This window comes from Alnus glutinosa, chromosome 2 (genome assembly GCF_958979055.1).
Source record: "Alnus glutinosa chromosome 2, dhAlnGlut1.1, whole genome shotgun sequence".
Classification (NCBI taxonomy): domain Eukaryota; kingdom Viridiplantae; phylum Streptophyta; class Magnoliopsida; order Fagales; family Betulaceae; genus Alnus; species Alnus glutinosa.
The window spans coordinates 25072640-25137098 of NC_084887.1; the positions used below are offsets into that span (position 1 = coordinate 25072640).

The following is a 64459-nucleotide window of genomic DNA, read 5'->3' on the forward strand; positions in this document are numbered from 1 at the left end:
TTCAAGAATGATGTGACTTTTAAAAGAATAATGATTCAATGCCACCTAAATATTTAACTTTTTACCACCTTACTTATGTGACAAGGTGGTCCCCTACAACTTTTTGAGTTTTTTTTTATTTTTTTAAAATAAATTAAAGTGGGGGACCACCTTGCCACATAGACAAGATGGTGAAAAGTTGTATATTTAGGTGGTAGTGAATCACTACTCCTTTTAAAATCATCATCTAATCAAAATTCAATAATACTAATCAATCACAAACTCGATGGTGATTTTAAAAGTTACATCATTTTTGTAGAGACATAAAAGTGATAAAATAATGACTTATAACATTACTCGTAATAAATATGTATGAGTGTGAAGAATAGTATTACTTTTGAAACTAGGTATCTGTCTCCCTCTAAGACCAAGGATTATAATGCTTAAGAACAACACCCGTCCGCGAAAGACGACAACGTTTCCCTATTTTTCATGGGTATGCATATTTGATCTTGTTGCTGCTTTTTAATAGAAGGCTAGTCGATTGTTTTAAAAGTCTAAAAGAGAATTTCAAATGAGATGAAAATCTAGGAAAGACAATATAATCAACCCTCAATTGTCTATGGTTGTCACTTTCAATGGAAAAAATTGCGTACTATGAAATCCGAAATAGATTGCATTAGGTAGTGGGTGGACCAGAATTGAGAATTCTGGAAGGAAGACAGGCTATTGAGCCTGCGATGTCTGTGTTCATCCGGGGCTCTACTGGAATGCCCTCTAATGGCATCAGACAAATATACATGGATAGGGAATTGGGCAGATTCAGCAACAATTGAGTAACAAATAAATCAAGTCCAAAGGTGACACCAAAGAGACGGAGAATTATAACTCTGAAATTCAAAACAAAGACCAGTTCTGATAAGTATAAAACAATGAATGATCATTATTGATTAACATCCGATAGATTTGGATTTCAAGATCCACGAGAAGTTTAGCATTCGCTAAATTGAACCATGCTCACTCTATCTGATGGATGCATTCTAGAATGCATCGATATCAAAATCAAAGGCAATATTACAACTGGGACTACAATGAAAAGAATGCAAGTGTTAGATTAGATCTGACCAGATATTCTAGGTCAAAATGGTGATGCCGAACAGGTCCACTGAAATAATCAGTTCCATTATAGATGAAAATAAGTACGGATCAAACAAAGAGCCAATTCAACCCGGTCAGTCATGTCTGAACCTATCCTTAACTTGCATTCTGACAGTAGTATTCTTTCAGAAATGAACCTTCAAGGTTGATCAGATGAGAAGTTGCCACCCTCGAGAATTTGCCAATCACCAAAGCTGGAGCCTGGACCTAATAAATGAATTTACAGCAATAAGAATTTAAACATGCTGGTTTACAGAACCCCTTTCATCTCCCCACTTCTGATTCAACAACTTCCTTCTGATTGCCGTTACTTACTGTGTTGCATTGCATTTCAAGTAACTTTTCTTGTTCCCCGTCAGTCTCTTGTGCATTTACTTCTTTTGCATCTTTAGGCTTTTTGCTTGTAGACTGCTGATACATAACCCCACCAAGCATACAAATCAAAAGCCCCGCTGTTCCCACAAATGTCGAATGCTTGTCCCAAATGACCAAATTAATCACAACCGTTAATAGCTTGTTCACTATACCAAGAACAGTAAACCCGGTTGCAGAAATTGCCCTCCGGCAAGAAAACCCGAAGAAAGAGATTGATAAACCAAACAAACATGATAACCCCACTGGCAAAACCACCTGGAAAGAGTACCAATCTGACTCATCCGTGATTTCATGCTTTATCTTCTTCAATTCGCCCATTATAAGCAGCTCCAAAGGAAACAGGAGGAGAGCCTCAAGATTGTTGTACAATACGAGACCCCATGTATTCAAACCGATGGTCATGACTACATGCTTTATGTAAACAAAATCTATGGACATACTTACCAGGTAAGCTAGGGCCCAGCTATAAGCCATGACTGTGAACTGGTAATCTGTTAGCACATAAAGCACGCTTCCTCCAAAGATAGTGACAAGTGAGATCCATGTTCTAATTGATGGCCATGGCTGGTGCAAGAAGAGGGTCTCTCCTATTGCAACAAATATGGGAACTGCTGAACGGAAGACAATGAATGTGTCAACATTGGCATGGAGAAGAAGCTCACTGTTGGTGAAAAGAGAGAGGTAGAATATAATTGCTGCAGGCAAGAAGCGCCACATGGTTAAAAGGTCAAGCCTGTCACGCTCAATGAAATTAAGCCATTCACAAATGAGGACCCCAGCTGCGCTTGTGAAGTACTGTAAAGCAGTTAATGCCCCGGGATAAGGAAATTTCATCACCGCCCATTTGTTGATGATGGAAAGCAAAGATGCAGATAGGCAGTAACCGGCAGCTATACCATAGACTGAGGCTTGCTGGAGTAGGCCACTGTACCAGTTTGTTTGGATTTCACCAGAGGGAGTACGAGCAACTGCACCTTTCTGGCCGGCACCAAATCTTGGATTCTCCACATCATTATTGTTATTAGACATCTGAAAGTGAATCACAAATTCTTGTTAGTCAACTTATAAGGGATAAAATTCTTATCATGGGTTCTAAAGGATGAATAGTTTACATCTCTACATCATTCAAAAACATTAGGCTCCATATGCAGAAGAACCCATATCAAAATTGAAAACATAAATGAGCCAACTTCTCTTCTTACGAGTAACAAATAGTACAGGCCATAAATTAATTAGGCAACAGAAAGATGGAATAGGTGCTCGACCAACCTCATTCTAATGAATTCAGATCTAAACCATATCATAACACCATTGACATTCAAATAAGTCTATTCAAAGGTGCCTACGAAATAGGAAACCACACCGCTTTTATTATATGTAGTCTGTATGTAGGAAGCAACAAAAAAAGGCAAATGCCATAGGAGTTTTAAGGTCTCATAAGAAGCTCAATTTGTTGATTACATAAATTCATATTGTGTTATGATGCAAAAAAAGTATAAAAAAGACATAAGCAGCTCAACAAAGAGTAATTCAAAGAGCCACCATTACACAAAAGAACTAAGGCAACAAAACTTTTTTTTTTTTTGACAGATCAAACCTACATCTGATCATCTAATAGAACCAACCAATAACGGAAGACAAAGCAGAATTGCTGACATAGTGTGAAACATCAATCCCCTAAGACCAACCTGAAATAATTGACTGACCTTTTTCATACATGACTATTACATGCTGGGCAAGACTCCAGCCTCACATGCAAAAGAACAACTGACGTGCTATAAGAAATACAGATTAAACTCTCTACCTTGAGGAACAACAGAACTGGACCATTACTTCCTAATAACTACTTTTGACTCACTAAATCATTCTCTTAAAGATAATTTGTTGATGTTAAACGCATCACATGTGCTTCCACTAACACAAATGATTGTTCTGCACTTACTAACCAGTTATAATGCATATGAACATAGTAAGGCATCGAGCAAACCATGAAATTAGGTCTCCTTTGGAGAATCATGGACTCATGGGCAAGGCAATTCCAGTGTGACCAAGTCCCTGTACGTCTATGAGCTCATATAGGTAACAATGAAAAAGTGCATAGTTGCTTGATTCATAAATCCATTATCAAATCTTATCCATAGACACGTTCCACACAAAGAGGCATCTCGAAAGAGAGAATAACAAGCATATAAGATCTTGAGTTATATATTGAATTTGAGGGTAGGGATCAGAATTCGGATTCAAGACTGAGACAAATGCAGCCTCCGTGTACCCCCAATCTTTATTCACGAAGTTTATGGGCTTGCTTAATTCGACCCAAGTAGGGCTCATACATGTGCAATTGAGAAGAAATTAGCGCAAAAATAAGACCAATTAAATATACTGAAATGTGAAAATAAAACAAAATACAAGATTCAAAGGAAACAAGCTACAACTACAACCAACTGTTGGGGCTTCCACCTAAAAGAATTCCATAGACATTCACCTCTGTTCGGTTGCAGAGAAACTGGCAGAAAGTGAAAGAAAATAAAAAAATAAAAATGTTAAGCAGCAATTTGATCACATTTTACTTTCATGGTTACCTGTGGGGCAGTGGCTAGAAATTTGTCTGAGATCTGCAGTCGGCTTGTTTGGCCGTCGATTCGCTCGATCTTACAGACTCCGTTAGCCTGATGATCATTGGTACGGAATTGAAGCCTAAACGGAGCACCGAAGTGGTGAGAAAGGGAATACGGTTTTTTTTTTTTTTTTTTTTTTTTTTTTTTTTTTTTTTTTTTTTTTTTAAAAAAAAAAACAAACTACACCCGGCTAGTCAAGGCTAGCTAGTAGCTGTTACAGTGCTGTATAAAAAATAAATAAATAAACAATTTGATTCTCTCTCTTTAAAAAAAAAAATTAGTGAATATTTTAAATGAATCAATAAAAATTGATAGCTAAAATGTTAATCCGAATGTAAATATTTACAAATTGAATAATAAAATTAAAGAAAAATGTATTCTTTTAACGAAATTTTATTTAAAAACTTGTTGAGTTGAATATAAGTATATGTATGAGCTGTGAGAGAAGGGGGAGGTAATCTACTCTTGCCGCTACTACTAAAACTCCATTCCTATCTCCACCCCTTGTCGGGCCATCCTTTACTAGGTGGACTTTCAATCCCACCAACCCCCCTATACAGAGATTGAGGGCATAGAGAAGGGTGGATATCCACCTCCTTTGATAGGGTTAAGGACGCAGGGAGGGGTGAGGTGGGTGGAGATTCATCCCCCACCAGAGCTACGACCCATATCCACCATTTTTTTTTTTCTATCTTGAATGTTTTGGATATAATGAATCTGTATACGCATGACACATTTTTTATTTGGGTCTATGTGAAAAATGGAACAATTAGGGATGTATTATTTATATACATATTGTACGCACATTCATATTAGATGAACCCGTGAATGTATTTGTCCCATATGTATGAGTCTCATAATTAATGTGAGTGTATGTACAATGTTTGTACACATAATGTGTGTATAAGTATCATTAGACGCCAACACTCAAATCTGTAATTTTAGAGCAATTTTCCTTTCCTTTATAATAAAAAAGAGTGCAAAAAAGTGTGAAATTATATTCGACCGGGTTGGTGGGCCTGGTTGGGTTGGTTTGTGTTACCAATTTACCAATAACTACGCTTAGCTTTGGGCTAACCCGAACCCGGACGATTGTGCAAAGAGAAATACAACTGTATAAACCACACCCCGCTACGTGGCATAGCGGTTAATGTTTGAAACGTTGCAACCGAACCCCTCCTTCAAAGTTTGGAACTGCCTTCCATTCTCTCTAACCAGTCACCAGGAAGGATATTTATAAGTAAAGCACACTCTGAAATCAAGTTCGTCATTCTTATTCAATGCTTGTTGGCAGAAAAATGGGTCCGACGATGCTCGCCGCCCGTTTCCAACATTCTCTCACTCCTAATGCGCTTCGGTCATATCTCGCGGAGTTTCTCTCCACATTCTTCTACGTGTTTGCGGTTGTGGGTTCTGCCATGTCATCGCGTGAGTCTTTAATATTATTCATAGCCTTAATTAATTGCTTTGCCATTTTTGTTGTATTAAGTGGTGGTTGGATTCTGTAATGTGCATGGTAGGGAAATTGATGCCTGATGTTGCGTCGGATGCATCCAGTTTGGTCGTGGTTGCCGTCACCAACGCCTTTGCATTGTCGTCGGCCGTGTATGTCGCAGCGAACATCTCAGGCGGGCATGTGAATCCGGCCGTCACATTTGGAATGGCGGTTGGAGGCCACATTAGTGTCCCAACCGCTTTGTTTTACTGGGTTTCTCAGATGCTGGCCTCTGTTATGGCTAGCCTTCTCTTGAAGATGACTGTTGTTGGACAGGTAAAACAAACCTTTACATCTCTAGTAATAATGGCCTTTTTTTTAAAAAAATAAATAAATAAAAAAAAATTTGTTTTGGTAGTACGTAGGAATGTTTTCATGTTCTTATATTAATATCTTTGACAACATCAAAAGCACCTTTAGATAATTTCACTTTTTGGCTTCCTTTTTATCTCATTTGCATGAAAAATATTAAACAATTTTTTACACGACCCTCGAATATAAAAAGGATTCAATATAAAATCAATGAGTTAGGGTTAATGAGTCTAACCTGTATAATTAAATGAGTCAATTAGTTAGGATTAACTTACGTACCCGTTTAATTGAATTGATCGGGTTAAGGTTTACTTATATAGTCTTATACTCGGTCTTAACACGACCCAAAAATTCGACACGTGAACACAAATGGTCACCCTTATGTATGTTTACGAAACTAGGAAATTTTAGATTGTGTATTGGATCAATTGAATAGAGTTGTTAATTGGCATAGAAATACTTATAAATCGTGAGGAGTTTTTTTCTAAAATAATATTATGAGTTCTGCAGCATGTTCCAACCTACAGTATTGCAGAGGAAATGACTGGGTTTGGAGCATCCCTGATGGAAGGTATCCTAACATTTGCTTTAGTCTACACTGTTTATGCTGCTGGGGACACCAGGCGTGGTACATTGGGAGCCATTGGACCCCTCGCAATTGGGTTCATAGCAGGAGCCAATGTCTTGGCAGCAGGACCCTTCTCCGGCGGATCAATGAATCCGGCGTGCGCCTTTGGATCGGCTGTCACCGCCGGCAGTTTCAAGAATCAGGCAGTTTACTGGATTGGACCCTTGGTTGGTGCTGCAGCTGCAGGCCTTGTCTATGACAATGTTGTGTTCCCTTCTCAAGCACCGGAGGGAGTTGGGGTGTAATTCTATGCTGCACATTTGCTTTTCTTTTGTTTCACCAGATTTGTATTTTATTAAGCTGTTTAACTGAATTCCTGAATGACTAATGATTATTTAGATGATCTTTGCATTTCACCTTTTTTTAAAAAAAATGATTATTTAGATGATATTAAGAGGCATATTAACAATAGAATGATAGTTTAAGAGGGTATATGTACTTTTTCCTTTAATTTTACCTGACATGTTACTTCTTCAACTTCTATCCAACTCTCTTCCAATCTTTTTTCAAATCAATATATATTTTTATAAATCTCCTAGAAATATATATTTTTTATGAATAGCCGACGTTCAAAAATTAATTTTTTCCCTCCATATTATTTCTTTATTTTTAGTAGTTTTGCCTCCTACGTACACTCAAATTTCTTGTTTACAGGAACTTACAAATTAGAAATATACATTGGACTTTTTAGAAATCGCGTAAAGTGTTGAGAAACATTCAACATAAATATATACCCCAATATATTTATGATATTTGTGCGATGTTAAGCTTGTCCCTTTTTTAAAAAATAATAATAATTAAAAAAAAAAAAATTCTCGTTTGCATTTTAGTGTCACTTTTGAATCTCTAGATGTCGTCACCTTGCCTAGCTTGTCTCAAAACTATGAAGGCAATGTTCATAAAATAAAGGGGTAATTTTTTATTTTTTATTTTTATTTTTTTTATTTTTTTTTCCATCAACTATCAGTCATTATCAATATGCCACCATAAACTGGCATCTTAATCAAAAGAGAGCATAGAACTACCATTTTCATACCGTTACTCCTATTTCGTTAGTCAAATTTGTGAAAAGACTTAAATATCTTAACTTAAAATCAAAATTTACATAAAATACCCTCAAAATTAAACAAAATTAAAAAGAGGAAAGAAGGGGGGTGGGTGGGGCCACCTTTGGGGGTGGCTCGTGGGCACCCTTTTTTTTTTTTTTTTTTCCTTTATATATATATATATATATATATATATATATATATATATATATATATTATGTTTAATATTTTTTTATTAAATTACTGTTTGAGGGCATTTCTGTCTTTAAAGAAAAATTAACGTCTAAAAATAGAATATTTCGTTCGATTTAACGAGATTCCTTAACGAAAGTATGGTAACAGTATGAAAATAGTAATTACATGCTCTCTTTTGGTCGAGGTGTCAGTTCGTGGTGGCATGTTAACAATGACCGGTAGTTAATGAGAGAAAAAAATAATTACCCCCAAAATAAATGTCTTATTGTCATACAACTTAATGATATGATAGTGAAAATTTGTCATTAGATCATCATTTATTAAAAAAAAGAAAATTGAAGTGCTCATTGTTACTGTCACGTTATCTCAATTGTATGATAGTTGTATAAAATTCTTCTAAATATTATTACTCCTTATTAATACATGAAAATAAAGAAATTCTCCTAGAACATGTTCTGCAATTATATATCACGTATGAGTTTCACAATTTTATTTTATTTTATTATTAATTATTTTTTTTCCTGAGATTATTGGGCTTAGGAATTTATTTCCTAAGATCATTCCCAATAGATTAGCTATTTGCTACTTTAGGCTAAAGTAGCTAAACAAAAGGTTAAAAAAACACTCCATTGGATTATGTAAACAAAAGCTATGATATATTTTGCTTAGTTAAGTGAATAGTGCAATGCTACATGTAGCGTTGCACTATTCACGGAACTAATTAAGCAAAATGAATCTCTTTTTCTCTCATACTCTTCTCCTTCTTCTTCTTTTCCTTTTCATTTCCCTATCGACGCCTCTACTTCTCCTGCTGCCCAACAAACTTCGAGCCTTTCTTTGTCTATGCGTGTGCCTCTGCCGTGCTGCTTTTGGCCTTGCTTCCACCCGTGGACCTATATCTGGGCAAGGTGGAGGATGGGTCACCGTTGGTGGGCGACTTGCTCAACGGCAAGGGCAGTGGCTCAAAAGAATGCACGCTGTGCATGGAGCCTCACGAGGGAGCGAGACCGACCCAAGCTCTTGTCCTGGTTGGCCAGCGACTCTGAACCCTCCATGTATTTGGATTTGAAGAGAGATCCATCTTTGGAAGCTTCCTCAAGAGCCTCCCTGAGCTTGTTCTCTTGCAATTTACGGAGATTCGATGAGCTTTTCTTGGTTTCAAGATCTGAATCAAACCCATCTTTTCTTTTGCTGTTGCTCTTCTTGTCCAAAATCAGAGCGGCGCACACACACACACACACACACACACACACACACTATAATACAATTAAAAGCAAGCAATTACTCAAACCCTCCACATCAAATGCTTTCTCTCTCATTTACTTTGATAATAGTAAATCCAATACATATCGGTATTGATAACCCCACTCTGCTCTCTCTTTCTCATCGCCTTTGGATTGAATGGGTAAAAATTGTTTGGGTATTTCTGTTGCTATGTAATCGGGTGGGAGTTGGCTGTTGTGTTCAGTCTTGAGTTTTGGTTAATTCTTGAGCAAATTTGCAGTTGATTTTGTGGATGGTTTGAGAAGCCTTGAGTTGTTTCTAATTTTGAGAGTCTCTTAATTTTTGTTTGTTGATGAAATTTTGGTAGATGATCGAATGGGTTTGCAGATCTTGGGTTGGATGGAGGATCTTGGGTTATCTTGTTTTTCTATAGTTTAGTTCTACAGAAGTGTTGTTTATATGAATCAGATGTGTATATTAACAACAGTCTAATTCATTGATATGGTACTTGTGGGTGTTTGGATTTAACACAAAAAAATGTTTGAAATAATGCCAGAAAGGAGTGTGGTTTCATGGAATGCCATAATTGATCCATGTGTTCGGTTAGGCGAGTTTGATACTGCATTGAAACTATTTGGTGAGATACTGAATGATGAGTGCCAAATATTGTATATTTGGACCCCTTAATTTGCATGAGCTAATCATTTAGTTTTGTTATTTTCTAATGTTTTTGGTTGGTTTTAGTGTTTTAATGATTTGCAGGACATTGAGAGAAAATGACAATTTTTCAAGTAAAAATGCTTAGAAGGCTGGAAAAATCGGACTCCAAGGGAGTATGCTTGAGCGCAGCCTTGTTGCGCTTGAGTGCACAACGCTTGTCGAGTACCCGAATGCGATCGAGCGAACGCTGCAGAATTGGCACACGCAGAGTCGTACTCAGAACGCCAATCAGAAGTTTTTTTCATGCCAAAAGCCCATCTTTCTCTGGTTTTTGCAGTAGGTCACGCAAAATTTGTGGGCTTGTTTGTTAAGATACATTACAGTACAGGGTAGTGCGTCCGGGTCCCAATGCAGAGCAAGCTTCAGTCTTTCAGTCCAACATTTACGGTACCACGTGATGCTCCTTCTTTTGAGATGTTCCTACAACGGTCAACGAAATTGAGTTCCAATTTTACCCCACATTTCAAATCCCTCCCCATCTTCTTCTTCTCTTATCGAGCTTTTTGCAAGTTTATTCTGAAAAGACAAGTCTCTTCAGCCCAACTGTTAGAAACTGATTCGCCCAAGGGGTATCTTAGGCAGGCATGCAATCTACTCCGTACCTGGTAGACGTGAAGAAGCTGTTGGAAGAATAGGGCAGACACGTTAATGCCCCAACGCCCAAGTGTGATTTCTATAAATTGCCTTACCCATTCAGAGAAGACATCAGACAAGAGGAAAGGGTGTTTGACCGGTATCAAACCACTGGGGGAGTCGGAGGAGGAGGCGGCGGGGTGCTCATGCCTCTTACAGGCCTGACTACTAGAGCAACGCCACATATACAAGTACTGTGATTTTTTTGAAGACATGAGTTTTTCGGTTGTTGTATACACTGGAAGTGGCATTTGTTTTTAGTTTTCCAGAACTGTTTCCTTTTCTTACTGGGTGTATTTTAATATAAAACACGCTAGTAGTATTTGTTTGTTTATGAGAAACCTTTGTTTCTGAATTATAGCTATTTGTGAATGCTAGTTGAAAAATGTAGAGAGGAACAAAAAGAGAGCAGTCCCTTTAGAATTCGCTATCTTCAATTTTTGGTTATGGTTAAATGTAAGTGGTGTTTCATTTTAGTGCTATGATACAAATTGTTACAGTTATAGTTTAGATAAATTGTTACAGTTTACAATTTAAAAGACTAAGTACTGACTAGCAGAAACTAAACTATGATTAATTGGTTTAGTGTTACTCCATCATTAAATAATTAGATTTGGTTAATTATAACTTAACATTTCTATTTTACGCCGTGGAGTTTAACTACAGCACATCACAACTCAGATTTTATATCATATAATTCAAGTAGAAACGACTTCGCAAAGGCTAAAATCAAGCCTTTCGTTCAAGATTTTCTTCATGGCACTGCACTGTCTTCTTTTTTTCATCTAAAAATTCTTCCATTCTGCTTTCCCCCAAGAGAGAATCTTTAACAGAAAAAATAGTGTATAACTTAAAAAAAAAAAAAAAAATGTCTACCAACCACCACTACTCCATATATCACACCCAACAGGAGCCACCTAGTCCCTTGATCTCAAGTCTTTTCCTTCTTTGTAGTTACGTGTAAGCCTGTATGAAAAGCCTTTTTGGCTATGTTGCTTTAGTTCTCTAAGCTCTTTTTGGAAATCCTACGTATACTTCAATTTCACCAAAAGATCATGTAAATGTCTATATAAATGTTGTACATCAACGACGGAGTGGCGGTTTCCCGGAGGAGATTTGTGAGAGAGAGCGATAGAGCAACGTGAAAATGATTGTGAGAGGCAGAGAGATTTTGAGAAGAGAACTGATCTAATAGTAGGGCTGAAGAGACTTGTGTTTTCAAAATAAACTTGCAAAAAGCTCGATAAGAGAAGAAGAAGATGTGGAAGGATTTGAAATGAGGGGCAAAATTGGAACTCAATTTCGTTGACCGTTGCAAGAACATCTCAAAAAAAGGAGCATCACGTGGTACCGTAAATGCTGGACTGAAAGGCTGAAGCTTGCTCTGCAGTGGGACCCGGACGCACTACCCTGTACTGTAATGTATCTTAACAAACAAGCCCTGTGTTCTTGCTTTTCTTTTGTAAGAGAGGAAACCCTAGAGAGGGGTAGATGTGCCATTTTACATGCACTCTAACCCTAATGTCCATCTATAAAGCCATAGCTATGCCTCCTTGTAGGAGCACGAATTAGGGCAGTAGCTAGGCCATTTTTCTCTCTTCTTGTAGCTTAGTTCAGTAGCTCTTTTCCTTTTGTAAGTTTTGTTTAATTTTATGTTAGTTCTTCAAGCTTTTATGGTGTTTTTAGTCATGGGAGACTAAAACCCTCAACTAAGGTTGATGATTAAACCTCACTATTGATAACACTCACACTTTTGTTATGCTATTTATGCATTCCACTATTTATTAATACATTATTCAAGTTACATTCATTTTTTTGCTTTATGCCTTGGGTTGAATGTGCATTTATTGAAGTAGTTGGACATTCAATGTATTTCAACCGATGGATACATCGATTTATCAGTTTGAAAGAGGACATCCATTGTGATTTGTTCATTGAATGGATAAAATAGATGATTTGATTGTAAATGGGTATTCTTTGTGATTTATCTTTGAGTTGGATTCATTAAATGCTTTTGACATATGTGGTTAAAGGAACTTGAATAATGAGCAAAGTTTAAATGTTCTTTGGGTGTTTAAATAGAAAACAAGAGTGTATGTTGTTGGATTTGGTTTGGTGGATTCTTAAGCCTTAGTTCTTGTTATCTTTTGTTCTTCATCATCTTTAATTTTAGTTTGTTATTTTGCATGTTTTTAACCCAAAATTTTGAAGTAAGTTAAAATGGAATTAGTTGAACTAGAAATTAATTTTTGACCATTTCCCTTTGGATTCAATTTCGCACTTACACACACTGTATTGCAAACGATTCGTGCGCTTGCGAGTACTTTAAAACTCACAATACTGAACATGTTTGAGCTTGATGGGTACACGATGCAGAGTGTTATTAGTGCTTGTGCTGGTCTAGGTTCTGTCTTTGGGGATGTGGGACTTCTCACGAATTTCTTGCTGGGGACACATCTCATCCTCAAACAAAAAAAATATATCAGGTTTTGGATATATTGCGTTAGGAAAATGATAGATTTACAAAACAACTTTTGAAAAATATGACTGTCTGAAAAATGGCCATTTGAGAAAAAATTACCGTTGAAAATTGTGCGTTAGAAAAATGACAGATTTAACAAAATGATTGTTAAAAAATATGATTGTTAGAAAAATGGTCGTTTGAGAAAAAATGACCGTTGAAAAATTTGCGTTAGAAAAATAATTGTTTTAACAAGACCGTTGTTAAATATGACTAAATATAACCGTTTGGAAAAAAAAAAAAAAAAAAGGATAGTAAAAAAAATATGATAATTAAAAAAGTAATAAAAAAGAATAAAGAAAGCATATCTAGATAATATATAATTAAGAATAGATAATCGGATGTATGATGCCTTTTAAAACCCATTAGCTAAACTATATAAAGTGGATTTTGGTTAGCAATTTTAGATTGAGATATACATAAGCCATTGAGAGTACTCTAAGGGCTTAAGCAATTAAAGAGCTTTAGACTCTTAAAATTTATTCCAAAAGGGTTAAGTGGAGTTAAAGGAACATTGAGTCTAAGGAATAAAACACAAGCCTATGCTTAAGAGTGTGTAGTAGTTCATCAAAAAAGAAAAAGAAAAAAGAGTGTGTAGTAGTTAGCTAGGGTTTAACCCTAACCCTAGGTGCGTAGGGAGATTTTTTCTCCCCATGGCCTTGTGATACAAGGCCAAGGGGAGAAAAACTCTCTCCTTGGCTGTGAACCTAGTAGGAAAGGACTAGGAGTCCTAGTTTTTCTATGACTCTAGTCTTAGTTCTACTACAACTCCAGTTTATCTCCTAAACTAATAATGATTTTAAATTCAAGTCTATAAATAGAGGACCATAGTAAAGCATAACTGATAAGCGTCGAATGTTGCACATTCAAGCTCCTTAACTTATATATGTTAATTCCTTAGTATTGTTATTTGTTTGATTTTGTGTTATTTTAATGTTTTCAGGTATTAAATAAAGATACAATTAATTCAATTGATTTTGTACTTAAAGCACACTTTGAGAAGATCTAGAAGATATTGATAAGCTTAACCAATCATAATAGAAGACTTATATGATGTGGTTAAGTTTAATCAAATCAAGTGAAGAATTAAATCGGAATTTCTCCACTAAGAGTCAAAATTAGATTTGGTTCAAATTTAGATTCTGCATATATCTCAGTGTTTTGATTATAACCTTCGGCTCAGATCTCTGATTGCAATAAAATTGGTGGCGTTAGAAAGATAATAAAAAATACAACAAATATGTCTGAAATAGCTTTTCCCTAATTCTGACGTTTACTATGCCAAAATTGTCCTGCAATAAAAGACCGCAATTCTTGATGAATTTGGAATCCTTTTCCTACTTAGATTGAAGTTTCAATCTCATACTTTGACAAGAAGACTCAAGAGACGATTTTTCTAGAATTCCAAGAGCTTCTAGGCCTCTTCTAGTCCCTATAAATAGACCCCTAAGCTTCAAAAGAATGTGTGCTTGTGCTTGTGCTTGTTCTTGAGCTTAGTATTAGACAAAATTCTTCTTGGAGGCTTGACAAGTTGAAAAGGAGAAGAACATGGCAGGAGGCCATCCCAGCACCACGATGAGCGGCTAAATTCTTACAAGGGTGTTGATGTAGCCCTTTCTAAGTAACAATGGTTTGATTGTATTTTAATTTGATATTTTCTATATGCATATAGTTGTATAACTGTGAGAATTGATCTTAATGTTTATATTCAATTAATCATTATGAATTTCTTATCTTGTCTTAGAAAGTCTTTTATATTGATTGAACTCAATCCTTCATATTTTATGTGATTATATGAATGATTGTTATACAATGGTTTTAATTGACATATGATCAAGAGGGTTAGATAGACCATGTCTAGGGAAGATGGATTGTACTACACCCCAGTTTAGTGTAATTTAGGTAAACAGTTCGTACCAACCGAAGATGGGTTATACTATTCCATTGTTTGTGTGTATCCTATTAAAGGCGTAGCTAATCCATGCCTAGGGAAGACGGGTCGTACCGTATCTTAGTGGTTAGGTGGACGGTCCGTGCCAACCGAAGATGGATTATACTTATTCTTTAGAGGTAATTTCTTGACTACTCGAGTGAGACGAGTCCTATATCATGTATAGTATGAATTTACCTTGTTAATTTATAATTGACCATTGCTATGCGGTGAGTGGGAAAATCAATCCCCTATTTTTTATCTCATCCCTACTCTATTTATATTTATGTCTTTTACTTTTATGCATATATATTTTTAGAAAACAAAAATCAAATATCGTTTTAATTAAGTTATATTTAATCTCGAAAAGCTTGGTAATAATACCTACGCAGTCCTTGAGGTTCGACACCCTCAATATAGCCATATCCTATAAGGATTCGTATTATTGTGAGTGATAATTTTATTATTGATATATTTTGGTAAACAAAAGATCACATCAATAACTTAACAATTCAATAATTCACAGATTGATAGAATTCATTGATTCATAAGTTGAAAAACTGCGAGACTTAAGTTTCATAAATATTTTTGTAAGAGGTACAAGAACATGCAAAGAGGATCGTGAGAAATATTCAAGTGAGAATATTTGGTTTCCAAAAGGTTATACTTCTACCTATTCTATTGATTTGAGAATTGTTTGTAAGTCTATACTCACGGTCATAATTAGTCATCAAAGAGAAGATTTGAATGTTTAATAAAAAACGTGTTCTTGATCATTCAACATACAAGAAAAATCTCAGCCAAAGTTAAATAGCCCTACATGCATAGAAGGGGCCGAATTCAATTGTAAGTACTCTGAACTTATGTATTTGTTTTATCTAGACTTGTTTATCTTGAAACAAAAAATTTCTTGGGATTGGTTTTCGCTGCACTTACTATGTATGTGCATGATCCCCAACAGTGACAATATCTTGGGCACCAATATTGTACTACGGGTCCCATAAGACAGTGCCAACCCGAGTGGAAAGTGATTAAGGGCAAAGTATACCATATGGAACTAAATTATGACATGTTTCTCTTAAGTATCATATATTATACATATATTGCATCTACTTTATTACTGTTTGTGATTTATAACATTTTTGAAAACCAATTGACTTCAATGAGTTCACTGCATAAATTACGTTAATTTATGTGTATTCTGATTTACTAAGTCGTAGACTTACACTTTTATCTTTTTCACTTATGAAGCATGTGTTGTTTTATAGTTGAGTCTTTTGAGGATGACGAAAATGGTGATGGAAGAGCCTTTTTCTCGATGGGTATGGAGAATTTGGCATGACTCATTTTTTAGGAGTTGGACCTCGGACTATCAGAGTTAATAATGAATGAGCATATACATGGCAGGAAAGTTGACCAATTCTTAGACTATTTGTATGGTGTTTATCTCATTTAGTGTGTTTGGACTAAAGCTTCTCAAGCTACCTATGAGCCTGTGGTGGAGGTTATCCAGGATTGTTATCTGACCTATGAGGGTCTTGACGAGCTTAACTTTTGGTTTAGTTGATTGTATTTTGATGTTGCGGTACCTTTAGCTTTGAGTTGTAATATTTCTCTTTGACTTGATGATCGATCTTAGATTGTAACAGTGGATGGATATCTATGTTATGTTTTGATGTTTTAGTTTAACTCTACTGATCATCTATTGCGGTTTTTAATTAGTGGCTATTTTGATTACTTTGCTTAAATGAAGTCTTCCATTGCATGAACTATCTCTTGAGGGAGGGAGTTTAATGTCCCTATGTGTGTACATTTTGTCCGGATGAGAATGGGATGACGCATCGTGCAATCAATTACCAGTTAATTTTCCCTGGGGGCATTACATTTACTACCTGAATCATCTCCTTTGTTGCTTTACACTTTAATATCTACAACCAAAAGTGAATGCTAAATTCCTTCAGTTCTCTTTATCTTCTGAGATTATTTATTCAATCAAATACATATAGTATTCACCTGACCGACCTTGAAGTTAAAATGTAGGTTTGGACCAAGTGGTTAGGCCCAAGCAATGAACCTTGATGGGTTGTGTGAACGAACAAGCTAGAAACTCAAGCAACCATAGGAGACACATTGTAAAAGATAACTACTACGCCCTTACGGTCCCATTATTCTCAAATAGGAATCAGGCAGTGCCTTGGCCTACCAGTGGGCACATAGCACTGTGTGAACTCTAATAATGGTCTCAACCCACCTATGAAAGGAATTTGGCGCCATTACTCTACTAATACCGTACCTCACCTGTGAGTGACATCTAGCAAATGATGTACCTTGCTAGAAGACACGAATTAGATGCCCGCATTAGAACAGTGCCATGCCATATTAGAGCACAACACTTGGCTAAGGCTGTAGAGGGGGAAAAAAAAAATCCACATATGAAAGGGAAAGCAACCATTCTAGGTACACATAGACCATATTCCATCATTCTCGCTAGCACCTCATTCTCCTATTTATCACTCCTTTAGAGAGAATCATTAAACCACTCGCCAACTTAAGCACTATTGAGGGAAAAGTTTTTACCCTTAGTATACGTGGCACAATCCTAGAGGCCAACTAAAACTAAATCAATATTTGAGGCTAAAGTCTCATTAAAAATGGTCTACAAAATCTCATTCAACAATCCTCATATTTTATTGGGCTCATAACCCACAAAGGGACGCGGGTCAAAGTCAGGATTTAACCCATGAGTCATGTTATCCACAAGAGCTTGTCAACGACCGCAAGAGGCCCAAACATTCTTCCTTCAAACATCATACAATAATGGGCTATCACTTATGATTGTGGTCAATTGAGAGAGAGAAAGATAGGAGAAATGAGAGAAAAAGGTATAAGGGAGAGAGGAGAGAGAAGGGATAGTGTTAGGTCTATAGGTGACCATATGTTGTGTTAGTATATTCAATAGACAAATTATCAGTTGATTAATCGAAGTACCAAATCTAAGTGAGTCATGTTGAACGAAGATTGAAGACATGTTACACAAATTCATGAAGATACTGTCATTATCACATGGCTGATCTCAATTATTTAGTAGCAACAAGTGATTTAGAAACCTAGATGAATGACCTTAAAAGGTTAATATGGACCACACTAGGATTGTTCATAATCATGGATTTAATTAGGTTTTGGATTAAAAAAGAGAGAAATTTTAGACAAGCTTAATGCCTCGGCTCAGAAGAAGTTAGATCAACCCATGGTTGAAATGTGGTTAGATGTGTTCGGATTATGACATAGATTGCTTCACTAGAAGCACGGTAAAAGTCGCAGTCAATCGATCTATCTTATGGGATAAAGTTTTGGGTCGACGGATCTATCTCTCAAGTCGAAGCACAATCGACCTATTTGTCAAATTTGTTTTGGCAGAATGCTTCGGTTGAAGTAGCGGTTGAAACGTTGATTGACCAATCAATAACATGGGTCAACGAATGTGGCAGTGATGAACATAATTTTTTAGGGTTTTTTCAAGAGTCTTTACATATAAACCTTTTTGTCAAGACATCATACATGTCTTCTGATCTAGAGAGATCACAAGATCGAGAGCTTTGAGAGAGAAAAGCAAAGGAGTATTCACGAGATCGAAGACAAGGGATCTCAATTTATGTGATGAAATCCTTAAGAATTTGAGAGAGAGAGAAAGAGAAAAAAAAAAAAAGGAGGAGGAAAGATTGTTTCTATAAAATTTGATCATCACGTATTTTGATTAGGTCTCCATATACATAGAACTCACACAAACCATTTAGTGATAAAAAAAAGAGCAGAGAACTCACACAAACCATTTGTGTGACTCGATCGGTGAACAAGGCCGGATGAATGGTACGTACTGGAAGAGTTTCACGAGAGTTCAATAAATCTTGCACTTGTTTTTCTATAGTAGTGATATCATTTCACTAAACTAGGTTTCAGGCTTTTTTTCCCAATGATTGGATTTCTTCATCAACAAAAAATCTAGGTGTTGATGTGTACGTGTGATGTTTATATTTTGTTATTCATATGTTGTCTATCTTGCTTATCAAGTTTTGATAATTGGTTAATGTTTAATTAATCTTGAGTGACTCCTACTTGATACACGTTATACATTTGGTAAATCATATTATCTAGGTCTAGTATTCGTAAATCATATTATATTACAGATAATCATGGGGGGAAATTGGAGTAGCCAGTCTAAGTGTGAAGAAAAAATTTTCTATTAGCAAATTGATGGAAATAGAGAAGGATACATGTTTTCAATTAAGAGGAGCCAATAGAAAAATCTAAAACCTAGATCTAAAACTAAAGTTTGACCAAAGCGTGAGGGTGTCAGATAGAATATCTCTTAAAATTATTTAAACAACTAAAACAAAGATATCTTTTTGGGGTCTCACTTCTATGTCTAAATTAGCTTATGAGATAAAAGTATGCTCAATGCATAAAATAATCAGAATGTCCTTTATACTTGGCGAGATATGGGCCTATTTATAGGCAAAAAAGTGAAGGCAAACCTAAATTAAGTTTACTAGTCCCACTTAAAAACTAAGAGTGTCTGCAGTTTGATTTAGAGTCCTTATTGGACCCATGCAGTTTGATTTGTAGTCTTTATTATACCCGGATTGAGACTACTACATTTGGAGTCCTTATTGGACCCGCGCAGTTTGATTTGGAGTCCTTATTGGACTCGAATTGATACTACTAATATTCTTCACTCTCCTCAAGAATACTACCAAAACTAAGACCCTTCCGGCGGTCTCACTTCAATGCCTAAATCAGCTTATGAGAGAAAAGTATGCTCAATGCATAAAATAAACAGTTTGTTCTTTATTCCTAGGATATGGACCTATTTATAAGTAAAGAGGTTGAGTCAAACCAGAATTAGGTTTACTAAATTATTAGTCCCACTTAAAAACTAAGAGTGCCTGCAGTTTGATTTGGTCTGAGAGTCCTATTTCCATTCAACTGGGAGTTTGATTGTTGACCAAATTTTTTATAGAGTCATTATTAGACCCGAATTGGGACTACTACCCAATTCAACTTGGAGTAGGATTATTCACAAGAGCCTTTATCATCTGAACTTTTGACTTAATAAATATTCTCCCTAATTCTTTTTGTCCCTTAATTCTTTTTTTTTTTTTTTTTGAACAAGTAGCATGTGCTACGATATATTACTGAAAAAGCCCGAAGGCTTACATATTGAGACAAGAGGTACAAGACCCTTGAACTCTAAGTCAGAAGGATCTGACTTAAAAAACAGCTGCCTATGCAGAACACAAATCTTACAAGAATAAACATTTGAGCCTCCCTTTATAATAACGCTCACTCTCAAAAATAAAAGGGGGCCGATCTAGCAACAAGCCAACAAATATTCCCATAAAAACAAGGGCACTACAACGGCATACTGTACCGGAGACACAAAGGGAATACGCACACAACAGACAGAAACACCCAATCCAAGTCAGAAGCAGAGAGGCAGAGGCAGTCCTCGTCAGACGACGGCGCGTGTGGGACACGCGCCACCACAGACAACCTCCAAACAGTAGATCGGTCGTCCTAAACCCCAGAAACCACCGTACATGGCCTGAAAATTGGAACGTGACCCACACGCGCGGCCCAGGGAGCAAAGCTCCCTGGCGCGTGAAAGCCACGCGCCATGCTCCGACGATCGGCACGACCACAGCTTCCGGCAGCTGGAGCGGAGAACGACGGACAATGCTGCTGGGCGGTGCGTGTCTGCCAGAAATTGACGAAGATGCGTAGATCTGGCTTCAAAAAATTAGAAAAAGTGAAGGTCCGGCCAGGGAACTACCGTCGATGACACAGCACAGAGCGGTCTCTCCCCCAATTGGTCGGCTTGAACTTGAATCTTCATGCCTGAATCAAAAGAAATAAACCAGAAGAAAAAAAACAAAGAAGCAACAACCACCATAGCCCAAACAAGACTAGGGGAAAACAGCCGCCAGCGGAACTACCGGGGGAACAAAACTCCACAACCCTAATGGCTGGGAGAAAACCTAACCTCCATTGGTACACACTATGGAGGAGCAAAAATCACTCCATAGACCGAGAAGGCTAAGAGAAAGCACTTACCAGGAGGAGGGAGGCGTGAAGCCACCCTCCCCCGGCGACAAACTCAAACGAACGGCTTTCTCTCTCACAGTGGAAAAAACGAGAGCTTCTCTCTCCTAGTAATTTTTAATTTGAGTTCGATCTCGTTCTCTGTCCCTTAATTCTTTTTGTCCCAAGAGTTACAAAAATACTTTGATTAGGTTTGTAAAGGCTGCTATATTTCTCCTTAACGGATTATCATTAACTAAGACTAGTGGATTAGCTAAAGAATCATTTAAAATTGATTATTTCTTATGTATATGAGATCAAACTATTTCCGCGATTCAGAATATATTTGAACAATCTACAACATCTGAAGATGTTTTGTTTTGTTTTTTGTTTTTTAAAAATTTTATAAAGGTAATGTTTGCTTGAAGTAAATGTCGTATTAACCTTGAAAAGTTTTGTACAACATGGAGTATTTTTTTTTAGTTTAGATTCGTTCATAGAATTAAATCATAAAAAGAAGTTGTGAAAACAAAAATTAATATTAGCATATTCAATTCTAGATACTTGAATTGTTTATATATTATGACATTATTCGTAACAATTATTTTTATAGAAAGAGGGTTTCGAAAACTTGAGTACAAAAATTTCTATAGTAATTTTTCATTTCAAAAAATAAGGTATTGTTTAGTTTGCGGAATAGACTACCGAAAATGAACAACTATTTTTTTATTTGGTTGTACATTATTTTTAGGAATAGTATAAGAATAACTATTCTCTTATGAATAAGAATATATATTCCTTAAAAAAAATTAGAGGAATAATTATTCATTTCCTATAGGTAATAAATAAATCGTTAGGTTTGCCCAAAAGCCCCGAGCCCTCTCGACACTCAACAAATGATATGGCAGATGAACATAAAGACCTATGACGTGCCTATATGGTATTATTTTTAAGTCTCCTATTTAATGTGCGTTTAGAATTATAATTTTGTAGACAAAAAATGCGATTTTAAACTAAATCCCAGAAAATGAATCGTTTGAGTATTTGAAAACTCAAAAAATCTGTTTTTTCAAATAGCAAGTAAAGAGATGCTTTTTAAAAACACATAATTTTAAAAACTAATTTGCGATTTTAAATGTTAAATTATTATTTTGTAAAACATTTAACTGCGTTTTTAAAAATTAATTTTTAAAATTACACACTTTAAAATCACTATTATTAAATTGTAATTTTTTAAAATCTTAAATTCAAGCATACTCTTGAATTAAAATAAAGTATTCATTTTTCATATGATATATTACCTGGAGCTTAACATTGATTATTTGTACTAATTTTGAACCGGAAAATCAATATACGAAAAGAGACAAGCATATTCCTTGATACCTTTTTTTTTTTTCAAGTAAGACATGGGCGGTTTTGTAAAGATTGTTGATATAAAGTTTTGTTTTTGAATAGTAGTAAAAAAATAATTGATGTAGTATAAAATAAAAATAATTTGTATGAAAAAATTAAAAAGTTTTATTTTTTAGTGATTTTTTTTTTTTAAAAAAAATTAAATAGTAATAAAAAATAATTAACGTGATTTAAAAGGTTCTGTGAGAAGTAAAAATAAGGGTTGTTTTACTTACATAAAAAAAATAAGGGTTGTTTTGCCAACGGTGCCGGATTTCCTTGGGTGTGAAGCAAATAATAGCGTGCCAACAAGGGAAACCGTGCCCAACAAGGAAAAGCAGACGAGCTTCCGAAACAATATAAATAGGGTTTCTCGGTCGAAGTACAGCCGTAAAAGCAGTCCTCGAAAGAAAACCTTTTGGAAGACTGTTGGTTTTCTCTTTCTAACCTTCCTCGTATCTCTCTCGCGTTTGTTTGGCGAGTCCGTGAGAGCGCAATGGAGAAGATCCTGGGAGTTAACGTTGTTGGGGAGGATAGCAGGCCAAAGACTAAGATTGTCTGCACGTTGGGACCGTCGTCTCGGTCGGTGGAGATGTTGGAGAGGCTTCTTAGGGCAGGGATGAACGTAGCTCGCTTCAACTTCTCTCATGGCACTCATGCTTACCACCAAGAGACCCTCAATAATCTCAGGACTGCCATGAACAACACCGGCATTCTCTGCGCCGTCATGTTGGATACTAAGGTATTATTTCGTCCTTCTTCTTAAGCGTTTGTCTTTTCGATCTTTTATCTTGTTGTGTTCAATTCTATTTTAATTTATTGGTACTTTTTTTCCCTTAAATCTTTATGGTTATTGCATGTTGTATATTATTTCTCCTTTAAATTTGATTCTAGGTTTGTTGGGGTTTTGATTCAATTATTTCCCTTTTGTTCGTAGATTGTGTGTATAAAGTAAGTTAGGTTTGGGTTGTTTTAATTGTTGGATTGTGATCATATTTGAATCTCAAAGTTAGAGATGAGAAAAACATGTTGAAATCAAATCAAGGTCCTAGATGCATGTGGTATGGGAGCAAGAAAGAGGTTTTGATTATTGTTGAATCAAAAACTAAGTTGTCAATCTCAAATGTGTTCATAAATCTTATATTTGTCTTTCTTTTCTGTTGCAAAAATCTCAGTTTTGCTTGGTCACAGAAACAAATTGCACAATTAAGGTGCAATGGATGACCTTTATATCATCCTTACCGTTTGATGTGTCAGTCTGAATGAACATGGACCTCTAATGTTAGATTAATTTACTAGCCTTTTAATAAAAGAAAAAACAAACTCTCAATGCAAGAGATGCTTTCTAAAGGAATGAGGATTAGAAGTTCTTGTATAATCTACAACTTTTATGTTCATGTGCTCCAAAGTGATGCTTAACTTTTTGTGGAATGAAGTTCTACGAATATGGACCTCTTAAGTTTATGCTTGAAAGATCCTCTACTTTGATGCTGACTTGTGGTCTCTGGTACTTTGCCTCCCTAAGATGCATCTAATTTCCATGGGAAGTAAAATAGAAGTGGTTTAAATTAAGACATGGCATGACTTGCTGGGGGATTTACTCCATAAATCTATGCGAATCCTGTACAGTAATGGAGTAGTTTTCGTGTTCAACATGTTATTGGTTTGGAAATTAAGTATTTGGTTCTTGTTCTTTTTTCAAATAAATTAAGCTTCAATTTAGCACGCTCCGGACAAGCGGAGGATATACTTGGCTCTTTATCTTTTTCATTATAGATTTCATCTGGAATGCAAATTGGTCACAAGTTATACATATTTGCCTGGCAATATTGTTTTCTTATATTTGAAATTTTTTTAGGGTCCAGAGATTCGAACTGGGTTTTTGAAGGAAGCAAAACCAATACAACTCCAACTGGGTCAAGTGATTAGCATCACCACTGACTATAGCATTCAAGGTGATGAAAATATGATAAGTATGAGCTATTCGAAGCTGGCTGAGGATTTGAAGCCACAAAGTGTTATTCTTTGTGCTGATGGGACTATTTCGCTTACTGTTCTGGATTGTGACAAGGAACGGGGTTTGGTCCGTTGCCGTTGTGAAAACTCTGCAGTTTTGGGTGAGAGAAAGAATGTCAATCTTCCTGGAGTTATTGTTGATCTGCCAACCTTAACTAATAAAGACAAAGAGGACATTTTGGAATGGGGAGTTCCAAATAAGATTGACATGATTGCTCTGTCTTTTGTTCGCAAAGGTTCTGACCTTGTGGAAGTTAGAAAGCTGCTGGGACCCCATGCAAAGAACGTTCTTCTCATGTCAAAGGTAGGTTAATATTATCTGAAAAATTTATTAGAAACTATAAAGATTGAAGAATTTGTTGGAAAGTAGAACTGATTTTGGGCATCTTTCCTTGCAATCCTTTTTGTCAAAACTTGAAGGAGCCTTGTGAAAGTCTTTTGAACTAAAATATGTGGCACGTACGTTAGAAGGTGTCCACTAAAAGTGATTTGTGTGACATGTTGTTTCAAACTTTTCTGATATATCTATTGACTATTTTGTGGTGTTTTGTCAGGTGGAGAATCAAGAAGGCGTGGCTAATTTCGATGAAATCCTATCAAACTCAGATGCATTTATGGTGGCAAGAGGTGACCTAGGAATGGAAATTCCCATTGAAAAGATATTCCTAGCTCAAAAAATGATGATCATGAAGGCCAACATACAAGGAAAACCAGTGGTGACTGCCACTCAGATGTTGGAGTCCATGATCAAATCTCCTCGGCCTACCCGAGCTGAAGCCACTGATGTTGCTAATGCAGTTCTTGATGGCACCGACTGCGTGATGCTTAGTGGAGAAACTGCTGCTGGAGCCTATCCTGAAATTGTTGTGCAAACCATGGCAAGAATTTGCATAGAAGCAGAGAGTTTTATAGACTATGGACATCTTTTTAAGAGAATAATGGAAACTGCACCGATGCCTATGAGCCCATTGGAGAGCTTGGCCTCTTCAGCGGTGAGTACAGCCCGCTCCGTTAAAGCAGCTCTGATTTTGGTCCTAACAAAAGGTGGAAGCACTGCAAAGCTGGTGGCTAAGTATAGGCCAAGCATGCCAATCCTGTCCGTGGTGGTTCCGGAGATAACAACCGATTCTTTCGAGTGGTCATGCAGTGATGAAGCTCCGGCAAGGCATAGCCTGATTTACCGGGGTCTGGTGCCTGTTTTGAGCACAGCTTCTGCAAGATCTTCCCATGCAGAGTCCACCAAAGAGAGCGTAGAATTGGCCCTCCAACATGCAAAGGCGAAGGGACTTTGCAAACCTGGAGACTCGGTCGTGGTGTTGCATAGAGTTGAGACGGCCACTGTGATCAAGATCTTGACGGTTGGTTGATTGATTGAGGCAAGTTTTGGGTTAATGATAGGCTGGAGTTTGCAGCTTTCAATTTTGTTGGCTTTTCTTGTTTGTCACTTTATCTTACTGAACCGAACGTATTCTTAGGATTTTGGTGAGAATTACTCTCACCATCATCACAATTTTGTTTACGTGCTTTTTTTCTTTTCAATTTTTTAATGTCTTCTTGTATTTCCTTATCTTTGTGCACGTTGTTCAACTCCGAATTTAGTAAGTAAATAGGGCCCATTACACATGTGGGGCTCAATGAACCTGGACCATAGAAGATAAAACTGAAACTTCACAAGTACTAAGATATTGGTTTTGGACAAATTTTTAGAGGATAGTTTTTGTTCTTTTGATGTAAAAGTGAAAATAATTTTGAGTGTTTTGCGAGCATTTTACGTTTTAAATTGTTTATTAATGCAAAAGTGTTTGCCAAAAATGCTCAATAATCAACCCTCGATGCTCTCTCTTGCATGTGGTCTCATTCAGATGGCACCTCGAGGAATCTTTTTAGCATGAAACTCAACTCCATAGCTGAGTCTTTTTTCAAGACTCAGGGGTTTTGCTTAGTGGACTTCAATTCTAACAAAAATGGAGAACGTTGATTACACTCCTTGCCACCTCGTCCGACCACAACTCAATCTCGATTTCCGACATGAGCGAAATTGGAAATGTTCATCAAGAACTTACAAAATTCTCTAAACGGGCTAGTTCCTCGTTTGACCACAGATGAGAATAGTAATATGCTGCTGTGTGTAAAATCGAAATTAATGAAGCACTCCATCAACAAAATGCTTAATGCTGGGGCCGAATGTTATTACAAGTATTTTAGTGGGCAATCATGAAAAGCTGATGACGTGGCCATTCCGAAGCCTTCTCTTTGGGTGACTTTGTACTAAAAGAAGTAAATTACACAAACATTACCCTTCACTCGAATAATGCTAAAAGTCACTCTTATATTATTCTTATATGCTTCCAATAGTAATGTGGCTCTAAAATTATCATTGGGCTTGTGATTGATTATTATTGAATTTTATGCTTTGTTTATTTCAACGTAAAATGATTTCCGTCGTAAAATAATTTCGACGAAATCATTTTCAGAAAAAATGAGTTTCTCGAAAATATTTTTTGGTGTTTGGCTTGCACGAAAAAATTACAAAATGCAAAAATCAGAGTTTGGCAAATGCCGCCGGAATCCGGCAACGTCCGGTCGCCGTTGCCGGATTCCGACGAGAAAGTTTGATCGGATCCCGGCCATTTTGGCCAGATCCGGCCGGAATCTTCCGGATCTAGCCCGATCAATGGCAGGATTCGGTCATATCCAGCCGGAATCTGGTGGCCGGCATCCGGCGCCGGCAAGATACTGGCGATCGGATGTTGTCGGACTCCCGTGCCGGTTGGATTTCAACTATCGACAATTGCTAAATTCTGACAATCGGATATCAAACGTGCGTATAAGAACGAAGAGTTTAATTTCGGAAAACGATTTACAGTTTTAAAAATCGTAAATCGTTTTTCGAAAATTAAATAAGCTTTTACGGTCAAATTGAAAACGATTTTCGTTTACCATTATTTTTGCCCCTACCAAACACCGCAAAATGCCGAAATCATTTTCCAGAAATCATTTTACGTCGAAACAAATGGAGCATTAATCAATTGATGATTTTAAAAGTCACTTTATTATTAGAGGGACACAAGAAACATATGGGTATGACATTTAGAATTAAAAATGTTTATCAGTTCTAACTTCTAAATTGCTTCACTTCAAGTAATGATGATACTATAATATAAATGTTTTGTTTCGGGTCATTGATATTATTAAGGCATGTATGGCATGTTTGTTATATGAAAGAATTTTTTGAGGAACGATTTTTCCTTAGAGGAGCAATTTTTTTATTTTTTATTATTTTTATTATTATTATTATTTTTTTTTAAAGTAACAAAGGAAAGAATATTACTTTTACACATGCGTGTAGGAGATGGGAAAAGAATGAAAACCTACGAGAAAAAGGTAGCAAGTGTTAAAGTAATGGACATTTGACTAAGAGATTAGAGATAGCAGGGTGCTGGTGCTAGAGCTTAGAGCACTAGTAGCAGATGTCCTATAAGTAGTTCTATTCCTTAAAATAAAATAAAAAATAAAAAAAATTACAAAAATCAAACCACAGTAGTTACCTATTTTAGGGCTTCATCATTGGGTAGCTACAGTGTTACACACTGTGGCTTCTCAATCCAATATTTTAATAAAAAAAATAACGTCTCTCTGTTACTCTCTCTCCTTCACGCGTCATTTCTCTTTCTTTTTCGTTCTTTTTCCTTGTCTTCCTTTCTCTGATTCTCTCTCTCACACACAGATGAGAATTTGTTGCGGGGCTGGAGGAACCCGACCACGTTGAAAATTCGTCCGATAGTCACTAAAACTTGGAGACCCACCGACTATGAGAACATGCCCATGCCTCGTTGATAACAGAGGTGATGTGGGCATCTGTTGAAATTGCGACTATGAGAACACTCCCATGCCCCGACTATGAGAACTCGCCTAGCTCATCGTCATCATCTATTGCTCCTTTGTGAAATTGTGTTTTCCTTTGACAAACCCAAATGAAAGCGCACGCTTGGGTTCGTGATGCTACTATGGATGGCTTGGAAATTAGACCCAAAAGAAGCATTTCTTCCGAGTGATTTTCATTGGAAGGAAGGAAATTTTGGTGGTCAAAATTTAGGTGCGACAGAGAAGAAGAGAGAGCATGAGAGAGAATAAAAGAAATGAATAAAAAAAAATAAAAGTAGGAAAGAGAAAAAAGAATAAAATAAGGGTAAAAAATAGTATTTAATTGATATAAAAAAATTAAGAAAATTTATTGTGGGGTATTTTTTTATAGGGAATCAAGAAATGATTTAATTCTCTAAATTTTTTTTAAATTAAAAAAAATTATTGAGTGTATGCTGCTAATGCTCTTAAATTCACTCAAACTATAGCCATATATATCTTGATAACGAATTCTTACGGATTTCACGTAAACCCGTAATGGTATGGAAGGCCGCATAGTAAATAGTCAAATATGAATCATTTTCAATAAAAGTGAAAGATTTGTTTTTTTTTTCTTTTTCCTTTTTAGAGAGTTTTGACCGTACAAAAACAAATATTTATGTACTTCTAAATTATTATTTTGTCGGAAAAAAGGTTTGGCTCAAAAGTTTTTATTTAATTGGGTATGTCCATAACGGATCCGGCTTCAGTGCTGTTGTTTTAAACTACAGCACATCTGCTGTAGAAAAATGAATGGTCCAGATTTAATAACACTTAAACACTGCCGTTTCACTTACTTAACGACATGAGTGAAAAATAAAACAGGCAAACGTCGTTTCACTCCAAGAAAACGTCCGTTTGAAACCAGAAACAGCAGTCACGGAACAAGAAACAGCATCCACGGATCCACCATTCCACCGTCGTCGAGGCCGTACAGGAAGCCGAAATCGGAAATTAGAAATGCTTTCGGTTTCTAATCAACAACCACTTTCATGAGCGTGTCCCACCAAACCTAAATACCTAATCCCTCCAAAATATAAACCCAAACAGGACCCTTCAAATTCCCCATAAAAATTCAAAAGATTTCTTCATTGCTCTCGGTTTCTTTCGGAAAATCGACTCGCCTGCTGCAAATGCTGAGATTCTGTTCAGGGAAAAAGCTGCCTATTTAGTAAAGCTTTGTCTGTTCTGCTTTGCTGAAATATCTTGCTCTTCTGGTGCAAATGTTGAGATTCAGTACAGGGAAAAGATAATTTGAGAGAGAAAGAGAAAGATGGTGGTGAAGAAAGTAGGGAAGTACGAGATCGGGAGGACGATTGGCAAAGGTTAAGTTTGCTCAGAACACGGAGACCGGTGAATTTGTGGGTGGATTTGTCAGAGTATGTTCTACGCAATTTAAAACCCATTCTCTGCATACTCATTTAATGTAGTTTAAAATTGGGCTTATTCAGTGTGCATCACACATACCTATACATATTTTCAGACCAAGAAGAGGGAAAAAGAATGACGAGTCTGAAAAAGAATGACGAACGACCAGTTTTCAAAACTAAAAACTGATGGATGCTGTTTCTTGTTTCAAATGGATGCTGTTTCTTGTTCCGTGGAATGCTGTTTCTTGTTTCAAACTGACGGTTTCTTGGAGTGAAACGACGTTTGTCTATTTTATTTTTCACTCATGTCGTTAAGTAAGTGAAACGACAGTGTTTAAGTGTCATTAAATCTGGATCATTCATTTTTCTACAGCAGATGTGCTGTAGTTTTAAACTACAGCACTGAAGCCGGATCCGTGCATAACAAGTTTACACCCTCCTCTTGCCCCCACCCCCATAAATATTGTTGCTAATGATAATGGCGGCTGTAACTACAAACAATGGGGGAGAGCTACGTTTGTTAGAAGGATTTAAATTCTCTCAAATTATTTATTTAATTTTGAAAAATTTCAAGCAGATAATTGTCAGAGACTATTTATAGAATTCATTTGACTAAATAAAAATTGAGCTGTCCAATAACTTATTCGGTCATGTGAATCTCATAAGTAGTCTCTCATGATCATCTGCCCGAATTTTATTAAATTTATATAAATAATTTAATAGGATCCTGATTCCAGTTTTATTGATATTGTAATTTTTTACGCATTTGAGTCCAAATTATTAACTAATCCGGCCCTTATGGGCAGGGATACTATACTAACAATACTGTAATATTCAAACATAAAACAAGATCAGCAAATCCCAGATAAAATTCAACCCACAATGAAATCTAAAATACGCAACAGTAAATATCATTTAGTAAAGTGTCTATCATTAATATTATTCCACAATAAAAAAAAAAAAAAAAAAAAAAAAAAAAAAAAAAAACTAATTGAAAAAGGAGACAATTGAGAACTTCTATGCAATAAATCTGAGTCTCGTGCATTGCTTTAAAAAGCCTCGATCCGACTGAATCTGAAACAGAGCATGTTGTAAGTGTGAAATGCAGTTCAATAAATAAATAAAGTACACGGCGAAGAAAGTGGAAATACATGCTTTTCCTTAAATAAATAGAAGGCTATTAGTTACATAGAGATTGTGTTCGAATTACAAAATAGAAGTGAAAAATAATATAAAAGCCTACTACACTTGTGGTACTACTAGGCATTTTTATTGTTAAAATTTGTATATAAAGTGTTCTTCACACTATTCATTTATTGGTAGAATTCACTAAACTATAACTTTATTCCTTCAATTAAAATGAAATTATTATGTTCCTTTTTTCTTCTTCTTCTTCTTCTTCTTCTTTTTTTTTTTTTTTTATGGCAATCTCCATACATATTTGTCATTGAAAATTAGACTAATACAAATATTTTGACAATTACTAACAAAGTAAAAAAAAAGATAGTGATAAAAATATATTTGGTATTGCTTTAGGTATTGAAATTGCTAATTAATTACTCCATTAATTATAAAAGTTGTATAAATCAACTTCTAGCGCACACGTTAAGATTCACGTGAAAGAAACAATGTTTAATTCTTCCCGTGAATAAAAATAAATATTCATAATAAACCCACTAAATGAGAACTTTATTCCTTGAATTCAAATGAAATTACTCTATTCTTTTTTCTCTTTTTTTTTTTTTTTTTTTTTTGGCAATCCATACATATTTGTCATTGAAAAGTAGACTAATACAAACATTTTGACAATTAATGATAAAGTGAAAATAAGATTTACTAACAATTGTTTTCTATGATAGTGACAGAAATATGTTTGGCATTGCTTTAAGTATTGAAATTACTAATTAAGTACTCCATATATTAGAAAAAAGTTGTATAAATAAACTTCTAGTACACATTAAGATTCATGTGGAAGAAACAATGTTCAATGTTTTGCGATGAATAAAAATAAATATTCCTAGTAAAACTAATATTACCCCCTTCGAACTTAATAATGTAAAAGTTGAAGATGCATCTTTTGCAATATTTAAGAATATTGATAAGCATTTACCGCAAATGGATATGTTTTATATATATATATATATATATATATATATATATATGTGCATTAGTTCAATGAACATGGAGATAGGGAGAGAGTAGTTAAGAACTCTTTACCAGATGTAAAACTAGAGCTCATGGATTGTGTGAGTTGTTCTTGACATGTCTTTCATAACATTCTTCCAAACAAGGTGCAACAGGGTGTTTATCTATAACATATTGTCTCCAGCAAACACGTAGGCAACTTATAATAACAGTTGACGGCTCAAAACGGTGTTGGCAATCAATAAAACCATTAAAGAGACAATGACCGTAGGAAAAATTGTGTACACCAATTAGCTTTTTGCTTTTCTTACAATCTTCATATTCTTTTTTAATGCAACTATGCAATGTTGGCTTTTGCTCTTGATGCTCCGACTTTGGCTCTGGCTCCTGATGCTCTAGCTCTAGAGCTTTATCAAGTTCAGAGAAATGAGGAAGCATGATAGGAGCTAAATGAGCGAAAGAGGTAGAGGCAAGGTTTTCAGCTTGTATTTTAACCACAATAAGGATATACAACTCTATCATAACCACCATAAATATTCCAATATATTTCCTAGCCATTTCTTTTCCTCGATATTAGAAGACAAGGCTTAAAAGCCTTTAACCCTTTATAGGCAATTTAATGACAAGACACCCTCATAACGAAGATAATTTAGTCTAAGAATTGATTTGTTCTTGCATTAATTTTATACAAACAAGTTTTGTTATTAGTAGTTGGGACTTTTGAAAGTATGACCTTTTTTAAATTGAATGACTTTTAGTTCAAGTAAAACTTTTTGGAATGGATCACAAGGTTTCGTACTAATTTTTTACATTACAATGTTATATTTGGCAAAAAGTAAATGAACAAGTGAACATAGATGATCCAATAGCCACAATATGTCATATCAATAAACCCATTTAAAAGGGTTTTGTAAGAAAATATTAATTCAATGTGATAAATACATCATAATAGAAAAATGAAATTGAAGCTATCTTATTATTCATTGATGAAAAGAGAATATGAAATTTATTATTGAAACGGGCATGTGGTTTTTGGAAAAGAAAAACTATACAAAAATAGCTTTTTACAATTATGATGAGACAATTGAGTAAATGAATAAATTAACTTGATTACATTAAGATGTATGAAGTTGGATCATAATTAATGTATTGATTCAGTGCTTAAGCAATGCAAAATGATATATTGTATGACATTCCCTTAAATAAAGTTTTATTCAAATGAAGTGTTTACAAAGGTAACTTTAGATAGAAAATAATAGAACACAATAGAATATAACTTGATTATGTTGAGTACTTATATGACCTTGGAGAGGAATAAATTGTATTTAAATTGAGAGTTATTTATATAAAATAACATTGTATAACATGACACGAATTCTTGGCCTACACACTCAACAGTCGTAAACTCTTATATTTATTCGAAAGGTCAAAACACTTGGCCTAGTACATATCGTTGTTAACTTATTTTCTTCCATTCTTAACAGTAATCCGGGGTAAGTATTTTTTTATCCCATGAACTACCGGCCTTTATCAATATGCCCTCATGAACTAACACTCTCACCACCTGACCGCATCAAACTACCATTTACTTACCAAAACCTCTTGTCGTTAGAAAATCTCGTTAAATCGGATGTAATATTCTCTTTGTAGGCGTTAAATTTCGTTTAAAGAAACAAATACCCTAAAAAAATATCAATATTAAAAACTTTTAAAAACTAATTAAAAAAATAAAATATATATATATATATATATATATATATATATATATTTGAAACAAGGAGAAACCTTCATTATAATATGAGAACCAAAGGGCCAGAGTCAGTAATTATGGGCACAAAGACTCTTAAAAACAAAGTTCAAGACTGAATCCTGACTTGGAGACCAGCTACCTAAGTAAATGGACAAACAATACAAGCATCTCTTTACAAATGAGTTCCACTAGAGGAGATAAGAGAGTGCAGATTCTAATCTAAAAACAGTTATTACAATCCAGTTTAGATATAAAATCTACCATGGCAGGCTGCAAGGGTAACAACATAACACAAACTTAAAAAACTAGAACAATAACAAAACAACACTAGTCGGCTAAAATGAGTACAGGGATTCGCTGGTGACGGTGCATGTATACCACGCGCCCGCACCAGAAGATTGCCCACCATCAGAACAACCATGAAAACTCTCGGGAACCACCAACCACGAACTGGAGGAGATAATGGAGCCAACACACGCCTGCGAGTGAGGAGATCTTGCTTGCACGTGCGCACCAAGCTCCGTTGTACGAATGGCTGGGGATACAAGCCTGGGTGCGATAGAGGTGGGGGACGACAACGAACACCCTGGACAGGTGCGTGACATGTAGATATTGACGGGGAATCATAGATCTGGCTTCAAAAACAGTCACCCTGTAAACCGAGCCAAAATACTTTCCTTCCACTGGGTGGCCATTGACACCTAACCCAAATCAACCCACCAATAGATTGAAATCCTCAACCTTCCAAATCCTCAGAAGGATTGGAGAAAATTACCTTTCTCAAATCCTTCTTGGTTTCACCAACACGCACTGACAAGTGAGGAGAGCTTGCTTGCACGTGCACACCAAGCTCCATTTTACGAATGGTCGGGGAAAACAAGCCTGGGTGCGATGGAGGTGGGGGACGACGACAAACACTCTGGAGGGGTGCGTGACACTTAGATATTGACGAGGAATCATAGATCTGGCTTCAAAAACAGTCGCCCTGTAAACCGAGCCAAAATACTTTCTTTCCACTGGGTGGCCACTGACACCTAACCCAAATCAACCCACCAATAGATTGAAACCCTCAACCTTCCAAATCCTCAAAGGATTGGAGAAAATTACCTTTCACCTCTTGGTTTCACAGAGCGACACCGAGAGAGAAGAAGCAATAGCAGCCCACTGCTCAGTATTGGGCCGAAAACAATAAGGACAGAAAGCAGAAAAAAAAAAAAAAAAAAAAAAAAAAAAATTGAAGAAAAACAAACAGTGGGTTGGGGAGGCAAGCCCACTCCCCCCTTAAAGCAGAAAATGAATAGAAAACCCTAGCGGCTAGAGTTTCTCGAGAGACAAAATAACAAATAATTAAAAAAAAAACAAAATAAAAAATAAAAAAAATAGATAAATGCAAAATCAGTCCATATGATTTGTCTAAATTACAAATCACTCACTACGGTATAAATAAATAAAAAATAATTCAAAGATCCTTGGGGTAGGCCAAAATAACAATTTAGTCCATGCAGTCAAATTTCGTCCAAACACTTAGCGAATTTTGTTAGTGTGTCACACCAGTACCAATACGATGATGATACGTGTCACTCTTAATTAAAAAAAATAAAAATATAATAATAATAATAATAATAATAATAATAATAATAATAATAATAATAATAATAATAATAATAATAATAATAATAATAATAATATATTAAAAATACAAATATGTGAAACCTAAAAATTATTTATTTATTTTATTAAAAAGAAAAAAAGAAATGGGTTGGTTGCCTCCTTTGGGGATGGCCTACGAGCCACCCCAGATGGGGCCAAGGGTGGCGTGCGGCCACCCCTGCAGCCACTCCCGTACTTTTTCGTTCTTTTTTTTTTTTTTTTTTTTTTTTTTTTTTAATTTGTGTAATTTTAAGTGTATTTTTTGTTAAAAAAAATTACAAAGTTAGGGTATCTGTGTCATTTCAAGTTTTTTAATAAGGTTGATTGATAGAATGGAAGTTTTGGTAAGTAAATGATAGTTCGATGCGATCGGGTGGTGAGCGTGTTAGTTCGTAGGAGCATATTGACGAATGCTGGTAGTTCATGTGGGAAAAATATAATCACCCTTAAAAATTTGAAACTATGTCATTTAAAATGCCAAAGTAAAAGATAGTTTAGGAAGAATATTAAAAACTACGAGGATGGGTAGATTTTTTCTTCCCCATAACTACCACTCAAGTTATAATGCCCCCTTCCCACAACCACCCAGAAGCTTCTTCCAACTAACCCAAAGTCGAAATCTACTACCCAAATTTGCTAATGTTGTATGGCGTATGACAAAGATAATCAAAGGTTTTTTTCCAAGAGAAACATACCATTTCTTCATACATCTATATTGAATTTACATTGACAATATTCTACATGATAAAAATCTTACATTATTGACATTGTCTACGAAAGAGGAAGTCATGAACCACTTCAAAATATGGACGACAATTTTTGACACAACTCGCGAACCCAACACAAAACTAACAATAAATTAGAGGGTTAGGGTTTATTATAATCAGGTTCGATTACTACCAGGTTGACTTGTTTAATAAATGGATCAATCTCGGGTTAGCACGCTTAACCCGTGAGTGACCTGTTTGACTAGTTAAAAATTAGATTTTGTTTTTTCTTTTATAATAAATACGGGTCGAAACGGGTCAAACATTGGTCGTGTTGGGTTGACCTAATACGATATGTTTATTAAATGGGTTATGCGTGTTGGCACGGGTGGGGTCAACCAACATGACCCGTAACGGGTCAAGTAGGTCATGTCAGGGTCGAAGGGTCTGACCCGTTTAACTAAACAGGTCGTGTTAGGGTTAACTATTAACAAATTGACGGGTCAACCTGAACTCAATATGTCAACCCAGATTGCTAGTCCTACTTTGAATGGATGTTCTGTAAAGTAGGGGTGCATAAGCGAGACCGTTATTAACTGCAAATAACTGCAACCGTAAAGCCACTTCATTTTTAGAGGGACACAAGAGGGACTTATAGTATTACTCATAAAATATATAAAGGGCATGCGAATACGGTTGACTGTTATCCGCATATGTGGATAGTGATTTTTGCTAACCGCATCTGCATGCATGGATAGCGGATGTGGGTGGTTAATATCCACCTGCATGTACACTCCCAGTTTCTGATGGCATTACATTCTCTTATGAGAGTGGACAACGGAAAACAAAAAATTCATCTTTCCTTTGGACATCGCATATCCATCTGAAAGTGATACCAAGCCTGTGACCAGAATGTCAACTTTGTTTCAGTCTATTTCTCATCGATCAATTTACAGAGGTATTGTATACATTTATAGAGAGATTTGCTACGCTATTTTTGGGCTATACAGGTTTCAGTGCTAGAATCATGGCTTGACAATTTATAATTTATTCCTGAAATCTCTCTGATTTGGTTAATTCCTATAATCTCTCTAATTTGTCTCTTAATTGACAACTCACACCAACACTCCCTCTCAAGTGGAAGCATCCAAATCTTCAATGCGCAACTTGTCCAGTGAGTTGTAAAACTCTTTGCTTGATACGACCTTTGTAAGAATATCCGCCAGTTGATCTTCAGACTTCATGAATGGAAACCGAATTATTTTAGCTTCAAGATTTTCTTTAATAAAATCTCTTTATCTCCACATGTTTAGTGCGATCATGCTAGATAAGATTGTGAGCAATAGCGATCGCTGCTTTGTTATCGCAAAAGAGGTCCATCTCAGAGGTAGGTGCAAAGCCAATTTCTGTTAGAAGTCTTCTTAGCCATAGAAGTTCACAAAGTCCTTTAGTCATTCCAAGGAACTTTGCTTCAGCACTTGACAGTGCCACCACCTTTTGCTTCTTACTCCTCCACGTAACAAGATTTCCCCCAACAAACATGAAGTAGCCCGAGGTGGATCTTCTGTCTGTGGTGTTCCATGCCTAATCTGCATTTGTATAACCATTAACTTTGAGATGGTTATTCTTTGCAAACATAAGTCCTTTTCCCGGGGAGGATTTTAAGTATCGTAAAATCCGAATCACTGCTTCCATATGATCCTTACTGGGTTGGTGCATAAATTGGCTTACTACACTCTCTGTGTAAGCAATATCAAGGCGGGTATGCGAGAGGTAAATCAGTTTTCCCAACTAACCTCTGGTATCTTCCTCTGTCTATTGGCACTTGACTTGGATGTTCTCCGAGCCTGTGATTCTGAACAATTTATATTGGAGTGTCTGCTGGCTTACAATCCAACATTCCAACCTCACAAAGTAAGTCTAGTATATATTTTTGCTGAGATAAAAATATACCTTTCTTTGATCTAGCAACTTCTATTCCCAGGAAATATTTGAGTCCTCCCAAAATTTTCATCTCACATTCGGTTGCCAATTGTTTTTGAAGCTTATCAATTTCCTCTGCATCATTCCCTATAATGATCATGTCATCAACGTATACAATTAAAGCTGTTACCTTACCCCGTTGATGCTTCAAAAATAATGTATGATCTGAATTACTTTGGCAGAAGCCATACTTCTTCATTGCTTGACTGAACCATCCAAACCATGCTTGAGGTGATTGTTTCAATCCATACATTGCACGCTGCAACTTGCACACTACTTCAGTTTTTGAAGATGCTATGTAGCTTGGAAGAGTGTCCATGTAGACTTCCTCTTCAAGGTCGCCATGGAGAAAGGCGTTCTTTACATCCAACTGATGTAATGGACAATCAAGGTTGGCTGTGAGTGATAGCAAAATCCTGATTATATTTAGTTTAGCTACTGATGAAAATGTTTCTTGGTAATCTACACCATATGTCTGGGTGTATCTTTTTGCAACTAGTCTCGCCCTATATCGTTCTATAGATCCATCTACCTTGTGTTTAACTGAGAAGACCCACCTGCACCTGATTGTCTTCTTCCCTTGGGGTAGTGGGACCAAGGTCCATGTTTAATTCTTTAGTAGTGCCTCCATTTCTTCCTCTATTGCTTTTGTCCACTTAGGATCCATTAACGCCTCTTGAACTGTAGTAGGAATATGACATGCAGAGAGCTCCTGTGAAAAACTCTTGAGCGGCTCAAGCAATTTTCGGTGGAAACATAGTTGGCAATTGGATACCTCGACCTTTTTTCCTCCATGTCTGGGGAGTATCTATTTGGTGGGTTGCCCCGATTATGCCTGAAAGGTAAGTTATACCCAGCATCTATAGCATTGATAATTGAGGGTGTGCCAATATTACTTACCTTAGGAATATTCTCAGGAGATGGGCCTCCAGGTACTAAGAGGCGGGGGGATTCTAGTTCTTCTCTTGATGGTATAGGCTCAGCTGCTAGAGGTTCTTCTTCTGATGTTGTGTCATTCTGATCTTCAAGCTCTTCAACTAATGTCTCCCCTTGAAGAGGAGTAGTGGATGCTGAGGAAGGTTAGAAAGGGAAGGACTCCAGAAAGGTGACATCCATAGTCACTTAAGTACATTGAGTAGTAAGGTCATAGCAGCGGTAGCCTTTTGGTGTGTAGCGTAGCCCAAGAAGAGGCACAGAAGAGCACAAGGGTCAAGTTTGGTACGCTGGTTCTTATGAAGATGTACATACGCCACACAGCCAAAGATGCAGGGTGGGAGCATGAGGGCAGGAGGTAGAGAGACCGAGGCTGACAAGGATTGTAGTGGGGTTTGGAAATTTAAGACTTTGGACGGAAGGCGATTGATCAAATGGACAGCAGTGGTAACAGCATCGGGCCAATGTCTTGTGGGAACATGTGCGCCAAGGAGGTGGGCTCGGGCAGTTTCAATAATATGTCGGTTTTTCCTTTCAGCTATCCCATTTTGTTGTGGTGTCTGGAGACATGAAGTTTCATGAATAAGGTTGTGGAGTTGAAAATATGACTGAAAATGGTGATTAACATATTCTCCACCATTGTCAAAACGAAGAATCCAAATCTAAGCTGAAAACTGAGTCGGAATCATAGAATGAAATGATTGAAAAACCTTAAATACTTCATCCTTATGTTTCAGCAAATATAGCCAAGTCATGTGTGTGCAATCATCAACAAATGTCACGAACCAACGTACACCAGAGACAATAGACACGGGGGATGGTCCCCATACATTGGAATGAATTAAAGCAAAATGAATGTCACTTTTATTCATGCTTAAAGGATAAGTAGCCCTAAATTTAACTCAGAAGTCTCTACATCAGAAAATAAATCAGGAAACAAATGAATTAGATACTCGAATGATGGATGTCCCAAATGGCGATGCCACAACCAAATCTGTCGAGTCTTGGAACTCAATGAAGAAGACACATGATGAGCTCTCCCCACATTGAAATCTTCCATGTAGTATAATCCCCCCTTTTTAGCACCACGCCCAATTATCTTCTTGGTGAAAATATCATGTATAAGACAAAAATCAGCAAATATGAGTACCACACAATTGAGGTCTGTGGTAATTTGGCTCACAGATAGTAACTTGTGGGACAATGAGGGAACAAGTAAAGTGTTGGATAATTGAAGAGAGGGTGATAATGTCATAGATCCAGCTCTTGTGACGGGAGAAACCACTCCATTGGCATTTGCAATGCTAGTGCACCGTGGAGATGAATGGTGAGAGAGATCCGCGGGATCAAAGGTCATATGATTCGTGGCCCCAGAGTCAAGTAACCAATCATCACGGTCAGTATTGTAGCGAGAACTAATTAAGGCATGACAAGGATTAGAAAAATTCTGTTGAGGGATTAGAGAGAGACACGGTTTGGTTACTGCTACAGCAGCCTTGCCTATGCCTATACTAGTACCAGTAGTGTCTTGTTTCTTTCGAGCTTGGAGTTCATGCCACTAGTCTGGATATCCATGCAGCTGGAAGCAATTTTACCGTGTGTGCTTCATATTGCCACAATGAGTGCACTTTAATCCGTCAGATCATGATCGAGCTTTAGAGCTAGATTTTTCAGCATGCTATGGGTTTGATCCATGGATCCTAAACTTGAGGCCTCTCGAAGCAAGCGTTGCTCTTGGAGGGAGTTCTTATGGTCACCTGTGTTCATCACCACCTAACGAAGTGCCTCTCTATGGACATGAGCATAATCTTGCTCTACGGTAGGAAACGGGTGTAGCTCCAGCACGTCACTGCGGATGTTGTCCAACTTGTCGTCAAGACCATCCAAAAAAACGTAAGCCCGATCTTCTTGGAGGAGATTATTATACCTTTGAATATCAGCAGGGCACTCCATTGGATTTGGACGTCGAAAATCAATTTCACGCCAAAGACCTTGCAAGTTAGTGTAATATTTTTCCAGGGATCCACTTGCTTGACGAAGACGTGAAACACGGCGCCGGAGATCATAAACCTGGAATGTATCACCACCATCAAAATAGGTGGTGGCAGCAGAGTCCCACACCTGTTTGGCTGTGGGAAACTGAATAAAGTTTCCAATTAACGTTGGATCCATGGAGTTGATAAGCCATCCTTTTGACAATGGCGTTGTTAGTGTGCCATTTGTGAAAGGACGGGTCGGTAGGAGATAGCAGGGTCAGCTCGCCATTGATGTGACCCAATTTGTCTTTGCCGAAGATGTATATCTCGACAACTTGGGACCACAAGCCATAGTTGGAGCCATCCAACTTGATGCCAATCGGTAGAGCTGAAGGTTCAAAGGTCACGGTTGGGGCCTGGGCTTTGATAGAGCTTCGACCATATTGGAGGTGAGTAATTCAGAGAGAATCTGGTCAATGGAGGATTCCTCTGTCTGGGTTGGTGTTTCGGTGCTTGCCATAGGTAGATAAGAGGCTAAACCCTAAGGCTGGGCGTGAACAAGGGACCATATCGTAAGATGCTCTGATACCATGTCAACTTTGTTTCAGTATATTTCTCATTGATCAATTTACAAAGGTATTATATACATTTATAGAGAGATTTGCTATGCTATTTTTGGGTTATACAGATTTTCAGTGCTAGAATCATGGCTTGGCAGTTTATGGTTTATTCCTGAAATCTCTCTGATTTGGTTAATTCCTATAATCTCTCTGATTTGTCTCTTAATTGACAACTCACGCCAACACATAATTCTTGTGAATCTAGCTGCGTTCTCTGTCCATATGAATGATGATAATCGTGGCTTGTTTTGTTATATTTTTGTGAAACTAGAGATTAAGAACGCTACTAAATGGGCACGCATAGGCCAATTTCAGCAATAGGCCGAGGCCGACTCAGGATTCAGAGCTCCAGTAAACCCTGCCCAAAATAAATTGTTTGAGACTCCACCATCAAGTAGAAGTAAACATTTTGTAAGCACAAAGCGTAGTAGGACCCAAAGACTACAAAGGATTAGATTTTTCTTCAGTACAAAACTTCGCAGGATAGAAAGAGAACAAAAAGGAGTATTTGGATATAGTGATGATACTGTCAGGGGCGGAGCCACACTATGGCTTGGGCCCCCCCAAGCCAAAGGGCTCCCCCCCCCCCAAAAAAAAAAAAAAATCTAAAAAAAAAAAGAAAAAATATAATTTTTACCCATATTCTTTAAAAAATTTGTAGTTTTGGCCCCCCAAATTATTTTTTTTCAATTTGGCCCCTCCAAAGCCTAAAAGCTGGCTCCTCCCCTGGATACTGTATAATTTTTTTACGATGTGGAGTCTTTGGAACTTTCAATTTCATTAGAATTACACCTACTCATCAAAATGATCAAGACAACGACATTTTGTTGGAAATGAAGAAATGAGAGTATTTGGATATAGTGATGATACTGTATAATTTTTTTACGATGTGGAGTCTTTGGAACTTTCAATTTCATTAGAATTGCACCTACTCATCAAAATGACCAAGACAACAACATTTTGTTGGAAATGAAGATGTGGGACCTATAGAAATTAATGAAAGTAAAATAAAAAATTGTATGAAAAATCACTGAACTCTTGGACAGTAAAGCGAATATTAATCTGCCTCTTAGACAAATATTGTCTCCCACTTATATAATAAGTTTTGCAATAGGGAATAAAACAATTCTGTCATCAGGATACAATACTTCCTGAATGTAGTGTGCATATTGCAAATTCTGAACATTACTCTGAATAAGAAATTCTGTAATATCAAAGAAGAAGAAGAAGAAGAGAAGGAAAATATACTATAAAATATGCTGGAAAAAAATATATTTTATAAATTATAGAAGTAGCTTATTACCGTCTCTGATTGGTCAAAATACAATTTCTAACTGTTGAAAAAATAGTTTAAAATAACAGTTTCTGACGATTGAAAAGGCAGTTAAATATTTAAAAAATATAACTGCTAGAAAAGCAGTTGTACACATCAGAAAAATGAACACGTAAATAATAATCTCGTAGCTCATGTATGTCTAAAGCGACTATGCGACACGTATGTATGTGTGTGCAACAGCTAATGCTTCGCACTGGGTGACACAACTAGCATGTGTATACTCAAAATCTAAAATAATATAAGAGTAGGATAAATGCTTATAAAACACACAAAAAACTCATAACTTTTCAATGTGGGACAAAGTGTAATTGAAAAAATAAAGGGAAAGTTGAAATATTGAAATTGGAGGGAAACTTAAATTTTCATGAAATAATTTTCAATACATTTGACAAAGTATTGTATGCTAAACAAAGTCAATATATGCTACTCATATTTTGAACGTATAGGTTTTTGTTAAAAAAAAAAATTAAATTAAATTTTTATTAAAAGCGGTTAGTGGTTGAAAATCGATCTTCAATAAGTGCATGATATTTAGTTATTGTTAACCGCTAACCTGCATTGTGGTTTTTGTTATTTAAAAATGATTATTGCCTAAAGCGATTGCGGTTAGAAGAAAATAACCGCAATCACAACCGGTTGTACACCCCTACAATGTAAAGTATAACTTACTTAAATGGTAGTATAATACTTAAATGTATTAGGCAATAATCATTTTGTTATTTAAAAAAGATACATACATAAAATGTATCTTCCAAAACTAAAAGTGACCGCATATCTAATGCCAACACATGTTTGATGGAGCTAGTTCTACCCAACTGGTGAGAGAAAAGGAGGGCAAATAGTTTTTTGAACAAATTACACACACAAATCTACAAACTTAACACTAAATGTAATTGTGATATATGGTTTAATTTATGAGTTAAATGTAACAAGGATTTGTTTTGTTTTTTTTTTTTTTTTTCAATAACAAGGATTTTCAGCGTTTTGTTCTTATTAATGCTAGTGCATACTGCATATGCAATTCTTCCATTGATATACATCAAATAATTATTGATTAGATTATTCCTAAAAGAATTATTATGTGTGATAATTGCACCGTTGGTCCCTGTGGTATGTCATAATTATTTTTCACTCCCTATGGTTTAAAAAGTTCATGGGAGGTCCTTGTGGTTAGCAATAATTACAAATCGATCACTGGCGTCAAATTCCGTTAGAATTTTTAACAGATTCTGTCAAATGCCACGTCAGCGCCACGTTTCGCCAATATAAGATGGCGATACGTATCTATCTTAATAAAAAAATATAAATTTATTAAAAAATAAATAAATATACTTATTTTTTTAAAAAAAAAAAACCAAAAAAAAGAAAAAGAAAATAAGGGGCAAGGGGTGGCCCAAGCCACCCCTTTCCAATGGAGGTGGCCGCGCGCCACCGCCATTGGCTGGGCCACCCCTTGCCCCCTTTTTTTGTTTTTTTTTTTTAAAAAAATAAGTTTATTTATTTATTTTTTAATAAATTTATATTTTTTTATTAAAATGGACACGTGTCACCATCTTATTGGCGACACGTGGCGCTGACGTGGCATTTGACAGAATCTGTTAAAAATTCTAACAGAATTTGACACCAGGGATCGATTTGTAATTATTGCTAACTACAAGGACTTCCCATGAACTTTTTAAACCATAGGGAGTGAAAAATAATTATGGCATACTACAGGGACTAACGGTGCAATTATCTCTTATGTGATTATGTAATCACTCAACAAAATATAGACGGTCTAATTTAAGGCTGGCTAGATATGAACATATCTTTCCTTATAAATATATCAAAATGAATAATATTGACTCAATACTTAGATTTATTTGTGGCCCTAAAAAGTTTAGGAGGCCATTATTTCATATATAATTCTGCAATAGCAAGCAATGACAACATATTCAGTAAATTTTTTTTATAGTTGAGGCTTAATCCATGGCTATTATTAGGGTTTTTTAGAACTTACTATGTTTTCTTTGGTCATAAACTCATAGTTTATAGGGAAAATTCAAATACCTCTCTTAAACTACTATCCAATTGATAATGTTATCCAAAACTTTCAATTGGGACGATATCCATCACAAAATAAAAATAAAAATGTCAATGTCCTCAAATGACGAAAAATACCCTTAATAAAATAAAATAAAAAACGAAAACTATTTTATTTTATTTTTTAAAAAAAATACTCTGTCTTACTAACAACAACCAAGGATCTCTTTAGTTCTTCTACATGAGCTCTGTCTTCGATCACCAATACCTCTTGCTAACTCATCACATATTTGCTCCAAAATCTCCTTTGCCCGCTTCTCCCTCTTAAGCTCCTTCATTGCCTTTGAGAGGGATGCTTTTGTATCTGCAAGTTCTTTAATTACCGAGCTTCTTGTTCAATCTCTTTGTCTTTCTTAGCTTATTCTCAACCTCGAGCTCTTTTGCTATATATATATATGCATCCTATGGCATCACGAATCTTATCTCATTCCTTGATCTTCCAGGCTGCCTTTTCTTCTGCAAAATGTCTCATGAGGTACTCGATCTCATTAGGGTCAGACCTTTGTTCACGGATCTGGTGACGTGGGGACCCCAACAAACTTCCCAGTATAATTGATACGATGCCAAATAGAAAAAATAAAAAACTAAAAACAACTAAACAAGCTAAATAAATGATTTGATTCAGTAGCTTCTTGGCCCATTGGCCAAGAAAATAGCCACCAAAAAGGTGGGTTTTATAGCAGATCAAAAGATTGTTTATTGCATACTTTTGGCAATAGGAAGAGTCTTGGTTGCCGCGACAGAAAATATTGCACTGAGATTAACTGAGCTAGAATTGTTGTAGAGGAAAACTCTACTTCGATGTCTGGTAAAAGAGGTGCCCGACGATTGGTGAGTAAGGACATTCTTAATGAACTCTCCAAATTTCTTCCAAATTTTAGTTAAAAAATCTACTTTTGTTATTTTTACTATTATTTTTAACAAACTTCTTATATCAAACTCTCCAAATATTTTTATATTTCAACTATATATTAATTTTTTTTTATAAGTTTTAAGTAACCACTTCTAACAAATAAGAAGAGAAAAAAAGTGAAAAGTGAAGTAAAAAGAAAGATAAATTATTAAATATTCAATAGCTCATGAAATTTGTGAGCAAAATTTAAAGTGAAATTTCGACAAGAGCCAAAATAAAGAAATTATAGAGAATTTGTTGAAGTGGATTTTTTTTTTTTTTTTTTTAAATTTTTCACCAAATTTTAATGAAAAATTTGAAATGGAGAGTTCATTAGGGATACTCTAAGAGACATCTATTATTTGCAAACTACATAGACAAAAAAGAGGCATCAACTAGGGAGGAAGAGAGAGAGAGAGAGAGAGAGAGAGAGAGAGAGAGAGAGAGAGAGAAAACAAAAGCCTTAGATCTGCTGCTCAAAAAGGAATACATGCAAAGAAGATGGCGCATGGCAGAGGCACGTCAGATCTACTTGTAGTTGTGGTGATGAGTAGGATGCACGTGTACTAGGGTATACATGCGGATGCAGTTATTTGCAATATCCACAAAATACAAATATCACTTTTATATATTTGCATTCACATCATTTTTTTACGATTTGCATTTGCGTGGTTACTGTGGTTATTATCTACTATCCGCAAATAGGCTATTGACCTATTTTAAACATTTTTTAAAAATAACGTTGACCAGTTTTTATTCTTTTGAGCCTATTTTGAAAATATAATGCAACACTGAAAATATGTAGAACTGAAAAAAAAAAAAAAAATGGGATGATGGATATGACTTCAAAATATTCACAGTAATCAATGCTTATAATAAACATCCTTATGTTTTTTTATCCATAATTCAATGAACATAACAATCAAGCCAGTAAACATAAAAAGAACATAAATTACAAATCCAACATAAAAAACATAAATTTGTTAAATATAACACATTCACACATTCATAAGTAGGGGTGTGCACGGGGCGGGGCGGATTTCCGCCCTTTTTGCCCCCGCCCTGCACCCCTGCGGGTTGCGAAAATCGCACCCGCGCACGGCACAAAAAAGCCAGAATCTGTGCAGTGCGGGGTGATGCGGGCGAGGGGTGCAGGTTGTGCGAGGCGGGGTGATTCGAAACCTAGATCTAGAAAGCTAGATTTTCTCAGGAAGCAAACAAGAAAATCAGATTCAATTTATTCAAACAAATCACTGGAAATCAGTGAAATCACAAACAAATTACATACAAGCTCTAGAGCTTCATGATGTCCCCACAGGACCGGCGACTCGGCGAGGCATATCAAGCTCTCCAATCTCCATGGTCGACATCTCTTCCCAAAGAAGAGATGGGAAGAAGCCTGTAGAACTGTAGTAACATTTCATGTTGTTGAGTGAAAAAGTAATAGAATCAAACAACGTGACAAGATCAGAATAAAAATAAGATAGAAGAAGTTAAGGAAGAAAGATTTTGCCAAAGGGAAGAAAGAAATGAAAATGAAGGGGGGATGGGGTTAAGTGGCGCCAGCTAAGTATAAGTGTGACGACCCTTTTTTTAAAAAAAAAAACATTTCATAAACATTAATCTCTTAAAATACAAATGGATCCTCACAGTGGCACGACGATGTGTCGCAAAGCCAACATATGGTACATACCCCATAATATGTACCTGGTAAATCAGAGTATATCTAACTACTATGCAGCGGAGAGCATAGACCTAATAGAGGAAATCACATCTTAAACATCTATCATAAATTAATAACAAGAGCCATTTAACATTTATGTGTTTAAGTCTTTCCTCAATATAAATACATAACCGAAATGACTTTATACAATAACAAGTGATACAGACGTCACAAGCCATAACAAAACCTATAAAACTGAGGACGCCCACGGTCCTGCAATTACGACCATCGCGGCGAGCTTCGGTCATAATATCCCAAATGCACATCTACAACCCCATAAACTACGACCCGAGTACCTGCAGCCAAAGGGACATCATCTATACGGTTGTGGGGTTTGCCACATCCGTATAGGTGAAATAATGAGTTCACCGCCTTAAACTAACTGAGTTTTCGCAAAGAACTAACTTTTTCCTTTTTTAGTCTCGCGTTCACTATAACAGCTACCAATTTATAAACATTTGTTTGAAAACTCCCATAGCTGATATAGCGAACACCAACTATCAGAAAACATTTAAAACATACTATGTAGTTTGACCCATACGTAGAAGTTCCAATGGCTTGGACGCAACCACGTATAAACCCACCTACAATAATACTTTTATGTTGGTAGCTTAAATGCACACAGATCGAACGTTACTAACTGTGCTATCACCGTGCCTCAGGGCATTACAACTTCATGTCTATGGCACATAGTTGTCAATGCGATTACGAGAGTAAAACTCTGATATCCAAGCACTTCTTATTGATGTACCAAGACACTCCATCTACCTACTCCCAAGTCACACTGGTATCACAACCAATAGCGTCACAACCAAGTACACCAAGCTTAAAACATGCCATCTTGCTCTTTAGTACGAGCTTACTATCATTTTTCGAATATTGTTAACACCGAATCCTAGGGCATTACAACTTCATGTCAAGGCACATAGTTGTTCATGCGGTTACTAGAGTAAACTCTGATATCCAGGCACTTCTTACTGATGTGCCACGACAATTCATCTACCTACTCCTAGGATACTGTATTACTCATACCGAACCATGACAATACCCTTGCACCTCAAAGCTCAATGTTCTTAAATCATTCAACTAGACGATAAAAGTATACATAAGTTCTTTGCCAGTAAAACTCTTAGGCATACAAATACGTTTAGCATAAAAACTACAATATTCTATATCATGAAAACATTACACAATTTAAACAATGATATGCATGCTCATGATTGTCCTTTCATTCCTTGTGAGACTTTCCTTCCCTTTCATTCTTATGAGGCTTACCCTTTCTTTCATTCCTTGAGGTTTACCCTCCTTTTCATTCTTATGCTCATGCTCATGCTTTATGATTTACAATTCAAACTCTATACTCCTATTCTTTGCAAATCATGCTTTCTTCAAATACGCTAAACCAATCAACATGTAATTTCATCATTCTACTTTGCATAATTTAAATCTCAACCGCAGCTCACATTAAAACACTCTAAATCAATTCAACACATTTCATTCATACATCATTTCATAACATCATTGATATATTTGAACATACTCTAAAGTACTCAAATCAAGCAAAACAGGTATATTCAACATACAGTTGGTTCGAATTTATAAAACAACATTTATATTTTGCAATTCTATAATATGTAAAAATAACAGTTTTTCAGGGAGTAAAATATCACCTTGACTGCATCGGACTCTTGACTCGAACTTGCACTGGATTCTAGCCACTTGGACTCAACATTGGAGAACCAATTGAAGTCTCCAATCCAGACACTAGCTTGCAAACACTTATGACGTTAGACTACGCTATTGAACTCTACACTCTGACCCATAGACTACCCACGTGCTCACACGCCGCATTACCCGTGTCTATGTCTAGTTAAGTATTTTAAACTATTACTTGGTTAATATTTTGTTTAGGTTTCCATTTTATTCGTCCTATTAGCTCAAGACGTGTTTACTATTTTACTTGTCTACTCATTATTATTTGGTCACATTGTCATTGTTAATCCCATTTTATAGCTTGTTTATCCCCTTAAGTTAACAAAGTGCATTCGGTTCATATACATATATGTTTATGAACATCTATGTGTAAAATGCTCATTAATATAAACCTAGTCTCATAACACACTTATATTTTACAATACACATATAGACACATTAATCATAAAATTACAATACTAATTGACTTTAGAACCTATTTAGGTATTTCTATGATATTACTATTTTGTGTTTGTTCTCTTAAGGTTATTTGGGCAATTTACCATTTTACAACATCCACATTTTAACTATTATACTTAGTGGTAGCCGCAAACTAATTACGTGGATTTTAAATTTATATGTTTTACCACTCGCAATAGTACGAATCAATTGTACTATAGTAAGGGTGATCGAACCACAGAGATTATAGGTTGTTTTGCGTAATAGGATATTTAAAGAGTGTATTTAACTTAACTTGTAGAGTAAAAATAAAGGCAAAGGTTGTAGAATTGAAGCTACAACAATAAAGTGAAGAAATTAAAGCGGAAATTGAAAACAACTTAAAGAAAACTTAGGGTATTGATCTTGTACAATCCTCAACCAATGAGATGCTTAAAGTCTATATAGATCTTCCTAATATGCATGATATGAGCGCGTAATGGGCGTCAACCATTACGACAACCTTGACATGAAAACACTTTCGTTAAGACGTAGTTATAAAGCACCTAGTTTTACATTAATTAACTTCTCGTAAAGATTAGTCTATAATTGAAAAACGTTTACACTACGAAAAGTATGGAGTGATTAATGCTCCCTAGCTTACTACTCTACAACACATCCTAATAAGCATACACAATACATGCAAACCCTAACTAGGCTATAATGATAAGGTATCTAGTTTTGCACCGGTCTATTCCATGTAAAGATTAAACTACAATGGAAAGACATTTTACACTACCAAAGGTATGAAATGACCAGTGCTTCTTAGCATACCATATAAGGTGACTCTAATGAGAAAACACACATCATGTCAAAAAGCATCATTGCACAAGACATCATTCTCTTTCAAAAATGTTGGTTTTATTCATGAATCTAAGCAAACTCATAGACAAGCATAACTCTTTTTCATGAATAATTAGATTGAAATATTGAAGGCAAAACCTTTTAGCATGGGTTTTGCAATTCTCTAGCCTTACACAATCATCAAACATATTAAGAAATTCTCAAGAACATCAAGAACACTTCATGGTTTTTGGATAGGATTTTGATCAAACCCTAAGAACTAAATTAGCTATGCATAATTGAATATAATCTATGCATGAAATCTAAGGAAAACAGTAAAGAAACAAGAAGAAAATGAACTAAAAATAACTATATTAAAATCATAAAATTTGGATTACAAAAGAAAATAAAACCTAAGCTAGAACATGAAGATCAAGAAAGAAAAAGAAAGGAGACAAACTCTCTGGAACTAAGCCCAAAAAACGTGCATTAAAGGAAATGAAAAACACTAGAATTTAAGTGATATACCTGAGCAAATCCGAAATCCCCAAAAGATGCATGTCTAAACCTGAAACCCTAATCTCATATATATAGAGATTAAGTTACAAAGGGGACATCAAAGATCGATTTGTTGCCTCACAAAATAGTGTCGACATCCTCTGTGAACCGCCCAAATTGGATTAATTTCATCCACACAAAGCATGTCGACATCCTAAGATTTTCTCGGAAAATATCCAGGTTTGATCGATCGACTTCGCGACTGCATAAATAATCGATCGATCAACTTTGGATCGATCGATTCCTTTACTGAAGAAATAATCGATCAATCGATTTGCCTTGGTCAATTTTTCATCTTTTCAGGATCAGCCTCGAACTCTGGAAATGACCAAATTATCCTTGATGTATTTTCAGGTCTAATTCAAGTGTTTTGAACTAGATTTCAACTAAGACCTGAAAATAATACATAAAACAAAACTACAACACAAACTAGGTCTAACAAATGCAAATTAAGGGGTCTTGGATTGAATAATTCAAGACTTATCACTTAGTACTTAATCTTATGTGGCATTTCGATTAACAACTCTTTTTATATTAGGTTACAATCACATATTCTAATATCTATTGTATATTCATTTACTAACGCTTGAGGCACATACATAGATGTTCAATTAAAACTACATAAAAACATACATTCCTCCAACTACATTCTCCATTGACCTAATACACAAATCCAAGTAAAATCCTAAGACATAGCATCAAATATGGCAAGATTTCCTTCACATCAAACCATTAAAATTTCAGTAATCATAAGCTATAACCATCTACTAAATTTCTTGCAAAACTAAACCCAATTCAACCAAACATTCTACCATCTCCACAATGTAGCATTAACCATCCATTAACGCAATTATCCACAATCTAGGAACACAAACCAGATCTGGAATTTATCAAAATACCCTTCCTAATAACCTTCCATTCTAACATCAAGCACTTATCGCAAAGTATCAATCATAGGTTATCAACCTCAAGAATCAAAACCCATAAGCAATTCATATAAGTCCTAAAACTGCTATCCGCATGTGCAGATAATAGATAACAGATAGGATCGAATAATAGATATAACACCCTAGCAAAATTTAGTTTTTTTTTTTTATAACCCAAAGAATTTTTTTAATATTAAATATTATTAAAAGAAGTTTAAAAGGTCACTTGCTAAAATATATATAGTAATAATAAGAGTACTTGTAATATTTTTAACCTCATTTTCTTCACTAGTCGTAATTTCTATTTTTGCCCCTATCCACTACATCTGACGCTATAACCTAAATCAAAGAAAAGCAATTGCATGCTGTATAGCTATATATTATGGAATTCTTTAGAACAAAGAAAAAGAAAGCCTTTTTAGGACAAGTGGAACATCTAGCCTTAAACGTGTCCCAAGCTTTTGACAAGTTTCAAACATGCACCATACTCCTGCAGATTTTAGCCACGTGAACACACACACGTCTCCCCTTTCCTTTTCTTTCTTTCTTTCTTCCTCTTATCTTCCTCTTCCTAGCTTTCCCTTCTTCCTGTTCTTTCCCTTTCTATCCGCACACCGAAAGAAAGAGGCAAGGGAGACTGAGAGACAGTGATGAGGGAGAGACCGAAAGAGGGAGAACGAGAGAGCTGGTGGGTCAGCTACCGAATAGAGAGGACAGGAACGCCGGGCCGGTAGGCCACGGCTTGGCACCGACGAAGCCACAGGGAGCCTGATTTCCGTTACTTTCTCAGTACCCAAACCAAGAGGAAACCGTTTTAGGTAAGTAAAATTCTCAGATTTTGATTTTTTAAGAGATGGGTCTTGGAAATTTTGGGGATTTCTCTTGAAAACTAAAGGGGTTTTTCTGGGTTTCATAGTTTGATTTTTATAAGAATTTCTGGAATAATGAAGATGTACTGCCAGTAGAGGAAAAAAACGAATGAGTATCATTGGATGTTATTGATTCTTTTCCTTTGATAACAGTGATATTGTTTGGGTTTTCTGGTGTTTAATGAATGGGTGTTTTGATGATGGGATTCGGTTTTCTTGATTTTTGGGGTTTCAATTTATATTGCTTAGATTTTTCAGTTGATGGGTATGGAAGATTCTGGATATTCTAATGGGATTTTGTGATGTTAATTGTTGGATTAATTGGAATTCCTGGGTTTTAGGCAGCCGATTATTGAGGACTTTTGGTTATAATAACAGAGTGAATATTAGAGATTTTAGACATTAATTTATGTTTGAATTGTTGAATTTATATTGGTTAATTCAACGTATAACTTCCGAGTATTGATGATTGAGTGATGGATATTACTGTTGAATTAGGATCTTGATGGCAGGAAAATTACTCTTAAAAAAAAAAAAAAATTGAGTTGTAATGTTGTAACTTAAGTTTGGAGATACTTTATAGAGGATTTTGTGAGAAGTTCCGAATAGATGTATTGTTGGGTAATTATGATTCCTTGATGATTTTCTTGAGTTATTGTGTGACTTTCGAATGTTGTTTTTGTAAATGGTATGGGTGATTTATTCTAAAAGATGACATTGGTAAATGACTTTGATATGAGTTATGGATTTGGTGATTTAAGAATTTATGCGGTTAAGATTTCATGGATGTCTAGTTAGGTTTTATGCTAAGGTACACATATATTTCCTGTTTTAGTGCTTGCTGGATTTTATTGGCATGAGTTTGGTTTATTATCAGGTGGCTGGGGTCATGGACTTTTGGGACTAAGGATTGGGTAATTCATGGGGTTACTGTTTTTGGAAGATTTTCTGTGATTTAGGCTGGGTGGGGTCATGTTTATTGGTGATCTAGTCACTAAATAATAATGTGGACCTATGTTTATTAACAGGCAGTACAATTTAGAGTCCCTGGTTACGTGTTTTGTAGTATATATACAAAGTATACTTTAATTAAGTTTTAGACTTCAAATTTCAGAATATTCTTCTAAGCTTCGTCTTTCAATTTATTTAGGTAACAGCTCGACTCCGATGCTAATAGCCAGCCCAGGTAAGGGGACACAACTTTAAAACCCGGCGAAATTTTTAAATAAAATCGTTTCAAGAGTAAAACGTCGGGAATTTTCAAATGACTCTTTCACTTTAATATTACTTGTTATTTTTCTTCAATTATAATGATTCTTTTATGAAATGTAATTGAACCTCCATATGATTATATGATAGCTCTCAAGAATGAAATAATGAATATGTTACATGTGAATTACATGGATAAATGAAGCTGATGATTATATGTTACATGTGCACCATATGAATGAAGAGGATGATGTAATTATGATTTTCAAAAATGATACATGTGCACCATGAGAATGAGGATGATGATGACTCTCAAAATATGTGTTACATGTGCACTATATGAACAAGATGATGAAATTATGTTGAATATTTGTTTTATGTGCATCACACAAAGTTTTGTCACACGGTACCATAATGTTGTGATCCGGATCTTATGATGACGATGATGATGGGTAGCGGGGCAACCACACCAAAAGTGTGGGGCTATCGGCCAGGGGGTTCTCACCTAGGGAGCTTCCTAACCCGGCAGCTCTCCCCTGTGACGACAGGATGAGCCATGGATCCTTCGGGATTGGTCCTTTGGACGAGCCCAATGTGCACCGCTCATGGTAAAAATGCGGAAGTGGGCCAGTGGTAGACAAAACTTACACACTATGAATGATGATTGCATATGCATATTTATAATTGGTGCTGATGTTTCTATATGTGAACTCTGAAAATTCTAAGTTTCTAAACTAAACTTTTTATACTACCTTGTACTATGTTGTGTTACTTACTGAGTTATCAAACTCACCCCTTACCCCTTCAACCTTTTTCAGGATGTAATAATCAGAGTCACCTTCTGTTAATGGCATTGACCTGGCTAAGAGCAATAGATGGTATCTTGGGGAACTGATGTAACCTTTGTAATGTATAATATGTTTCCCTATTGGAAATTTATAACTTTGTGAGAAGCTACTCTTTTATGGATATATATAAAATAGATGGATAAAATCTATAACTGTTAGAGGTATGCTTTATGTAAATGTATTTTTTTTTTAGGCTCAAGTTCGCATTTCCCTTTTTTCCCGAAACGGGGGCGTGACAATAGATGCAAACGATTAATATCTGCCCATATGTACACTCTTAACGTGCAACGAAAAATGAATGTGGGGGGCAGGAATGAGGTTGAGAAGAGAGGGAGGAGGAGGGGTGCATGGAAGGATCGAGGAGGTGGACAATAGATCTACTACATAAAAGTTGTAGATCTGTCACCTCAAGCGGTGCATGTAGGTCATCCGAAACGATAGTAAAAATTATTATTGAATAAAAAAAAAATTAATAATAATCTATATAAAATTCAACAATAATTGTCATTGTTACGTAAAAAGAGGAGAAATGATTCCTGCACTCTTCCTTCACAACAACGGCACAACAAGCTGACGTGGAAGGCTGTTTTTATTTTGTTTTTTCATTTTTCATTTTTTTGCTTCAAAACCGGTTGGAGGGGGAAATAAAATTTCATTTCCCTTCCATCGCGGGCCCCCCCTCTCTCTCTGAAATTTTTGGCAGCCAGATCGGTCATGGGTCGTCTCCTTGCCGACGCTGCTTCACCGGAGCTCCTCCTCCATCGAAACCACCGCCCGCAGCCCCCCCCTCTCTCTCTCTCTCTCTCTCTCTCTCTCTCTCTCTCTCTCTCTCTCTCTCTCTCTCTCTCTGTGGCCGAATTTGCCTCCTCCATTCGTCGTCCCGGTCATCCCCTTCCCGGCGTCGCTTCACCGGAGTTCTGCTCTTCCGTAAAAAACCGCCGCCCCCTCTCTCCCACTAGCTTCGGTGCCGGTCATCCCCGTCCCTCTCAGCAGCTTCTCTCTTGGCGGTCGGCCACCCTCCACCGTCCTTCACCGGCGTTCTGTCTCCGATGGATTTGGCGGCCAGATCTGTCTCCGGCAACGCTAAAAACAAAGGTACTCCGGCTCTCTCTCTCTCTGTCTCTCTGTTTCCCCGTTGAGCTAACATTTTTATTGGTATAATGTTTAATTACTAAACATTGGTTGATGATTAGCCCATCACATGTTTGATGATTAGCCCAATAGCCCACATTGGTTGGTAAATGCTCGCAACATGGTATCTCAAACATTAAAAGCAGGGTATCCCCTATATGGGCATCACAATACTTTATTACATCCAATCCTTCTTACATTTCTCTTTATTTGATCAACAATATATACAATTATTATAAAAACCATCCATAGTACTGTGATGCCCATAACATTCCTTTAAGTTTTGAGTTGCCTTTTCCATTTACATGATTCAATCTTTTTGAGCTGATTAGTTCCATAGTACTGTGATGCCCATAGCAGCATGTGCCCTCTTTGACTCAGACACTAATGGAATCTCTAGGCTGCATATTCCCAAAATCTATCTCTGCATTCATAGATAGCACTGCTTGAAACCTAGGAAAATCTAAGTTTTTCCATGACTCTAAAACATTTTTCAAGACAAAGTTGTGTTTAAAGCCTTATTCCTCTAGAAAATAATCATACAAATGCAACACTATAGAACTTAACCACCAAATATTTCAACAAGAGTTACTTTAATTCCATGTAATCTATTCCTGAACTAAACTTAAACTGGCATGTAATCTTCTCTCTACATGTACAGCCTATAACATTTTAAGGAGAACTAAAAAATATTCAGTCGATCCCTTCTCAAAATCACACCTTTACAAAACTTACAATTAATATTAACTCTTAACAGAAGTCTCTTGCAAGCTGGCCTGTGTGGAACCATATTATGTTTCAAGACAAGCTAAATAGTCTCTCTTTTACCAAGTAAACAGGAAAAGTGCCATAGAGAGAAAATCTGTGTGCAGTTTTCATGAGGTGGTTTCTTGATCCATTTTGTTTTTGGGTTTTTAATTTCTTGGTCTTGGTGTGATGCAGTGCTTGAATCATTGTCTTCATACATCTTAACTCTACAATTATGATGTTGTAATGGGCTTGTTGGGATTATTTTTGCATTTTTTTTTTTTAATTGTTGGGGGTTTGTGATACTTACACTTATCTGCTGAAATTTATGAAAATGCCAAAGACATTTTTCATTCAGTTTAATAGAAGTTCATCCGCACTACATGAAGATGTGATATTAAACTAAAGATCATTGCAGTACTACCATCATGTTTATTTTCTTGGTTGGTTCTGAACTTGAGAACCTTAATGTTGGTTCTCTGAGGTTGACCCTGCATTGAAAAATGAATGTTGCTTTTTTTTTTTTGTTTTTTTGATAAGTATGAATGTTTTTAAATGCTATTCAATTCAGTTTCTTAGTTTCAGTTTCTCTGAGGTTGACCCTGTAATTCTACAATTCAATTAAGGTTTCTTAGTTCCATACTTCATATTCTACCATTTCCATTGCCTCTCAGTTTATATTCTAATCTAGTCCACGGTGCTGCCACAGGCAAAACCCTCCAGAGTTGGACCTCGTTAGAAGGGACCAGTTTTTTTGATTAGTTCTTTTAGGTTGCCTGGGACAGAATTGTTCTAAGTTTGTCGGTGCTGAAAAATGATCTTTTTGCGGTGTGAAAGTAGCTCCAATAGAATGCACATTGTAGCTTTTTAAAATTAAAATGTCATAGAGAAGTTGATGGTTTTAAAGTTCGAAAGCTTGTGTTTATTTAGTAATTAAACTGCAATTGTGTTCATCATTCTTAAAACATATCTTCAGGATGAGATAGGCCGCAGGGTTAACTATGATGAAAAATAAAAATAGCTCATTTGGTATGCCAAATAAGATAGAGATGGAAAGAAAAAGTATTAAGTAAAGTGAAAGTTTTAGATGCTCACTTATGTTGAAAAGAATCTGTGCAATTTACCTCAAGATGGTGGGGATATGGCTAGACAATGAAGATGATAATTGCTACTTTCTAGGCAAGGTATTAAAAGATAAACACTTTTGGTCTTCTGAGTATAACATTAGGCTCTGGGTGGGTTTGGTTGAGAAGGAATATCCTAGTGGCACTTGTGATTTACATGATTATGTACAAGGAATGTGGATAGTCTCTTGGCTAGCATGCCAATTATGTACACTTTCTTTTGTAATTATGATTTGAGTGACACGCCAGTTGGTACCAAAGTAGTTTTCCATTACAAATAGAAGTTTTTTTTTCGGTATTTAGCAATTCCTTTGTATGATTAATGATGTGATTTCTTCTCGGTTCTTTTAGAAGTTTGTCAATATCTTTTGCTTCGTTGGATTGATTGATGGATTTGAAGACAGTCATTTTATTTCAATACTTTAAATTCAGGATCTAAGCTATATCACCCATAAGATGCATTATTTATGTCCTTTGTTAATCTGAAGTTTAGTAAGCACAAGAATGTTTGATCTTTAGACGCATGTGTAGCAGATCCTTTAGACGCATGCTCTCCACGACAAATTGGTGTTCGATACAATGGCAAACTTGGTTTACAATGTCTCATTGCCCCTTTAAACCTCATTTTATTGCTTCCTTTGTAATTTCTTGGATCACCATTTATTTAGTACGTTACTTGTTATTGAAAGATTATTTGGTTTAAATATCTTTTTATTGCTTCATTTGTAATTTCTTGTATAAGATTATTTGGTCTTTGTCATAGGTGCTATTGTTGTGTTAGTCTTCTCTACCTCCAGACGTTTGTTGTATTCACAAAGTGTTGATACTGAGATGGTGCATACCCTACCTTCCTTGGTGTTCAACGCTGCACGTTCCAAGAATTGTAATGCTAAAGAAACTTGTGCCATTTGGTTGGAGGATACAATGATGAAGAAATTATGTAGCTTTTGTTTGTGCCTGTCCTGTTATTAGTTTATGGTATTATAATTTCAGTTCTTGTAATTGCAGTGCTTGCAACTTATTCTTTGTATTTGGGTGCTTGCAACTTGCAACAAATTAAAGTTATAATTTTAAGTATTACAAATAAGTAACTGCTCTTGTATATAATATTTTTGTTCTAATGATGCCATCATTTTGCTTCATGTATGGTCGATAAATTTATCATAGTTGTCATTTTGCTTCATGTATGGTTGATAAATTTATCGTAGTTGTCCATGAATCAATGTCTACCTTCTTTTACTATCTATATGCAATGATAAGTCTAGCACAACCTTCAATTCGGATCATTACATAGGAATCCACTAGACAAAGCAATGGGAAATATGATATTACTATAAAAGAGCAAGGATTTTATCATTACAAATGAATCATTATAAGGTGGTTAATTCATTACATTGAGAAGTCTCATCTCCTCTTTTAGGTAATTAGAAGATAATCAAATATTTCATAAAATCAAAAGTTTAGTTACAATATATAGGCATCAGTCCATTGTTGATAAACATAGAGAAAACAGCCTACGTTGAAAAATAAACATAACCAAAGGAATGGACTAGTAGTTGAATGAACTACAACTACATTTATTGAAAATATAACTATATAAAATTCTAACTGTTCTCATTTTCTCTTGCTCAAGTAGCTTCATCCCATGCGACAGAGTTATCATAGAAACTTCTATATTCCTTTTCGCAACTTCACCAACCTAAATATAAAACACAAACGATTCAAAATGTAAAGGTTTCAAAGCTTAAAAAAGAAAATCTAGTATTTAACACGCTCTTAAACACAATTCTTGTACCTCAACCGTTATGTTAATTTTCAAAATAAAAGCACATGTAAAAAAAGGATTAGGCTTAGGTGCTATAAAAAAAACTAAAGCATAAAATTAGATCTTGACAATTGACAAAACTACAGCACCTATGATGTAATTTTTTTTACAACACCTACGCCTAATCTGTGAAAAAATAAACAACTATTACATGTAAAAATCACAAAGGGGGCAACGAAAAATAAGAACAGCAAAAGGAGTAGAATTTTTTTTGATAAGTAATAACCTGGTTTTATTAAAAGCGTCAGGCACCCCTTAGTACACCGGCAGTATACAAGAGAAAAAGCAATGCTGGAAAACGAAAAAAAAAAAAAAAAAAAAAAAAAAAAAAAAAAAAAAAAAAAAAAAAAAAAACAGCCCAAAAAAAGAAAGAAAGAAACCCATCAAACAAACCCACAAGAACCTAAGCCTACAAGCACAAAGAACCCCAATCCAACCCACAAGGAACACACAAGAAACCCACCCAAAAACCGACAGGAACCTACACCCTAAAACACAACACCCGCAGCCCACAAGCAACCCACAAACTACAGAACCTGAGCCTTTCCTCTCCTACTCCTAGATTGCACACTCAAAACGTCGTAGTTTATAGAGCTCTTCAGATTCTGCAGTTCTCTCCTTCCTTTGAACTTATACCGCTTCCCCATACTACCCCGATGAAAATCTTCCTCAATGGCATCCAACAAAGCCAGGGCTGAATCTTCATCCTCAGCACCATCCGACTCCCACTCCAAGTGTAAGTCAGGAGGAACAACGCCCAAGGGGTGAGGAGAATCACTTTCCTCTCCCTGATCCCACAAAACAATCTCCCCAGATGGGCTAAACCCTACCTGCCACTCCTGAGATTGGATCAAACCATTCGTGTTGGGAGTCTCACCCTTGTCAATGGTCAATGATTTGCATCCGTTCAAGAGGGAAGGAACTCTTGAAAGAAGGAACCCGCGCCGAAGACCCACTCCCCCACTTGGCATCGGTAGGTTTTCAACCACATTCCCGACCAAAGCCTGAGAAGATGTACCCAAACATTGCGTCATCAGTGACCTCAAAGCTGTCATTGCCTCATCAATCAAGGAAATATCCAACTTACTAGCTTTGGCCTTCGATTTCTGTTGATACCTCATGACCGATTGGGTTTCGGACGGGTAAATGGGAGCCCCACTATCCACCATCACCGGAAGAGACAAGCGAATCCTTTCTCCCAACGCAGCCGCCCCCAAAGAGGGACCCACAAATCCTTTAGAGTCTGAACCCAACTCCCCAAGCGGACACGGGGTTGAGTCACAAACTAACACATCCGACCGCATGTTGGGCTTCGCCGCCCACTCTGAGGCAAACGGATCTTCAACCACCGCCGTACACAAGCTAGGTCTTGCGCTAAAGAACTTGCCAGTATCCGATAGCCCTCCACCCATGCTAGTCGTCGTCTTCACCTCCGACCTAGACCCATCTTGCCGGGCCAAAGCAGGATGAGCGAAGAAAACCGGATTCTCCACCGGAGAAGAACCCCCCATCAACGACAAGCCTGACTTGAACACCAGAAGAGTAGAAGACGACCCGTCCAAGGCTTCCGGCGCCGAAGAACCCAATCCCGACATTTCAGAGTCCAACCCCGCTTCGATGAGTCCACAAACCTTATCCAGTAAAGACCTCTTAGCCTTCTTGAGGTTGGGCTTAAGGCCCAACTTCCTAGAACCATCCCTACAGCGTGGCCTTCTAAGCACAACAAATGAGAACCTGCACCGGCCCAGTTTCAGCCCAACAGAAGAAATCCCGTTCCAGCCCACGTTAGACCCACTCACCCAATCCAGCCATACACCAACCTGCTCGAGGATCTTTCTACAGAATGAGACGTCACAGTCCCTTGTTCTGCACTCTCTGCCTTTTCGAACACTTGAGCCATCGACATAAAGGTCTTTACCCACCGGATCAAAATGGTTTCTCTCCCAGGCGGAACAGTCCACCGCCTGCCGGACTATCGCGCAAGACCGCTCCTTTTTCGGGAATTGCTCATCCTCGCACCAGGCCACCTCCTCCTGCGAGACCAGAATCCGGCCACCAAAAGCATGGATGGATGGCGGCGAGCAAACCGCCGCCGGGAAAGACAGAGGACCCGCTGTTTCCCATACAATCCCCCACCTTCTTCCCCCTTACCTTCTCCTCCGGCGAGGAAACACCGAACCCGCACCCTACCGAAGAACCAAGAAATTCTATAGCCTTATGCAACTCATTAATAAACTTGAGCCAACCCCAACCACCCCGCCCCTCAGGAATACGAAGGAACCCTCTCTGAACGCCCACCCCATAGACCGCTACCTCCACAAACTGGCCATTAGTGTTACCTCCAATAAGAACTATCGTCACCTTTGCCTTGACAAAATCAGACAGACCATGACCACCCATCAACACCTCCATAGTCGAGACCAGCCATTCGATGCACTGGTTACTGAGGAGTACCGCACCGGAATAAAATTTTCGCTTTTCTTCCACCCTTAGCACTGACGCCCCTTCAATAACCGAGAAGGCAAATGCTTTTGCCTCCACCAGAAATCGTCTATCCATCCATCAACTTCTCACCATGTCCAAGCTCCCATCAACATGTCTTCTTAGTTTCATCTTTTGAGAGCTTGGAGAGACAATAAAGGAGAATTAGCACTTTTTATACAGTTTCAGCTTGGAACTTCTTTCTGGCTTGCATTAACCGACTTTCATCCCTAAGGAGTAGAATTACGAAATGAAAACATTAAAAATACAGAAAAAGACAATAAAAGAACTTGGATCAAGAAAAGGAAGGCATCAGATAATAAGCAGAGATGTAGTCTCTATTTAGTTCAGTGTGTAAGATAAGAACTTTTTCATCATTTTGCCTTCCAATGGATGTGAGCCTACAAAATCGACAGTTAATGATAGAACTTTGACTTATAGACAACAAGGTATAGAATAATTCAGAAACACAGACAGACTGACAACAAAGTGTGGGGAATAAATATAGAACCTTGAACAAAACTATCCCAACGATATGCAATTCCAGATATGCAATTACAATTATATCTGGACAAAAATTAACCCCAAGACTTCGACGAAATTCAATCTACGCCTCAAGAACAAAGCCAACAAGAAATAGATCCTAAGATCTCATACCTTGTAGCCGAAAGGAGGGGTAATAAACGAACAGACTACAATGTGTTTCTCTTCTCAAGGAATAGATACTACATGTATTTTAACTTTCAAAGTGATGGAATCTTTACCCCTTACTGCATATTTTCCCCAAACAAATTAATAAAAAAAGTGAAAAATTACATATAGATTCCATCACTTTGAAAGCTGAATTAAACCTCAAATCCTTCAAGTTATTTATTTTACCTACATAAGGCTTTGCATCCAGACTCCACACGAAAACTAAACAACATAAAAGTATAGCTAATAACCTTAAAAGCATCTAATTTGACAATATAATCCAAATTTTGAGGGAAACTAGAAGCCTATCACCCACAATAGAATTTGCACAAATCTGAACCATTTGAGACAAAACTCAAAATTAAAAAATCATTCACATATAGAGAGAGAGAGAGACCCAAAAAAAATTAACGAAGAAGAAGTAATCCAACAAGAAAACCACGAGTAACGAAACAAAACCACTCAAAATTCACCTGAAACACCTAGATCTTCAAAAAATATACAGTTCAAAGTCACCGCTATTTCCAAGGGTTTATGTTGAATTTCAGAAATGGGTCTCCAGAAAAATCTGGTTTTTCCAACTGGGAAGATAAACATTCAGCAAATGCTTAAACTAGGCCCAAACTAAAGCATGCGTCTTTCAAATTCTTCACCGGCCCCGACATATACAAGCTCATAATTGTCAAAAATCAAAGAACTATTTTAAAAATAAGGCAACTTTCATGAAATTAAACCAGAACCCATTATAACAACAGATACAACATAATAATTTTGAAAAACAATTAATAAAGAATAAGAAATTGAATTGTAGTAAAAAAAAACCTAGATTAATAAGACCACAAAAGCAGGTAAAGTAACTTCTAATTGGGAGTTATCATCGATTAGGGAATAAATAAAGAGAGTCACCGGAGGTGGAGATGGCACCGGTAGAGAAGAACGATGGCAGAGAGAGATAGAGAACGGCAGTGAGATCCGTAAACATGGAGAAACATTATACCCATAAAAACGTTAGCTCAACGGGGGGAGAGAGAGAGAGCTGGAGTACCTTTGTTTTTAGCGTCGCCAGAGACAGATCTGGCCGCCAAATCCGCCGGAGACAGAACGCCGGTGAAGGAGGCTAAAGGGTGGCCGATCGCAGAGAGAGAAGCCGCCAAGAGGGACGGGGACGACTGGCACCGGAGCGAGAGAGAGAGAGATTGAGGGGGGCGGCGGTTTTTGATGGAGGAGGCAGAACTCCGGTGACGCGATGCCGGGAAGGGGATGACCGGGACGACAGACGTAGGAGGTAGATCCGGCCACACAGAGAGAGAGAGAGAGAGAGAGAGAGAGAGAGAGAGAGAGAGAGGTTGCGGGCGGCGGTTTCGACAGAGGAGGAGAACTCCGGTGAAGCAGCGCCGACAAGGAGACGACCCACGACCGATCTGGCCGCCAGAAATTTCAGAGAGAGAGGGGGGGGGGCTGCGTTGGAGAGGAAATGAAATTTCGTTTCCTCCTCCAACCGGTTTTGAAGTAAAAAAAAAATAAAATAAAATAAAATGAAAAAATAAAATAAAAACAACCTTCCACATCAGCTTGTTGTGTCATTATTGTGAAGGAAGAGTGCATTAATCATTTCTCTGAAAAGAGTACTCGCTAGTCTGCTCTCGCTAACTTCTATTTTACGTTCCATTATTCACAACATAATA

General features: G+C 36.5%; 4 protein-coding genes, 1 long non-coding RNA gene and 1 other non-coding gene across 6 annotated transcripts in view; 3 read left to right on the forward strand and 3 right to left on the reverse strand.

Moving 5' to 3' along the window:
* Window positions 1–885: 885 nt before the first annotated feature.
* On the reverse strand, window positions 886–4246 carry LOC133859349 (GDP-mannose transporter GONST3-like). Its single transcript, XM_062294734.1, has 2 exons — window positions 4095–4246; window positions 886–2541 (listed from the first exon to the last, which is right to left on the reverse strand). The coding sequence occupies exon 2, from the start codon at window positions 2539–2541 to the stop codon at window positions 1402–1404; it is 1140 nt and encodes a 379-aa protein (XP_062150718.1). The 5' UTR covers window positions 4095–4246; the 3' UTR covers window positions 886–1401.
* Window positions 4247–5410: 1164 nt separating this feature from the next.
* On the forward strand, window positions 5411–6810 carry LOC133860403 (probable aquaporin TIP5-1). Its single transcript, XM_062296018.1, has 3 exons — window positions 5411–5558; window positions 5651–5901; window positions 6448–6810. The coding sequence occupies exons 1-3, from the start codon at window positions 5411–5413 to the stop codon at window positions 6808–6810; spliced, it is 762 nt and encodes a 253-aa protein (XP_062152002.1).
* Window positions 6811–22713: 15903 nt separating this feature from the next.
* On the forward strand, window positions 22714–25812 carry LOC133861388 (pyruvate kinase, cytosolic isozyme-like). The gene is made up of 3 exons (XM_062297175.1): window positions 22714–23046; window positions 24163–24624; window positions 24875–25812. The coding sequence occupies exons 1-3, from the start codon at window positions 22801–22803 to the stop codon at window positions 25685–25687; spliced, it is 1521 nt and encodes a 506-aa protein (XP_062153159.1). The 5' UTR covers window positions 22714–22800; the 3' UTR covers window positions 25688–25812.
* Window positions 25813–30483: 4671 nt separating this feature from the next.
* On the reverse strand, window positions 30484–32485 carry LOC133859197 (uncharacterized). Its single transcript, XR_009898720.1, has 2 exons — window positions 31811–32485; window positions 30484–30667 (listed from the first exon to the last, which is right to left on the reverse strand). It is a non-coding gene; the product is annotated as an uncharacterized LOC133859197 (long non-coding RNA).
* A 29901-nt stretch (window positions 32486–62386) lies between these two features.
* On the reverse strand, window positions 62387–62468 carry LOC133862125 (small nucleolar RNA R16). The gene has a single exon (XR_009899148.1). It is a non-coding gene; the product is annotated as a small nucleolar RNA R16 (small nucleolar RNA).
* Window positions 62469–64455: 1987 nt separating this feature from the next.
* Window positions 64456–64459, forward strand: part of LOC133861940 (NO-associated protein 1, chloroplastic/mitochondrial) — a 17304-nt gene continuing 17300 nt past the window's right edge. Inside the window, exon 1 of the mRNA XM_062297772.1 lies at window positions 64456–64459. This exon is cut by the window's right edge and continues 547 nt beyond it. The gene's annotated coding sequence lies outside the window, so the exon portion shown is untranslated.

Coding starts and splice junctions, on each gene's coding strand:
- LOC133859349 (XM_062294734.1), bottom strand. CDS start 2,541: ATGTCTAATAACAATAATGATGTGGAGAATCCAAGATTTGGTGCCGGC.
- LOC133860403 (XM_062296018.1), top strand. CDS start 5,411: ATGCTTGTTGGCAGAAAAATGGGTCCGACGATGCTCGCCGCCCGTTTC. Junction 5,559..5,650: donor GGGTTCTGCCATGTCATCGC/GTGAGTCTTTAA, acceptor TGTGCATGGTAG/GGAAATTGATGCCTGATGTT. Junction 5,902..6,447: donor AGATGACTGTTGTTGGACAG/GTAAAACAAACC, acceptor TGAGTTCTGCAG/CATGTTCCAACCTACAGTAT.
- LOC133861388 (XM_062297175.1), top strand. CDS start 22,801: ATGGAGAAGATCCTGGGAGTTAACGTTGTTGGGGAGGATAGCAGGCCA. Junction 23,047..24,162: donor CCGTCATGTTGGATACTAAG/GTATTATTTCGT, acceptor AAATTTTTTTAG/GGTCCAGAGATTCGAACTGG. Junction 24,625..24,874: donor ACGTTCTTCTCATGTCAAAG/GTAGGTTAATAT, acceptor GTGTTTTGTCAG/GTGGAGAATCAAGAAGGCGT.